Source organism: Primulina tabacum, chromosome 12 (assembly GCF_025594145.1).
Source record: "Primulina tabacum isolate GXHZ01 chromosome 12, ASM2559414v2, whole genome shotgun sequence".
Classification (NCBI taxonomy): domain Eukaryota; kingdom Viridiplantae; phylum Streptophyta; class Magnoliopsida; order Lamiales; family Gesneriaceae; genus Primulina; species Primulina tabacum.
The window spans coordinates 34,114,453-34,186,541 of record NC_134561.1 but is presented as its reverse complement, the minus strand read 5'-3'; the positions used below and the strand labels follow the sequence as shown (position 1 = coordinate 34,186,541).

General features: G+C 34.5%; 4 protein-coding genes across 4 annotated transcripts; 2 read left to right on the top strand and 2 right to left on the bottom strand.

Annotated features, from left to right (window-relative positions):
* Positions 1–27,204: 27,204 nt before the first annotated feature.
* Positions 27,205–35,912, top strand: LOC142521386 (uncharacterized). Its single transcript, XM_075624587.1, has 8 exons — positions 27,205–27,523; positions 28,043–29,325; positions 30,015–31,359; positions 32,172–32,451; positions 33,873–33,980; positions 34,055–34,333; positions 34,834–34,977; positions 35,176–35,912. Exons 2-8 carry the CDS (start codon positions 28,104–28,106, stop codon positions 35,362–35,364), a joined length of 3,567 nt encoding a protein of 1,188 aa, XP_075480702.1. The 5' UTR covers positions 27,205–27,523; positions 28,043–28,103; the 3' UTR covers positions 35,365–35,912.
* Positions 35,913–36,843: 931 nt separating this feature from the next.
* Positions 36,844–41,003, bottom strand: LOC142520728 (DNA polymerase epsilon subunit B). The gene is made up of 13 exons (XM_075623833.1): positions 40,770–41,003; positions 40,491–40,671; positions 39,968–40,121; positions 39,712–39,843; positions 39,276–39,353; positions 38,512–38,616; positions 38,339–38,419; positions 38,101–38,231; positions 37,926–38,020; positions 37,732–37,831; positions 37,418–37,532; positions 37,208–37,318; positions 36,844–37,117 (listed from the first exon to the last, which is right to left on the bottom strand). Exons 1-13 carry the CDS (start codon positions 40,930–40,932, stop codon positions 36,977–36,979), a joined length of 1,587 nt encoding a protein of 528 aa, XP_075479948.1. The 5' UTR covers positions 40,933–41,003; the 3' UTR covers positions 36,844–36,976.
* Positions 41,004–41,982: 979 nt separating this feature from the next.
* On the bottom strand, positions 41,983–44,675 carry LOC142521176 (glutamate decarboxylase-like). Its single transcript, XM_075624405.1, has 6 exons — positions 44,449–44,675; positions 44,148–44,352; positions 43,465–43,665; positions 42,902–43,370; positions 42,689–42,741; positions 41,983–42,552 (listed from the first exon to the last, which is right to left on the bottom strand). The coding sequence occupies exons 1-6, from the start codon at positions 44,532–44,534 to the stop codon at positions 42,079–42,081; spliced, it is 1,488 nt and encodes a 495-aa protein (XP_075480520.1). The 5' UTR covers positions 44,535–44,675; the 3' UTR covers positions 41,983–42,078.
* An 18,383-nt stretch (positions 44,676–63,058) lies between these two features.
* On the top strand, positions 63,059–67,241 carry LOC142521124 (homeobox-leucine zipper protein HDG11-like). Its single transcript, XM_075624329.1, has 10 exons — positions 63,059–63,763; positions 63,956–64,073; positions 64,217–64,405; positions 64,499–64,969; positions 65,067–65,168; positions 65,249–65,461; positions 65,551–65,731; positions 65,824–66,092; positions 66,165–66,254; positions 66,357–67,241. Exons 1-10 carry the CDS (start codon positions 63,654–63,656, stop codon positions 66,762–66,764), a joined length of 2,151 nt encoding a protein of 716 aa, XP_075480444.1. The 5' UTR covers positions 63,059–63,653; the 3' UTR covers positions 66,765–67,241.
* Positions 67,242–72,089: the final 4,848 nt, after the last annotated feature.

The following is a 72,089-nucleotide window of genomic DNA, read 5'->3' as shown; positions in this document are numbered from 1 at the left end:
TATGAGGATTTTTCTTTGAGAAGTATATGAATTCCTCAACAATTGATGAACAAAAGGAGAGAAAAATTGCAAGGTGAATTCCTCCTAAATTTCGGCCATATCATGCAAGAATGAAGGGGAGCGAGACTAGTCTTGGTAGTGTAAAAAGCTAAAACCACTTTTAGCATGCCAAGCCTTGATTGTTGAAAAAGATGTCTCCCAACTCTTCATCTCCCATGCATGCAATTTGACTTGGGTTTGTAACAATTACGAGGCCCATGGACTTTATTTAAATGTCCCAAACATATTTGTACTCCATTTAAAGTTTACTTGATTTTACTCAAGCCCACTAGTTTAATAATTATTTCTAATTGGGCTCTACAAGGCCCAATGTTATTTAATTAATTCAACACTTGAATTAATTTAATTATTTGGACTCTACTAGGCCCACTAGTGTTTAATTAATTCAACACTTGAATTAATTTAATTTAGTCCATAATAATGTTTATGAAAATCACAATTTTTAAATACATTATCTATTTGGCCAACTTTTAATTTAGGAACAATTTCATAAATTAAAAGTTACATTTCCCTCATAGAACTCATACTTCTATTTTTCCTTACGCTTATAAACTCATTTATAAGCCGTTCAACACATTGAACTGTTTTACTTCTCAACGAGATCTAGAAAGCTAGTACTTGTGTGGCCCTCAATGGTTCATTGATACAACTAGCCGTGGGTTCATATCTCCATGTGATTCGGACTAAACATGTCCTTGTACGAGCATACCCCAATTGCTCCATTCTTACTTATCAACTCCTTGATAACAAAAATGTCAGAACTCAAGTCTGATAGTACCCAACCAATCATGTTAAACGCCTAGCAGCATCGCTTACATGATTCCCTAGGTATCAAATGATAGTGCCTGCAAGAACCATTCAATTATGATTAGCGTACATTACGGTCCCTTCAACTCATATATCCCGACGGATTCGACAACCATTGGTTTATCGAGAGTTGTCAATGAATCGATACTATGTGTCATGTCGTAGTTGCATCGATGGTGTAATCTATGAAACCCTTTTCATAATTACCACCATACTCTGATCAGAGATTTCAACCTACGTACACATGAGAACACATAGGATATCCATACCCGAAGGTAAGCGGTGAATCCCCGACTACAATGCATCGACTCATATATGTTTCGACAAAACACCCAACCTTGCCACCTGATGACCCCATGAGAGTCGGTAAACAAGTCAAAGTGTAATTCTAGCACATAGAGTTTCAATGTTTTCCCGGGTCATAAGGACTAATGGTGTACAACCATAAACTAGGACGTTTCCACTCGATAAGTGAGAACCACTTGGAAAGTCCTTTATGGGGGGTTGTTCAGTGCACTCTACCAGGAGCACTTATCTGCATGCTCGGACATCACAATGTCCCCTACCAATGAAACATGGTACTCACATCGCAGATACTAGTCTCGAACTCGAGCGGCCTATATCCTTCTTAGCGGCGGCTGAATCGACTAGGAACTGTTTAGAATATACAATATTCCAAATATGAGTTTCATGATACTCATCATATGAGCATCTCATATTCTTTCTACTATTTGTATATTCAAGGGCTTTATCTATGCAACTAGCATGGATATTCAGATAAAGATGTGCCAATAATAATTTCAAATATTATTAAAATAAAGCTTGTTTATACATAGAGTTTCATTGTGAATACTCGGCCAACACATGGCTCGACGGACACCTACTCTAACAGTGTCCTCTCCAGATTAAGTGTAACACAGTAGAACAAACTCTCCTTGACTACTGTGATTTGAATAAATAAAATGACAGTTGAATTTTTAGATGGCTACGACTTCAAAGATTTGTTGTACAACAGAAACACAACTAATTAGCATTACAATTGTTCATTTACATACAACTACATTGCCCATAGTAAAGCCTAACGCATCACTTATATGTACATGAACATCAAATACCCACTACACATAATGTTTGTATACATGACAACCGAGTAGACAGGGCAATTGAAGACTACAATTAACATTGACACAAGAATTTATAACATACGAACGAAGCTTTAGTCTTCAGAATTATCTATAGCCTAGAATTAATTTCCAAATCCTCCAACAACTTTCCTATATCCTCGGACAACTTCTCCATTTTCATTCCTATTTTCCGATTCTCAACACCTAAATCTGATAATTCTTTCAGTAGATCGACTAATTTCCTACTTTGTTTTTACCTCCGACCACTTTGTTCACCTGTATTACAAGTGGAGCTACTGAACGCATTCAAATTTGGAACCTCAACCGGTTGTTTGACCGAACAATTGAAGGCTTCCTCGGCAGCTTCTCTACTTTCGTAACCTTTGTAACAAGCACAAGGAAAACGATAAACTTGGGCATTGGCCTCAGGCCATCTGTCGTACACTCCAACCTTCCTGCCCACAAACACGACGTATGTTTTGGTATGCATATGTACAAAATGCTTTACTCAGATTAATAAAGTATTCATGGAGTTACAAAAGTTAACAAGTTAGGCATTCCTACAACAAATAATATATTCAAATCATTAACGTGGATGCAGAAAGAAAGGAATTGAAAGAAAGCATAAATTCACCATCTAAGATACATTCACAACGACTGCATCCTTGATGCCTCAAATTTCTCCTTGAAAACAACCTTCTATGGTGTACAACGCAAATCAACGGTCCACAAAGGAGCAAATTTCTGTTGTACAAAACACAAAGGCATCAAAAATAATGAACCGAAAAGAGAAATAAAATATTTAATGTTCTTCTTCACATGTAGAACAGATCGAAAACATAAAAAAGAAAAATTTTTACATGCCATTAATTTGTAACCCATCACCTTGACTTCCTTTCACAGATCTACTTCCGTAGTAGATCAGATGTGTGAGGTAACAATAGCCGCACCATTGAGTGAGAGAGTAGTGGGTAGATCTGTGACTGGGGAAAAAAATAGAAGCGTGATGTCCACAGTGATAGGGGTGAAATTGGACAATTAATTATTATACTAGTACTTATCCTGACAAAATAAATAGAACCAAACATAAATGCGGTTTGAAGACTTGTACTAAATGTCCATGTACTACACTTTATTATCCCTTGTATTATCTTTCAATTATTAATCTCATCCTACGTATCAAACGGTGCCTAAATATATTCTTCATCTATTTACTTGACAGAACACATGACATTGTCACATATACGAGTGACAAATTTCCAACTACAATATATAAACTATTATCTGATCACTTGCAACTACACTGAACTTACAAGCTTTTTTGACTAGAGTTGTAAAACAAGATATAATAATATGCCAATCGAATAGAGATACATTGGTTTATGTGGGTGTTACTTATGGTACTCGATATATATATAAATGTAACGAGAACAGTTAATATCATGAGTTTGAACTAACTCTACCTCAAAAGCTAATTCAAGAGAAAAAATTATGCAAGTCTATATATACAATTATCAATAACTTAATACAAGATGTGAGACATCTAGTACACCCCATCACGCCATGAATGAACAATTGAAATATATAGTTTATAAGACATTAGTGGGTGATCCATAAGGGTAGTCAAACATATTGTGGGGGCCCGTGCTCCTGATTATTATTTAATGATCAAATAACCAGGATTTATTAATGTAAACAGCGAAAGCGATTAAAAATTTTCCTTTTTGGGCCAATAGAAATTTCGGCATGACCTCCCCGTAAGTAGGACATCCCAAAAATTTCCAAACAACACTAACAATATTTATATACTCGAAATAAAGTCATAACATTAATTCACAACCCTATAGCCGTACTGGCCAGGACTAAACACATATAGAGCCGGCAAGGCTCGATCACACAACTATCAATTCAAAACATCGTAAAAATAACAGTACAGCTACACGGGGCATCTCCCCGGTAAATGTATAACTCCATAATATAGTATATATATATCTGGGAACTCTCAAACATGACTCGAAGACTGGGCACCAGTACCTGACGCTCCACCAGACGCGTCAAATCCTCCTGGATAACCTGCTATGGCATCAAAAACAACCACAGCATAAAAAGAAACGAGGGGTCGGGCCTCAGTACGAAGAACCAGTAGTATTACGACAAATATAACTGACATGAAATAAAATCAAGTAAAATGCAATGAAATGCAATGCAATGCGTGTCGGTAACAACAAAATAATGGATACCAAAGCGGAGTCCAAATGAAACGCATCAGCAACAAGACAGTGGCCACCCGTGCCAGGACTGCAGCAACGTAATATCATGCCGCCGCTCATCCATGCACGTAGCATCGAGGGTACGGGAGCGACCCGCTCAGTCCTCATGCAAGTCATCAGGAGTGCTAATCCTACCCACCCACTCCATCGATGACGCAACAACTCGATAGATCAATATCAATAGCAATCAAAGGAGTCAAGGCTCGAAATGCTATGCCACAATAGTATCAACTCAAATAAATGCGTGAATGCAATCACGTATTCACAGAAACACATAAGGCACGACACAACTCATTACAAAGTACTTAACGTCATTTCACATCATATAAACGTCATAATAAAACAGTTCATGCGTACCTCAACTGCCTTTAATTTACCACAAAATATCTTAGATATTTCCTGAAAACTCCAATCATGTGGCAAATAATACATTTCATATCAAGTCCGATTTATTTTTCCAATATTCACTAATCTAGCCTAAAATTCCAAAAATCCTTAATTTAGGCTTTACAATTTCTAAAACTCATCGCAAAGTCAAATATATCGATTTATTTAACTTAATAAATTTAAATTTCTCAATAATATACAACTTGAAATTACGAAAATTCAATCGTACCGAATCTGAAATTTTCGATATTTTCTAGGACTTTCCAAAATTTTCATTTTCTATTTCTAATGCTATAAACACATCTCAATAACGATTTAACATTTCAAAAATCATAAATTCCCAAATAATTAAATCTGAATTTTCGAATTTAATCCAAATAAATTCCGAAAATTTGATAGATACCTCTAATCGACTCCGATATAGTACCTACAATCAATAATACAACATATATCAATTGTTGGAATTCAAATTATCCAAAATACCCAAAATTTTCGAAACCCTAAATACCTCAAGGCTTCGGAGTAAAGCTCTAGGAAGCTTAAACCGAGAGTTTCCTCACAAATTCCGGCGAAAAACGAGCGGCGGTCTCCGACGGGTTTCCGAGAGTCGCAAGTTTTCTTAGCAAAAAGGGTATCAATGCGTAGCTTGCGACGAGAGCTATCCGAAAATGTATTTCTTTTAATTTTTCGACGACCGGAGCGGCTAGAATCGAAGGTCAAAGCTTCGAAATTGAAAAAGAAAGAAAGGAAGATGAAGCTTTCGGTGCTGGAGGAAAACGGGAAGAGAGAAAGAAATTTTTCACCTCAAATGCTAGAACATGAAGTCCACAATACATTTAACGGGTGATCCATAAGGACAGTCCGACACATAACAATGAGTTTGAACTGTGATGTCATGTTAAAATCACATACTTGAGCATAACCTTATAAACACCTATTCATGTATCGAGATGTCCCTATCAATCTCTTTCTAATTAATTATACATTCTGATTTAAAACGAAAAATAATATATACTTTTAATATTATTTTAAACTATTACTCATGCCCATAACATGTTTAAGGAGGTTTGTTCTAATTTTTAATAACGCACTCCAGATCACCTTATTTTGTCCCCTTGATCAGGACATTGTTTCACAAACTTTATGTTCAAATGTATAAATCCTCCGATTCAACAGTTACAACAACAATATTCTAACAAATAGCTTGATAAAGACAACTTCAGTGTTTGAGTAGCACTGAAATATCCTAGAAGATCTTATTGAACTTTCCGCGAGTGCTAAGTGAGTAATTTGAAGATTGACAGATGAATGTGCTCGAGTTCTAGATAGTAAAGAATGCTTGACAGCTTGTTTGTGACTTGTTTGACAAAAGAAGAATGACTAGCTCTCAAAGGCGGCCCGAACCGAGGAAACAAATCAGAATTCTCACTTTTCTACGACATCAATCACTCGTTTATCAAAAAAATGAAAACTTTAGTCAATTTAATTTAAATTAAATGCTTCCAACATTCAAATTTCTGCAGTGTTCAATTTTTTGCTTTTTCTGGACGTGTCTCATGTCTTCTTTGTCTTTCTAGTACGGCGCAATTAATGCATCTTGACATTATTCCAAGTATGACAGACAAGTAATGGTTTTGTAAAAAATTGTTCCTAGGCGAAAGAAAGGTTGTAATGAATCTCAATCTTGTTGGGAAACATTCTTGATCTTCTTATATCCTTGTACATTGTACATAGGATATTTTTGATACCACACCAGTATTTTTCGATGTCAAATTTGTTTTTTGCAGTTCCACTTTAGTGTTCCGCCAAAAAAGAACTAAAAGCAAAAAAAAATCAAAATCATTTCATCGAATCAAAATGAACTCTGAATACTTACCGAAACATAAACAATTTGTAGAAGACTAAAAAAATTATTGTCCCTATAACATATAAGCAGGATGACCGTATATATTTATGATATTTCAATTATATTTTTGTTATAAAATAGATTTTATAATAATAATATTATATAAATTATATCCAATATAGTAGTAAATTATATCCAATATAGTAGAAGCTTTAAAATGTAATATGAATTTAAAAAATGACAAAGTTCTAATTTATTTGGCGATGCATATATATAGCTAATTTAACTTGTTACTTTTTTATGACATTGAAATTCACGGTTGTCATCTTTCGATGCACAGTAGGTAAACTTTCGAACTAACGTAATAACCTGAAAACCACGCTAGTCAGGTAAACCACGTAGAATAATTTTGTGCGATGGGCTCATCTGATAAAAATTTGATACGGAGAATCGAGCTTATGATAATTTGTTAATCTTTCACCTACTACATCAACTCGAATACCGATAAGGGATTATAAATTTAACTTGTTACTTGTTAGATTCACTCTTTCTTTACTTGTAATTCCTAACTTACATCTCTACGTTATTCATTTATCATCGTCAAATTACATATAAAATTGAATCCGATAACATCAATATATTATACATTGATATTTATTATTTCTTTCGTCTTTTTTGAAATCTTTATATACACTATTATATAATACATAATGATTTCATTAATCGAACTTATTTTCTAAGTTACTAGCTAGTTTCGACATATTTAATTAAGTTTGACAATATGTCAGGGATCATATGCCATTAGCCTATTGAAAATACCAATAAACATATTTAAATTAAACGAAAATGATTTGTTTGGTCTATTAAGCTTTCAAAGTTTGGTTTAGTATAATTTTTACGGCTTTTAGCCATATTTCGTCGGAGTCTTAATATGGGCCTGTGGCAACAGAAAATACAGATGTGACGTCGAAAAATGCTAACATGACACCTAAAATTGAAACATCAACTTGTCAATAAGTCAATTAAATAGTTAAAAATTAAAATTTAGTGTACTAAAACTAACTAAATTAAATTAGACAAATTAATAAACTAAAATCGAAAATGATACAAGTAAATTAGTTGATAGAAAAGTTTATTTTCCCATAAATTAATAAAGTCATATATATACACAAATAAATATATAAATATATATATATATACACAAATAAATATATAAATATATATATATATAAGAGAATATTTATAATTTGCATGGGCCATGCACAAGCTGAATAACAAATACAGGTCGTTGAATATGGAGAATCTACTCTAACGTCACGGCCACACAAATTTGAAATTGAAGGGAAATAAGATTTCGATTTTAAATGATATATTTTATTTATTTCTCTAATAGAGTTTTCCTTGTTAATTTGATTGAGCAAATATTTAATATGATTTTGCCTTCCTTAGATAATGAGATCTTAATTCAAGAGATATGATATTAGTGTTTAAAAAGAGTTTATTCCTAATAAAACACTCACTTTCCTTGTATTTTAGGTTTCCTTGAGGAGATATGATTCTTCACCTATAAATAAGAAGAAAAGCTCATTGATAGCCGCCGCTTCAATATCGACCATACATACACACACGTTGCAGAGATTTGAAGAGAAAAATTATTCTCAAAGCCGTTGCTGTTTGGAGTGGTGATTCCCGTGTTAAGTTGAATGGTGCCAACATCTATAGACAACATCCGTAACGATGTTGACTGAAGATTGCATCTAGTTGATAGTGGTTTCCGGGATCAAGTTTTGCTTTCTTGATTACGTTTATTTTTGTTTTGGTTATTTATTTTAGAAAGCTTTATTTTCTCAAATTGTTGAGAAAATTGATTTTTGATACAATCACTAGTGTTAGGTTTTTTTGTAAACGATTGAGTTTTCTAGTGATTATTTTTTGCCATAAGGCACCGCACAAGTATTTAATCTCGTCCATCTATTTATTTCAAGTCAATTTGTGTTATAAAAGTTAATTTTCCGCTGCATGTAGATGTTGTCCGAGATATTCTAACATCTGGCACAATATTTAATTCTGACAAAACACAAATTTACTATTCCTAACTTTATTCTGATACTTTTATTATTTTTAGCATTTGTTGGATAAAATAAATCCTAACAGAAATGATTCCCAAATCGCCAACCATCTTCCACCACAGAAAGTTGCTGCGAGCAATGGGACAAAAATTATGGTTTTGCTTTATGGAGAAAATGGCGTGTCTCTCTGATCTTCATTATTGTATAAGAGACAATGGCGCGATGAATTCATTCAGAGCTATATATGTGTGTGTGTGGGGTGTGAAGGTTTTGGCCCTTGTCCGGGGCATGGATAAGGAGTTAAGCTTCTGTTTCTTTCAAGTTTTAGGAAGAAAACAAGGAGGGTTTTACTCCATATCCAGTCCTGGCTGAGTTTCGTTCCGCCGCTGCTCTATTTTTGCTCGAAGGATCGAACCCACGGGCTAATGTATTGTAGTTTATTTACTTCTTTTTTGTTAAAATTGCATATATATGTAATGTGATCTCGCTGAAATGGATGAGCCGGGTAAGAAGCTCCAACGGATCGAATCAGTAATTTTTAGTGCTAGGAATTTGAGTGAAGGTAATGGCTTGGATTAACACCTGCAAACAAGAAGGTAACTCGTGAATGGGCGCCGGAGGAGTGTCCGGCGTAGCCACTCCGATTCTTAAGTAAGCAGGTTGAAGATGAACACAAGCAAATATATGAGAGATTATACGTGAGTGCTTGAGAGTTCAAAGGTTCAGAATCTGTAAATGACATTAATACCTGCTATTTATAGGAAAGAAATGGGTAGGTACCTCAATTCCAGTGCCACCTACTAGGTATGGCAAGTCGGTTGCCCATACTATAGCTTCTGATGACTTCTAGGACACTCCAAACTCAAGTGGTTCTGAAAGATTAGACGGCTTGTATCAATCATATTCGAGTGTGGTGCAATTCTCGAGGTGGCCCGGGTGGTAAGGTACCCGGGTATTTGTCTGAGGGCCCGAGCTATTGGGTGATTACACGGAAAGAGAAGAAATGCCCGGGTTTTGAGGAAAGTGCCCGGCATACCGGCTCTGTTCTGGGCTATCCAAATAATAAGCCGGGTTAAGACCCGGATCTTTATGGGGTATCAATATGCATTTTATTTGATGAATTTCTTTGTGTTCTTGGAAGGAAATTTTTGGATTACTCAATCGGTACTCCGTACTTGGTTGTTTCTTTTCTCTCTTTTTGTTGGAAGCCGATCATCCCAACTGCTGAATTTCAGCTAAGATTATATTTTCAGACATGTTTTTGTGATGGGATAATTGCATGTATCAAATCAAATCCAGATTGCTGAAAACCTCCGTTGAAAATTTTCGAACTATTAATGATCAATGTACAGTTGTACCTATAAGATTTCTAGTTGATTACTGAGAAATCTATAAATGTGAGTTGATGAAATCACAACACAAGTACTGATTTCTATTGAGCAAGGCAATAACATTTTTATGACTGAATGACTAATCAACTCGGGACAAAGATTTTCGCCATTGTCGACCGAGAAAATCTAACCATCCAACTAGCCATCCCTGTCCGGCACCGATCATCTGCCGAATGACATGGAACTTACAGACAGTTTTTCTGATTTAAAATGAAAAAGTAAATAATTATTTTTTCAATACATGTTTATTATTTCACCAACGTTAAGTTTAAAGTACTACAAAGTAAAATGCTAATATTACTACCTTGTTTAAGAATGTGAAAATAAAATAATTAGTTGGCATATTTTGTTTACTATGCATATTGAATCTCACACCCATGCATATATATTAATTGGATAGTTTCTTTAGTATATGCATATTTTCAAAAAGGGAAAGAGTTTAACTTTTAGATCGATAAATTCTATGCTATGAAAAGAAGAAGCCAACTGGCTCGAGGCATCTTGAACTTGTTTCTTCTGGTAGATAGATGCTCCAAAAATTATTTAATATATATTTATATATAGTTTAATTTGTTAACAATGCCTCGAATTTGGATCTTCGGCTATGTATTTTGTCTCGAACATTTTATATTAATGGACTGATTCTGTCGAAAGAGACCTTTACATTTATGGGAAGCTTCTTCGATTGCTGGTTGAAAATGTGCTTAGTTTTCGCCGTCTTGTCCTATCTTCATCTGCTTGTCTACATCAGGTTTTTCTTCCTTAGATGGCTGGCAACTCTATGTATAAATTCCGTGTTCTAGCTCTAAAGGACTCCTAAACATGGTGAGGACTAATCAAGGTGTACGTGCCATGGCTATACGATTCAAGAAACTTCAACTCCATGCACTAAATGCAGCGTTTGAAGAATCCGAACACTTGAGTAAACAGAAGAAGATTGACCTAGTGAGAATTACAGGACTGGATGTGGAGCAAGTTACGAGCTGGTTCAACCGGGAGCGGGCCAAAAGGCGAGCCAGGGAGTCGAGGGAGGACTTGAAACGAAAGAATGCGCAGCTCCAAGAATCCCTGTGCGAGGGCAAAGAAAGGGAAGCCGAGCTCGAAAAGCAGCTGCAAGAAACCAAGAAGAGAAAGGCTGAGTTAGAGGCTGAGAATTGGAACTTGAAACAACAGTTTGGAATGGATGGATGCTACTCGCACTGTGATCACTTTCTCATGTTTGTGAAAGGGCTTGACTTGCATGGCATTATGTAACATTGTATTTGCTATGTAAAAAGATTGGATAATCAAATAAAATAAAAACTTTTAAAGTGTCTATAAATTTATTTTTTCAAAAAACTCATATTTAATCTCCTTAAATAAATTACATTTGATCCGTCTCTTGATAGATCTTGTTTGGGAGTAATGATTGCTTCTATTATGAAATCAATTAACATATAATTATATGACGAATATTATTTAAAATATTTGAGTTGTATCGTTATCATAAACTGCAATTTTTTTATAAAATAACAAATGTTTAATATTTCGATTAATATTGGAGAATACGTTCCAAACAAGCTGTGGAAATAAATGAATGTTTTTGCTTGTAGATCGATCAAAACATGACGGCTGGATCGTTACAAGGTTTTAAAGCAATAAATTTCTCTATTCTCAGTTTTCTACTGTAATGCCCGAGATGTGAGCTGGTAATCAACAATTATTAATGCATGATTTGATGTATTTATCGAAGACCGAACAAGAGACGTTGCGATTCGATTTTAGTTGCAAAATATATTGTTGGGACAGCACAGACAGTGCACCCGCGGTTCAAAAGACAGTGCACCCGCGGTGGTTCATAGGAAATTTTGGAAGAGATACAAAACGGTCACCGCACCCGCGCCATAAAATCTACCGCACCCGCGGTGTTGCTACAGTAGAGGCACCGCACCCGCGGTATAAAAAGCACCGCACCCGCGGTCGTTCCTTCTGAAATGTTGGTAGTGATCCAGTATGCTCAGCCCACCCGTGGTCCAAAGTGTAGTGCACCCGCGGCGAGACGTGTTTTGTGAAAGGACGAGCCACGTAGCTTTACCATGCAACTGATGTATATAAGTTGCAATTCTCTTCATTTCCTTCGCAAGAAAACCGAGAAAGGTTCAGGGGAAAGTTGTGAAAAATCCTTACGCTTTTTGTGAAAGATCCGCCCGTCAGAATTTAAATCCGACTTCAGTACTGTGTTCCTATCAACGCAGGCAACAACTGGACGTAAGTTGTGTTATGTTTTGATAGGTTTTGAAATTATGATGTTGTTGGAATCCAATACACTTCATATATGATGTTCTTGGCATGTTAGACATCGTAGAATCGAAGTCAGATTGAGAAACAGATTAATTATGTAATTGCTATGATTTTCTGATCATATTGATTTGAAATCGGACAGATTTGGATTATGAATGAATTACAGATTGTATCGGATATGAGTTATGATTTGTAATTGATGTCTGTTGATTTGATATTGACGGGGATACTGAGATTGTGCCGTTATGCTGTTGATTTGACCTAAATCCAGATTAATCAGATTCAGTGTTGAATTGAGAGTAGAACATTGATATTATGATTCTCGATATGTCGTTTCTTGCATCAGACCGAGACTACAAACGGAAGGTATAAGTCAATGTGGTATTGGGAGATCGACTCAAGTAGGATATACTTGAGTTTCCCTAAATCACATACTTATTATTATGATTGTGTTTATTGATTTGATTTGATATGCTTGTTCTATTGATTTATAGGAAACATGTATTAGACGAGTATTAGACGAGTGATCTTGTGACAAAAGTGCCTGATAGTGGTGGGATCGCCACGGGCACATTGCACGATGTCACAAGATAGGAAATTGGTGAAAACGCCAAAGTCTGTGACGGTTAGGTCAAGACACTGGATGTTTGGTTATGATCGATGTGGATAGAATTGGAGTTTCTTCTATTACTGGTGATCGATACCATATCGATGTGGATAGAATTGAAGTTTCTTCTATTACTGGTGATCGATATGGAATGCCAACGTCTGGAAACCGGGATCCCTAGACAAGGATTGAGTCTAGTCTGAGACGTGGAGTCACGAGTTTGATTGACGATTTTATATTGATTATGTTTCAGATTTTGTTACATGTTACTGATATATGTTACATGTTTAACATGCTTTTACATTGTTGATATAACTGCATGTTTCGTTGATTTATACTGGGATTTATTTCTCACCGGAGTTATCCGGCTGTTGTCGTGTTTGTATGTGTGCATGACAACAGGTGGGACAGGTTCAGGGTCGAGGAGATGAAGATAGATCGTGATTAGAGTGGAGACTACGGACTTGGATTAGAGATAGGGTTTGGACACTTGACATTTAGTTGTTAAACCTTAGTTGAATGATTGTATATATAGTACCAGACTTGTACTTTTAATATACCTAGATGTATATTTGCATGTATTCCATTACGTTCCGTAATTTAAAAAAAAAATTTAGACCCTGTTTATTATAATTGATTAAATTGTCCTAATGATGATTAAGAATATGATTAGCATCCGGGTCCCCACAACAGGTGGTATCAGAGCGATAGATCCTTTAAATTGAGATAGGAGCTAGTGAACGGGGTAGAATGTGTGTTCTTTCCTGCTTTAATACATGTTACTTGCTTATCTGATTTGATATGGTAATATGTTTTATTGAGAATGAATCAGCACCGATTCTGGATCAGCAGTAAGATGATCGGAGGAGGACTGAAATAGAATTCTTGTTTGGGGTCACTAATCCTTTTGATTATCAGACATGCCTCGGAGAAGAATACCAGAATAGGGTAGTACTTCGAATCCTCCCATGGATGTTACAGCCACTCCTATGGAGACACTATTGAAAAGATTTCAGTCATTTCATCCACCAACTCTGAAAGGTACCGAGACTTCGGTGGATTGTGAGAGTTGGCTAGACGATATCGAGATGCTGTTTGAGTCCTTGGACTATACTGATGAGAGGAGAGTGAAAGTGATAGGGCACCAGTTGCATGATGTGGCAAAGAACTGGTGGATTACCACAAAGCGGGCCTTGGAACATCGAGGTACGACTATCACCTGGAATGTCTTTAGAACTGAATTCTATCAGAGGTTCTTTCCAGTGTCATACAGAAGGATAAGGGAGCGGAGTTTGCAAACTTGAGACAGGGCCAGCTGAATATTGAGGAATATGTGACTAAGTTTTCTACTTTGTTGCGATTTGCTCCACACGTGGCCGAGAATGAAGAAGCTATTGCTGATCAGTTCATCAATGGTTTGAATCCTGAGATTTTTACATTGGTGAACACAGGGCGACCGAATAATTTTACTGATGCCCTGAACCGAGCCAAGGGAGCCGAAGCCGGTCTGATGAGACAGAGAGGATCTTTGTTTGTGCCTCCAGCACTGAGACCAGAACAACCACCTCCTCGATTCGAGAGTGGCGGTGGTAGTGGAAAGAAAGACTTCCTGAAGGCTAAGGGAAAGCAGTTCAAGAAGTCTGGCAACAGTTCTTCCAGTTCTAGTGGCTCGAGACAGACTGGTCAGGGCCAGAGTTATACAGGACCCTATTGCAGCACCTGTGGAGGGAAGCATTCCACTGAGCAGTGCCGAGGAGTGTTCGGCAGTTGCCGTATTTGTAGGCAGCAGGGACATTTTGCTCGAGTTTGTCCTCAGAGAGATTCTCAGAGATCACGGGGTGCAGAGTCATCTGGATCAGTGGCTCAGACAGGGAGACGACCATCTGCTGTTCATTCTTTGCAGCCAGCACCGTCTACTCAGTCACAGCAGAGGCCAGGAGGAAGCCAGACAGTGAGCCAGCCTCCGAGACAGCAGGCCAGAGTGTTCGCTTTGACTAAGGAGCAGGCACAGGATGCACCTGATGATGTTGTTGCAGGTAACTGTTTTATTTTTGGTTATCATGCATATGTATTGATTGATACTGATGCATCGCATACATTTATATCTGAGCGATTTGCATTGAGTCATGCATTGCCTATTGAGTCATTATCTGCTGTAGTGTCTGTCTCTTCTCCATTGGGGACAGGTTTGATATCAGTGAAGTCTGTTAAACATTGTATGCTACAGTACGATGGGCATGAGATTGAGATAGATTGTATTGTGCTTGGGTTGTCTGATTTTGATTGTATTATCGGTATCGATATGTTGACCAAGTACAGGGCTACAGTTGATTGTTTCCACAAGATTGTAAGATTCAGACCTGAGATGGCTGATGAGTGGAAATTCTATGGTAAGGGTTCTCGATCTAGAATTCCTTTGATATCCGTATTGTCTATGACTCAATTGTTACAGAAAGGAGCGGAAGGATTCCTTGTCTATTCAGTTGATTTACTGAAATTGAGTCCATCATTGGCGGATTTGCCAGTGGTGTGTGAGTTTGCTGATGTCTTTCCAGATGAGATTCCTAGTTTGCCTCCGATTCGAGAGATAGACTTCGGCATTGAGTTGATGCCAGGTACAGTTCCGATTTCGAGGGCTCCGTACAGAATGGCACCGATTGAGTTGAAAGAGTTGAAAGAACAGTTGGAAGATCTACTGGCCAAGGGGTATATCAGACCGAGTGTGTCTCCTTGGGGTGCTCCAGTACTATTTGTTCGAAAGAAAGACGGTTCAATGAGACTCTGTATCGATTACCGGCAACTGAACAAAGCAACGGTAAAGAATAAATATCCCTTGCTTCGCATTGATAATTTGTTTGATCAGTTGCAGGGTTCATCCGTATATTTCAAGATCGATCTGAAATCTGGATACCATCAGCTGAGAGTCAAGGATTCTGATATCTCGAAGACTGCATTTAGAACCAGGTATGGACACTATGAATTTATTGTCATGCCATTTGGTTTGACGAATGCACCGGCTGTATTTATGGGGTTGATGAACCGTATCTTTCAGAGATATCTGGATGATTTTGTGATCATTTTTATTGATGATATCTTGATTTATTCAAAGAATATGATTGAGCATGCTGATCATTTGAGAACTGTATTGAAAATTTTGAGGGCTGAGAAATTGTACGCTAAACTGTCGAAATGTGAGTTTTGGTTGAGACAGGTAGTATTTCTGGGACATATTATATCCGGAGACGGTATAGCTGTTGATCCCAGTAAGGTTGAGGCAGTGATTTCTTGGCCGAGACCGACATCAGTGCCCGAGATTCGCAGTTTTATGGGTTTGGCAAGATATTATCGTCGATTCATCAAAGATTTTTCTAGTATTGCCAAACCGATTACGCAGTTGACTCAGAAGAATGCTCCATTTGTTTGGTCTGAGGAATGTGAGACCAGTTTTCTTGAATTAAAGAAAAGACTGACCAGTGCACCGATCTTGACGATTCCATCAGGTACAGGTGATTTTGTGGTTTATTGTGATGCATCTCATCGAGGATTGGGTTGTATACTGATGCAGCGAGGGCATGTTATTGCTTATGCCTCGAGACAGCTGAAACCACATGAGACTCGTTACCCATATCATGATCTTGAATTGGCGGCCATTGTCTTTGCTTTGAAGATATGGCGACATTATCTGTATGGTGAAAAGTTTGAGATCTATTCTGATCACAAGAGCCTAAAGTATCTGTTTTCACAGTCCAAGCTGAATATGAGGCAACGAAGATGGCTCGATTTATTGAAGGATTTCGATTGTGAAATCAAATATTACCCAGAAAAGTCCAATGCAGCAGCTGATGCACTGAGTCGAAAGGTATGTTCCTTACCTTATCGACGATAGGTGTATCGAATTTGATATAAGACTGTTGTTTGTCTGGATTAGCTTTTGAAACAGATTGTCAGCCTCTGAGATTATGTGCTATTCGGGCCGAACCAGAATTGATATTGAGGATCAAAGAGGCACATAAAGTTGATCAGAACGTACAGAATTCGATTGCAATGGTCAGAGCTGGTCATCAATCGGAGTATCAGGTTCATGATGGTATTTTTTATGTGAATAATCGTATTGTTGTGCCAAATATTTCAGATTTGAAACACCGAATATTGACAGAAGCGCACAGCAGTCGTTTTAGCATTCATCCTGGTGGCAGGAAAATGTATAATGATTTGAAGACACAATATTGGTGGAAACAAATGAAATCTGATATTACTGAATTTGTAGCCAAGTGTCTGAATTGCCAACAGGTGAAAGCCGAGAGAAAGAAACCAGGAGGATTGTTACAGAGTTTGTCCATTCCTGAATGGAAATGGGATCACATTTCCATGGATTTTGTGACGCAGTTACCGAGATCCTCCAGAGGCGGTGATGCGATTTGGGTCGTGATTGATCGATTGACCAAATCTGCATATTTTATTCCATACAAAATGACATACAGATATGACCAGATGGCCGATGTTTATGTGCGAGAGGTAGTTAGATTGCACGGAGTGCCGAAGTCGATTGTTTCAGATTGTGATCCTCGGTTTACTTCGCACTTCTGGCAGAGTTTACAGCAGGCTCTAGGTACAAAGTTACATCTGAGTACCGCATATCATCCACAGACTGACGGACAATCAGAGCGGCACGATTCAGACATTGGAAGATATGCTGAGAGCTGTAGTGCTTGATTTTAGCACTAATTGGCAAGATGCCTTGCCTCTGTGCGAGTTTTCGTACAACAATAGCTATCAAACGAGTATTGAGATGGCTCCATTTGAAGCGTTGTACGGAAAAAAATGCAGATCCCCTCTTTATTGGGATGATATCTCTGAGATTCCTGAGATTGGATCTGATATGATCAGAGATATGACAGAGAAAGTGAAGCTGATTCGGAAAAGAATGAAGGCAGCACAGGACCGACAGGCCAAATATGCCAATGTTCGACGACGACCGTTGGTATTTGAGGCAGGAGATCGAGTATTCCTGAAGATTTCACATTTCCGAGGAGTTGTCAGATTTGGCAAGAAAGGGAAATTGTCTCCACGATACGTTGGTCCATATGAAATTTTCGAAAAGATAGGAGATCGTGCCTATCGACTCGCCTTACCGCCTTCATTATCAGGAATACATGATGTTTTCCATGTATCTATGCTGCGGAAGTATCTCCTCGATGATTCTCATATTATTCAGCCAGACAAGACCGAGCTGGATGAGACATTGAGTTATGTCGAAAAACCGATTCGGATTATCGATCGTAAAGAAAAACAGCTCAGAACAAAGACAATTCCGCTCGTGAAAGTGCAGTGGACTCGTCATGGCACTGAGGAAGCTACCTGGGAGACTGAATCAGACATGAGACAGGAGTTCCCAGAGTTATTTTGATGATGTGAGTCTATTATTTTAGTTTCTATTACTTTGACTGAGTTATTGTATTGATTTGATGGCATTTGATATGATCACATGAGATTTCGAGGACGAAATCATATCTTAGGGGAGGAGAAATGTAATGCCCGAGATGTGAGCTGGTAATCAACAATTATTAATGCATGATTTGATGTATTTATCGAAGACCGAACAAGAGACGTTGCGATTCGATTTTAGTTGCAAAATATATTGTTGGGACAGCACAGACAGTGCACCCGCGGTTCAAAAGACAGTGCACCCGCGGTAGTTCATAGGAAATTTTGGAAGAGATACAAAATGGTCACCGCACCCGCGTCATAAAATCTACCGCACCCGCGGTGTTGCTACAGTAGAGGCACTGCACCCGCGGTATAAAAAGCACAGCACCCACGGTCATTCCTTCTGAAATGTTGGTAGTTATCCAGTATGCTCAGCGCACCCGCGGTCCAAAGTGTAGCGCACCCGCGGCGAGACGTGTTTTGTGAAAGGACGAGCCACGTAGCTTTACCATGCAACTGATGTATATAAGTTGCAATTCTCTTCATTTCCTTCGCAAGAAAACCGAGAAAGGTTCAGGGGAAAGTTGTGAAAAATCCTTACGCTTTTTGTGAAAGATCCGCCCGTCAGAATTTAAATCCGACTTCAGTACTGTGTTCCTATCAACGCAGGCTACAACTGGACGTAAGTTATGTTATGTTTTGATAGGTTTTGAAATTATGATGTTGTTGGAATCGAATACACTTCATATATGATGTTCTTGGCATATTAGACATCGTAGAATCGAAGTCAGATTGAGAAACAGATTGATTATGGAATTGCTATGATTTTCTGATCATATTGATTTGAAATCGGACAGATTTGGATTATGAATGAATTACAGATTGTATCGGATATGAGTTATGATTTGTAATTGATGTATGTTGATTTGATATTGACGGGAATACTGAGATTGTGCCGTTATGCTGTTGATTTGACCTAAATCCAGATTAATCAGATTCAGTGTTGAATTGAGAATAGAACATTGATATTATGATTCTCGATATGTCGTTTCAGATTTACAGAGACAGTCTTGAGTTCAGAACTGATATTGCATCAGACCGAGACTACAAACGGAAGGTATAAGTCAATGTGGTATTGGTAGATCGACTCAAGTAGGATATACTTGAGTTTCCCTAAATTACATACTTATTATTATGATTGTGTTTATTGATTTGATTTGATATGCTTGTTCTATTGATTTATAGGAAACATGTATTAGACGAGTATTAGACGAGTGATCTTGTGACAAAAGTGCCTGATAGTGGTGGGATCGCCACGGGCACATTGCACGATGTCACAAGATAGGAAATTGGTGAAAACGCCAAAGTCTGTGACGGTTAGGTCAAGACACTGGATGTTTGGTTATGTCGATGTGGATAGAATTGGAGTTTCTTCTATTACTGGTGATTGATACCATATCGATGTGGATAGAATTGGAGTTTCTTCTATTACTGGTGATCGATATGGAATGCCAACGTCTGCAAATCGGGATCCCTAGACTAGAATTGAGTCTAGTCTGAGACGTGGAGTCACGAGTTTGATTGGCGATTTTATATTGATTATGTTTCAGATTTTGTTACATGTTACTGATATCTGTTACATGTTTAACATGATTTTACATTGTTGATATAACTGCATGTTTCGTTGATTTATACTGGGATTTATTTCTCACCGGAGTTATCCGGTTGTTGTCGTGTTTGTATGTGTGCATGACAACATGTGGGACAGGTTCAGGGTCGAGGAGATGAAGATAGATCGTGATTAGAGTGGAGACTACGGACTTGGATTAGAGATAGGGTTTGGACACTTGACATTTAGTTGTTAAACCTTAGTTGAATGATTGTATATATAGTACCAGACTTGTACTTTTAATATACTGAGATGTATATTTGCATGTATTCCATTACGTTCCGCAATTTAAAAAAAAATTTAGACCCTGTTTATTATAATTGATTAAATTGTCCTAATGATGATTAAGAATATGATTAGCGTCCGGGTCCCCACATCTACGATCTTCTGTTGGATCAATTTTATTTATATGAATTTATACGTGACTACTTATGTGTTGTAGAATATCTATTAAATTAAGCCTAAAATTAAAGTGATCGGTTAAAATTTTGGCTATTGAGTTTAATAAATCTAATAAGTTGTAAGCATTTAATATGTAGAGATATAAGTGTAATTTCTGTTTTTATGATGAGCTAAAATATCAATATTTACGTGGTATCAGAGCCAAGTTCCGATCATGGCCAAAGCTAGACGTTATGTGTTGGACTGTCTGATGAGTCACCCTAACTTCATGCTCCAGATGTTCATTCGTGGGCGTGAGGGGTTTGTTAAATATCTCACATCGGCTGTATTAAGTCATTGATAATTATATATATATGGACTTGGACAATCATCTCCCTTGAACTAGTTTTTGGGTTGAGTTAGGTTCAAGTCTCAATCTTAACAATGGTTACGGAGTTGAACTTATGTTTCTTTCAAGTTTTAAGAAGAAAACAATAGGGTTTTACTCCATATCGACTCCAGGCTAAGTTTTTTGCGCCGCTGCTCTATTTTTGCTGGAAGGATCGAACCCACGTGCATATGGATTTGATTCATTGAAGTTTACTTTGTTTTTGGAAAAAATACTTTCGAAATTCACTGTGTTTGACACTCCTTGTTTGGATACACACCAGAAGCTATTTGTGAGGTTTTTAGTGCCTATTTTACGGCTTTCTTAGAAAGAGATTTTTGCTAATTGATCAATCGGTACTTAGCTGTGTCTTTTCTGTGTTTTGGTTGATCCTACCCATGTGGGCATTGCCCCCATGATAGAATGAATGGTCAAGATTTGCCCATGTATATATAGGACCCACTTTTTTTTTGAAATTGTATGTGTGGCAAGATCTTACCCGTTGAAATGAAGTGAGGGTAGTGCCCACATCGCTATTTGGGTGGATCATATTTGTGACGGCTTAATTTCGGCTAGGTTTGAATTTTCTAAGGATTTAGTGAATAATTCACTTCCCATTTAAGGTGAGGAAACTCTTTTAGTGGACTGAATTCTTTGGTTTAATCGCATATTTTTTGAAAAAAAAATTTGCCTTTTATTTTAATAAATTTTAGATTTTAATCCATTAACTTGTCAAATTTTGGAGCACTAAATTTTAATTTTTTGAACCAATTGTTGGGTGTCAAATCAACAATTTTTTATGTTATGTTAGCATTTTTCTATGTCACTTCAGCACACCAGTTAATAGGGCTAAAAATAATTAAAACCAAAGTTGTTATATCAAAACAAACTTTGAATACTTGGTAAACCAAAACCCCAGAGATATAAAGTTAATAGACCAAAAAGTTATTTTCCATGTTTATTGAGTTAAGACATTACCTAGGTTGTTTTGCGAGATTGATTTGAAATTCATGTATTTTGATTGTAGTTTCATTATTAACAATGAAACAATAGATAAAATCTTAAATCAATATATTACTTATCTACGCATTAGTTACACATAGTAGAATGAATTTGAGATGCCCATTATGAGATGAACTTGAAATTCATTCTAACTAGTTTTAACATGTGCGATGCACTGGGATAATATTATTAAAAATTAGTGAAAAATGAATAGATATTTAAATTAAAAAAATAATATAATTATAAAAATAAAAATAAAAACTATTTTTTCGCTAATTTTAAAAAACTTTCTTAAATACAACTCATGTCGATTAATTTTTTTGCTAATAATCACTATTATATATCAAATTTTTTATTGTGTTAGCTTAAGGCAATAACATGATGGTTATCGTGTTTAGTGTATTGACGTCGGCCACCAACCTTAATACATATTTAATTCTTTAATTTTCGAGAAGTTATATATTATTATTTTTTAACATGTGATAAAAAAATATTTTTAAATCACATTCAATAAATTAATGAGAAATACTTTTTTAAAAATTCATTAATTTCGTTTAAATTCATATTCACAAACAATTTTGTGACATGGCACACATTTGAATGATAACAATAATTGTTTCATCAATATCTTTATCCAAATGGGTTGTGATTTTATTTACAAAATCTCTTCATGATATACACAACACCCTATTATTACGAAGAAAAAGTGAAAAATGTGACCATAAGTAAATTATGTATAAATCATAAAAGTTATTTTATTAACATTTACAATTTGGGCAGAAAATTACTTAAAATAGCAAAATTCATTTTTGAATGATTTACCTCATGAGTGATACTGAACATTGCAATCATTTGTATTTTAAATTTATTTATACAGTTTTTAATTAAACTGGTTGATATAATCAATTCAAAAATTTTAATATAGTACATTTTCAAGAGAGTTTAGTTTTAATTTGAGTAAAAAAAACATATAATACATAAATTACATTTGAATTAATATACAAATTAATTAAATTCTAAATTGAATTAAATGAATTGATATAATCAATGCAAACAATAATTGAAACGATCATTTATTGCAGTACACATATGTCAATATTCATGATAAATTTTTTCATTTTTAGAAATGACATTTTGACGGGAAATTACTATTTTTGGCAAAAACTTTGCTTTTATATATATAGAGATTAAGATAAAATATTATATAAATAAGCAATGAATGAATTTGAAATTTACGGTATTTTTTTTTCTAAAACTACATAGATACATTTGTAATTCATAAATTTAAATTTATCAATCCAAATACAACTTAAAGATCGTAGTTAAGATCATGAAGTTGAAGTGGCTATTCAAACAGAAAACCAAACAAAAAAAAAAAAAAAATTGGGATGAATATATTTAAGACTTCAAAGAGAACGAGATGAACGATTAGAGTACATTTTGATGACATATATAAAAAGGAAAGACACGTTTGTGTAAGATTGACGATGATCATTGATCTTTCAGCAGAAGAGGGTCATCTCAATTTTGATGTGAATGACACATATTTTGTATTATTGTTGGATGCTAGTATATATATTTGTTGGTTTTCTTTCTTTTTTGTACACTGATATACATCCAGCCTAACATAATAGTATGTAAATTACTCTTGTCAGATAAATGACAATAGGGCAAACTTTGTACGACGAGCTCATCCGAACAGGTTTTGGTAAAGAGAATTGAAGTCATGACCATTGACCATGCACAGTGGTAGAACTAGGATCTTGTATTAGTTTAAAGCAACAATATATTACTAGCGGATTGTGGCATATACGATGTGTGTATTTCGTAGAAAAATTAAAGAATACTGAAGTAATTTTTTTAAAATAAATAAATAAATGAAAGTTGTTAATTTTTAAATTTTAATTTGTAGGAGTATAAAAATATAAAGAAAAGTATCTTCGAAATTATAAAAAAAACTTCACCACAATATTTTTTTTCAAAATTAATTAAACCCACTTTACTAACTAACTTTGATAATAAATCATAAAATATATATAATATTCTAATCAAGTAATCGTAAAGTACCATAAATAATTATCTTACAATTGTCTTTTCGAGTCTTCATATCTTGAAACATTTGTACAATAATTAATTTTATTATCAATTGCTAGAAATATTTTTTTCTCTTCATAGATAATGAGACTATCATTCATCCAATCATCACTCGTCGATAATATTGAAAACACTTTCTCTGCCATCAGAGTCGCACCCGGTAGAACTAATATAAAATATATCATTATGCTCATTTCCATTATTTATTTAGAAGTAATTTTTTGTGATCATATAGTAATGTATGACATATTTGATATTTTCATCATCATAATCATTGAACATTCTCGCTAGTTGCGAGGTAGTTATATGGATATTAATTCTCCAAACTAAGTGATTTTCTCATATGTCATATCTTAAACCAAGACTTAAGATATCATTTTAAAACACATTTATCCAAATTTTCAAAGGCATATCATTCCTTCTACTCATTCTATTATCCTCTCAATGTAAGATATGTCGGAATGGGGTTGTTTTTGGTCTCTTCTTCTCATGATCACACTATATTAGACGTATCTCCCTAATTTCATCCTCTATGAGATATACACCTTAATAGCTCATAATCCTTTCAGTCCTAAATTTAACATTGCGCATTTTTTCACACATTCATCTTAACTTACGCATATATGTCATCGACATCTTATGCATATGTAGTCCTATAGTGGCCTAACACATCGAGCCATAAATCATAGATGGTCGAGCAACAGTCTTATAATATTTTCCTTTCAATCTTGCGGATATCCTTCTATTGCATAAGACTCCTGATGTTATTCTAACATTTCATCCATCATGTTTTAATAATATGATTTATATCCTCTCTAATGTCTCCAGTCTTTTAGATAATAGATCCTAAATCACGGAAAACTTCACTATATGATACTTCTCGATCTTTAATCTCAATTGGGCTATACATCCATCTAGATTCAGTACCAAAGTTACAAGCAAAATATTTTGTTTTTGAGTAACTATTCTAAAACTGTTTACTCTCAAGAGTTTCACGCAATCTATCTAATTTTTTATTTATGTCTTCTGTAGTTTTGTCTATCAGAACAATATCATTTGTACACAACATACATCAAGATACTTCATCATGAATACGTCTCGGCAACTCATCCAAAACCAAATCAAAGATGTAAGAGCTTAAATTCAATCTTTGATCAAGTCCTACTGCTACATGAAATTCACATGACATCCCTCCAACAGAATTACATTAGTTGTGACACCTTCGTACATATCTTTAATGATCTTGATGTAGCATTGAGACGCACGCTTCCTTCTAAACACCCACCAGATTAATTCTCTAGGCACTCTATCATAGGTTTTCTCTAAGTTGATAAAAATCATATGTTGGCTCTTTTTAAGTATAGAATTTTAAGAAATTTACATTTACTTGACCATTACTAAGATAATTTAATATTTTCATAAATTTGATAAAATTTAATAGAGAGATACGCAAGTTAAATTTTTTTTTAAAAAAAAAAACTGACCACTTTGCGTTATGGGAAACTCCGCCTACATAAAATCATCCACCTATTCCACCAACTTGAATATATTCATGGGGCAATGATTGATGCCTTGCTTTTTACTATCGCCATCTCCTGGTGAGTATTTTATCGCAAGGTTTAATCGTTTTATAATTATTTACAAATTTGAAAATCATTAATTTAGATGAGTTGAGGAGATTATTTAAAAATTTGTACAAACTATTTATAAAAATAATTTTTTATTAAATTATAAAACTACATTTTTTTAAAAAAAATAGCGTCGGAATAGCGACAGTTTTTGTCATATTCCGTCGCTAATTGACGACAGTTTATATCAAAAACCGTCGATAGTTTATCTACTCAAAATTGTCACTAATTAGCGACGGTTTTTCAAAACTCGTCACAATATGAAAGCGACAGTGACTTTTCGGGTTGTTTTAAGTTCCGTCAAATTAGCGAAGGTTTTAGCGACGAAAAAAACCGTCGCTAATTAAATTTTTTATTTTTTTGTAGTGTGTATATACAAAAATTTGTAATAGTTTTTATATGAAACTTTATTTTAGAAAAATAACACAGAGCAAGATTTTAAATTATTTATCATTGGAAACTTATGTAATGTACTATGTAAAACTAAAATTTTTATTAAAAAAAGTAACATAACAATTCATGTAAAATGATTCGCTGACCTGGTGTAATCATTCTAGATTTTAAGTTCCTAAACTTAAAAGATATCATACGATTATATTAGTTTATGTCGTTAACTTTATAGTAAAAAATTTATGATACGGTCTAATTTCTAAGTCTTTTTAAGGAAAAATTTAGTGATTAAAGTATTATATTAAAATTTTGAGCACTAAAGTATTGCGACAAGGATGAGAGTAGAAAATATAACAATATTTTTTTTGTAAATTTACACAAATTAAGTTGAAATTATTCAAATTTATTATTAAATATAGAGTAGGTCTCTTGTGAGATGGTCTCACGAATCTTTATCTGTGAGACAGGTCAATCATACCTATATTCACAATAAAAAATAATATTTTTTTCATGAATGACCCAAATAAGAGATATGTATCACAAAATACGACCGTGAGACCGTCTCACACAAGTTTTTTGCCTTAAATATGTATATATTTACTAGAAATATTTATTGGATTGAGGCTAGATCTCAAGCCCGCATTGGATCAAGATTCTGAAATGAGGATGTTGAGTGTGACGACAAGGCGAAGAAGGCGTGGGTGATCGTCAGTATCATGAGGTTGCACGGATAATGAGCGGCTCTTAATGGAGTTCTAGCTCTTAATGTGACGACAAGGACCATTAGGTTTTTTTTTTTTTTTGAGTTGATTAAAATCATAGACTAAATATAAGAGTCCCACGTAAGGATATCATGTGGAATATCAAACTAGTTGTACCATAGATTCTATTCGTGTAGTTCATTTATTCTTAACTTGTAACATCTCACCGTTGGCCAATGCAAGATCTTGATTGGATCAAGTAGCATATGAGTAAAGAATCAATCATTAATTTATATTCGTCTCTTTACGATTATTTTTCACCATTAGTATTAATATGACACTACATAAATCAATATGATATGAAAAAATGGATAAAATTACAAAAAAACTAAAATAAAATATAATAATATAACTTTAAAATTTAATAACATAGAAAACTGATATCAGCAAAGAGACAAACATACATGTAAAAACTACATTTTTGTAAAAATTTATATGTTTTATTCAAATTTTTGGATAAGTCAATTCAATATTTATTAAATAGATAATTTGATTTAATATGATTCATTATCTTATTTTATATCAATTAAGTATCATATTAAATTTGATAATAATATTAAATATTTTTTGGAATTTATAGTACAGATTTTGTTTGTATCCAAACCCCCACAAATTTTTGTAGGCCAAAAAAAATCTTAAACAATTAAATTCAGACCAAACATGGGTTCCTCTTTGTCACAAACCCAATTCAGAAATGCCCAACTTCATACCAAAACATGAGCCAAACCCCATCAAACATTCAAATTAAATGTCCAAGATTTGAAAGAAAAAGGGGAAAAAAGTGACTAAATTCTTCTTCTTTTTTCAGGAACTTATTCTACTATTGTTTGCATTTGGAAAAGTGAACAAGTGATCGATGTTTTGTAAGACCAATTCTTCAGGTTGGGCGAATGGATTCAATAGCACCGTGTTTGGATTCTCGGGAAGAATATTCTTCGATCTGTAAGCTTCGTTTTTGCTCCAAGATTACTCTTATCGTATTGTTGTGTTCATGTTTTCTTACCCTTTTGATTTGTTGTGGCTATCGTCTAGCGTTTTATAGTTCGTTTGTATATTATGAAGAATTATTGGTGCTTATTAGGGTTCGTTAAAGTGCAGATCTTAATTAAATCTCCGTTGGGTTTTTATGTTGAATCCCAAAGAAAAGGGTTTTTTTTTCCCTCTAGTGTTGGTTAATGTAAATCTACTTTTCTGTGTTGGGTCCCATAGAATGCCGTTTCTACATCTTTTCCTTTGCTCTTGTTTCAGTATTTTGATACTTATAGTTTGATTTTTTTCTTTATTATGGTATCTGTTATAGTGGGTAATGCGGGTTTCTTTTAATTAGAGTGTTGAAGTTAAAGAAAGTTTACTTGATTGAATTTCTCATTTGTTGGTGTAACCTTTGATTATGGGTTTGAAAAGTAGTTTAAATCTGGTTTAACATATTAAATTTCCTTTCTTTTGGTTTTAAATTTCCAGGGTTAAGTGAGTGGTATCTCTAGTAAGTGGTGGTTGGATTGAGCTAATTGTGTTTGTATAAATGGCTGATTCTAATCCCATTGATGGGATACTAGAATTTCTGCGAAGGAACAAATTTGGAAAGGCAGAGGCTGCTTTACGCAGCGAGTTGAGTAATAGACCCGATTTAAACGGGATTCTTCAGAAACTTACTCTTAATGATAATGAGCCAGCTGGTAGTTCAGGAGAAGAAGCGAATGCAGCAAAAGTAGTTGAAGAGGATCGGAAGGTGTTAAGTTATCGACATGGTGGAGAAGGTTTGGATGATTCAAAGATTTTGAGTAGTGCTGAGGCTTCTGACGAGATAATTGTGAAAGAGGTTGAGTGTGGAACAAGGAAAAATGTGTCTGAGGGCAAGTGGAAAAGTTGTGGCAGTGTTGGGGAACGGAGTAAGGCCAGTGAGTTTGTTGGAATCGGTGATAAGAATTTTACCTTCTCCAAAAATGCTGATGATGCCGTGCTTGATTTGTATTCTTGGAATTATAGGACAAACAACGGTCCAGTGCCTTCATGTCAAAATGAAGGTGACAGTGCCAATGAAAATAATTTTCTGGGATTTCAGGTTACTGGGAAGGCATTGCTAAACTCAGCTGAGGCTCCTGAGATTTGTAGTGTTAATTCCAAATCTGGGGAAAATTGCTTTGCTACTGACAAGGGAATGTCTTGGCCTGGTAGTGTTAGTGATTCCATTGTAGAAATGAGGCACAAGAGGAGTGAGAAAAGTGAACTCAAGGAAGTCGATCAACAAAGAGAGCCTAGCGTTACAAGCTCTAAAAATGACATCGTGGATAAGTCCTGGTCCAAAAGTGATGTATCTGTCCATCTGCCTTTTCCCGTCAAAACTGTTTTTCCCTTCTCCAGGGAAGGTACTTCAACCAGTTATGATTGTCCCATCTCCATTGTTGATAAAAAGGAGGAGAAAAGGAAAGTAGAACCGAACGACTCCAGGACAGCTATAAAGGAGCAAGGGGATGAGGTGGGAAGAGCTCTGTACTTTGGGAAGACTCAGGGTGAGCCAAAATTTTTTGATGAATTAGAATTTTGTCTTGCATCCGAGAACCGGAAGGAAGAGTTGCCAAGGCTGGCACCAGTAAGACTTAAGTCAGAAGACAAGTCTTTCAATATTCATTGGGAGGAGAAGTATGAGCGTGATGATAGTGATGCAAAGATTTTAACTGCCGGAAACGCTTATCTCATAGGATCATTTCTTGATGTGCCTCTAGGCCAAGATGTCAATCCTTCAGGTATACACTGAAAACTTCAATATTTAGTTGAGTATTTTCTCTTTTCGTTGACTGATAGCACACGCTATGAGTTTTTCAATCCTGCCCATCATTTACCCCATTAACTTAAATGCAAACAAATGAAAAGTATTGTCGTGTAATTCACCCCTGTATCAGAAGTGGGGTTTAGCCATTTCTAAACTTATTATTGGATTGAAGACTTTTTGAATGCGCTGAATCTGTGATGTGTACTTGTATATCACTTACTCATTTAAAAATGCACCCAATAGGTGAGTCCAAAAACTTTCAATATGTCAAATTGTGTAAGAATTAATATTTGTCTATTTTGAACAATGCACACCAAAAATTACTTGATCACAATCTTGATGCTACTTGTTGTGAGACACGCTTTCTTATGGTTAGGAACGAGCTCTCTACTATATCTGGAGAGGGAGAACTTATATAAGTAGATGTTGAGCATTCTAAATTTGGTAATTTCCTCATGGGTGCACTGTTGTCTACCCTTGTTGAAATGCCCTTCTCTCCTTCTCCTTTTCAATTTTTGCTCCCCAAAACAATTTATAATTAGAACTATTCAACACTCTTTCCATTCCCACAATCCCACCTTATTATCATTGATAATGCATTTCTTTCTGTCTCTTCCATGAAACCAAGAGACCTTGATATGAATGTCTTGTATTGTTTTATAGGGAAAAGGACAGGAGGGAGTTGGCTCTCTGTGAGTCAAGGAATTACTGAGGATGCTTCTGACCTTGTTTCTGGTTTTGCCACTATTGGTGATGGATTGAGTGAATGCATTGACTATCCTAACGAGTACTGGGACTCTGATGAGTATGAAGACGACGACGACGATGGCTATATGAGGCAACCTATTGAAGATGAGGCCTGGTTTCTGGCTCATGAAATTGATTACCCGAGCGACAACGAAAAGGCTGCAGGTCATGGAAGTGTTCTGGACCTTCAAGAAAGGGAGCAGGCGAAGGATGATGAAGATGATCGGTCATTTGCTGATGAGGATTCTTACTTCTCTGGAGAGCAGTATTCCCTTTCAAAAAATGTCGATCCAGCTATAGCGTCTGGTGATCCTCTTGGTTTGACAAAGAAGGAGATGTACCACAAAAATAATGAGAATGGCTTGATTGGTCGATATGATGGGCAGTTGATGGATGAGGTGGAGCTAAGTTTAATGCGCTCAGAGCCTGTCTGGCAGGGCTTTGTCGCTCGGAATAATGAACTAAGAATGCTAAGAGATGGACAGGTCATGAATGATTGTGGAAGGCCAAATCTAGATGATGTCTGCTTGGATGATGATCAACATGGTTCAGTTAGGTCTATTGGTGTTGGAGTCAACAGTGATGCTGCAGACATAGGCAGTGAAGTGCGTGACAGTTTGGTTGGAGGTAGTAGTGAAGGGGACATAGAGTACTTTCACGATCACAGTGGTGGTTTCAATGGATCTAGACACTCACTGCACGAATCAGATAAGAACACTGGTGAAGGATTCAAGAAACAGATGCATAGAACAATGAAAGATAGTTCTGACGATTATGTTAAGTGTGATGACAGAAATGCATGTATACAGGCAAAAATCCACATGGATGGGGGCTTCTCTTTTCCTCCTCCTAGAGATGGGAAGTTGGTGCAAGCAAGCTCTGGTAAATCTTTGTTGTCAAACAAGGACACTGCAGTCAATGATGTGGGTAGAGAGTCTGTAATGGCTAATGGTGACATACTTCTATCAAGAAGACGCAAAAGCGGCGACACTTCTCCGTGTAAGAGTTCAAGGGATGAAACAAATTCTTATACTGAGGAATCAGCAAATTCTAGTCCTTCTCTTTCAAAGTATGGTTATATTGAAAATGAACTTGCAAAGAAAGAAAAGGATGCTTGCATAGAAGATGGAAGAGAAGAAGATCCTTCGGCATTGTTGGAGGATGAGGAAGCTGCTGCTGTGCAAGAGCAAGTGAAGCAGATCAAAGCGCAAGAGGAGGAGTTTGAAACCTTCAATTTGAAGATTGTTCACAGGAAAAACAGGCATGCAAACTTTTTTTACTGTTGATCGTATAATATGATCCTATAATATGATCAATAGTCTTCTTTATTTAGAATTAAGGTTTGTATACAAACTCTTACCGCAGTTTGCTATGCTAGTCTTTGCACCCCCGCAAAGAGTGTTGTAAACTGAAAATTAAATAGCAGTTCAATATCTTTATGAATTTTTAGTTTTCTGATGAATATATCACAGGTTACATCAAACGCTGACACAGTAATGTTTATTCATAAGCTTCGTGTCTAGTTTTAGTTTAGCAATTTCATAAAAAACTGGGAAATTGGATTCAATCTTTGGTATGGTGGCAATGTATCATGAGTTGAGTGTGAAGCACACTGTTGACTATATTTAACCTTGTTTCTACTTTCTAGACAACGTAGCTTTATGACTGTTTATGATTGTGGAAAAATATGCAGCGCTGGTTTTGACCGAAGTGTTGTGCAAATGTAGCATCATTATCAACAGTTTACAAAGTTAATAACTCTGAAAATGTACCACAAGATCGAGTACAGCTTATGTTTATCACCAGGAACCGCATACATTTCTAGGTCCTAATTAGCCTAGTTGATCATGCTGCAAATTGTAGCTTGTTAGATATTCGATGTAAGTAGCTTTCTTCTGTTAAATGGCATCCTTGCACTTTGTCTTTTAATCTTTGTACGAAATTTTGTTTCCACTATGATTGTATTCATCTCTCTACACCGCCTAATGGTGGAATTCCACTTATTCAAGTCTCTCATTTTTACATCTATAATTTTTGGAATGTGTTTCCTTATTTGTTCTGCTTTTTGTTCAGAACTGGCTTTGAGGAGGACAAAAACTTTAATGTTGTTTTAAATTCAGTCATCGCCGGGCGCTATCATGTTACCGAGTATCTTGGATCAGCTGCATTCAGCAAAGCCATTCAGGCACATGACCTTCACACAGGCATGGATGTTTGTGTGAAGATCATAAAGAACAACAAGGATTTTTTCGATCAGAGCCTTGATGAAATCAAGCTTCTCAAGTATGTGAACAAACATGATCCTGCTGACAAGTATCATCTTCTTCGGTTGTATGACTATTTCTATTATCGAGTAAGTTAGCATTTCCTTCTTTGGCGAACACAACACTTTTTAAGTCTTGAATTGTCAATATGTTATTCTTTAATAGTTTTTTACCAAGCATACATAATTGTTAATTTTTAGAGCTTGGATCTAAGATTTGAACATACTTTCTCTTGTCGGTTACCCCATGGTGTGGCTAGATTTCCTTATTTTCTCTAACCTTCTTGATTTCAAAGTAATTATTTTCTTGATTTTACCTTCCATGGGAAAAAAGGCACTGCAAGATGTAAATGTCCAAAATAATTACGTAGAAAGGTTATGCCGTGCTTGGCAGAACACGTATTTTGTGTGGCATTGGTACAACCATGCATAGTTAGCCACAATAGCCCTTGGTTGGCATTAAAACGAGGGAAAGAGTAGTACATGCAATCGAATTTGTTTCCTAAATTTTTTCTCTTCTCGAGCACACTCACCTAGTTTTAACATAAACTTGATAGAAGTGGCTTGTGGTGACAAGTGCAATAAGCACATGTCGCTTTACTGTCCTTACAGCTGATATACTCAACCATAACCCCATTTGATTGTCAAATAGCCTCAGATCAACATAAGATATTTATTAAAAGCCCACAAGGCGTGCATCTAGACTAAGACTCATCGCAAGGCTCTTTGAGGCTCTGACTTTGCACCTCGACACAGGGTAAGGTACAGTCCTTTAACAAAGGGCGCATCTTAACCATAAAGCCCAAGTGTTGGCGAGCGCTTTAAGGGCCCAAAGCCATTTATAAGGACAACTCCAGTGTGGAGTTGGTAAATCCACGATGAATGCAGTATAATGAACTTATATAATAATGTATTTTGTTTTGTTGTTCTTGTAAATACATGTATAGATTCTAGCAGATCGTTATATAGGGTGCTTTGCCTCAAAAAGCGCTTGCCTTGCTTTGTGCCTTGCGTCTAGGCTCTAGGATACTTATGAACCTTAGTTTGCCTTGTGCTTCTAGAAACTATGCAACCATAAAACCAGATTTTTTACAAATAACAAGCAATGTCATATCTGGAATGAACTACTCTAGCTTCAGCTTTTCGAAATGGGCTAAAATAGGATTAGCTGAAACAAGACGTGCAACTGCATTGATGAGGCCACTGCAGGCTTCAGAGTGCCTGCTTCATTGTTGTTACAATACATAAAAGCCTATCTTCTTGATGAGTAAACAGAGTATCATATGCCTATGTATACTCCTAATACATGTCCGTGCTGCCAATAAAGTGTTTTTCTATTTTGTATTGGTGTTTGTAATTATTCATGTTTTGCATGTTTGTAACTGTATGTTTGTAATTATTCATGTATTGCATGTTTGTAATTGTATGAATGTAATTATTCGTGGTTTAATGAATTCTATTTATGTTTTGTATGCTCATCTAGCTTTTATTGATCTTTGTTCTATATGCAGGAGCATTTGTTGATTGTATGTGAACTGCTTAAAGCAAACCTGTATGAGTTTCACAAATTCAACAGAGAATCTGGAGGAGAAGTCTACTTTACAATGCCAAGACTGCAGGTTTGTGTGACACTTGTGTGCTTGTATCTTTTTTATGTATTCCTCTCTAACTTTTACAGCCTGGATTTGTGCAGTCAATAACTATTCAATGCTTGGAAGCACTTCAATTCTTGCACAGTCTTGGCCTCATACATTGTGACCTGAAGCCTGAGAATATATTGGTTAAAAGTTACAGTAGATGTGAGGTGAAGGTTATTGATCTTGGAAGTAGTTGTTTTGAGACAGATCACCTTTGTTCTTATGTTCAATCTAGGTCCTACCGTGCTCCGGAGGTCATTTTGGGGCTTCCATATGATAAAAAGATTGATATTTGGTCCCTTGGTTGTATCTTGGCTGAACTTTGCACAGGAAATGTAAGCTTTTCTATTCTTAGTTCATTTTTCATCTGCGATCAACTTGGTAATTTCCAGCTTTCTTTTCCCATGCTAAACTATGAATCTTGTTATTTCTTTTCTTAGATCTAGGTTTATGCTTATTTGTCTTTTCTTGATTTTGACACTCCATTTGTATTTGGAATGCATTTTGAAATCTTGCGACCTTACCCTTTAATAGGAAAATTCTTGTTGCTTTAACTAGTTTCTGATTTCCTTCAATTATTGTTTTAGTTGTACTATTCGGAATCTGAGTTCTAGGCAGGCTTGTCTTAGGCTGAAAGTTGGGAAACCTAATAGGCTCTAAATTGCCTTCATGTGTATAAATTGATCCATTTGCGTAATGTGCTTCATTTCGTGTCTGCTATCAAGTATCTCGCTATTAGAACACTTCCATGATTTTGCTGTTATTATTTTATTATTATGATTTTGACATTGCTTCTTTGGAACTCTAAAATAGAGTTATAATTTTATTCATGTAGGTGCTTTTTCAAAACGATTCAGCTGGCACTCTACTTGCTCGAGTAATTGGAATCATAGGCCCGATCGACCAAGAGTTGCTTGCAAAGGGACGAGATACATTCAAATATTTCACCAAAAATCACATGCTTTATGAAAGAAACCAGGTAAACTCATTTTACACCATGTCTTTATATTTCACGCACACACAAAACTTGTTATCTATCATATGCTAATAAACTGACGAACAGAGTTGGAAAGGATGCGTATTTTAGGGTTCCCGAAGTATGTATTGATGAATGCATGAATGATTTGTATTGCTGTTGTACTCTTTTTCATCATTTAATCGCTTTAATCATTTTCAGGACACTAACAAACTAGAGTATTTGATACCCAAGAAGTCATCCTTGAGACATCGGTTGCCAATGGGAGATCAAGGCTTCATCGACTTTGTTGCTCATCTGCTTGAAACAAACCCAAAGAAGCGGCCTTCTGCAATGGAGGCGTTGAAACATCCATGGTTACAATATCCATATGAACCAATATCTTCTTAAAAATATGAAATTCTGGGATGCACTGTCACCTATGAAGGTCGCTTTTGAGTGCACGTCCATTCACAGGATTGGAGTAAATCTCCCTCTACCACCCGGCTTGCTCATTGAATCAACGGGGTTGTAAGTTTCAAGTGCCTGCTCAATCATTAGGTTTGATTTTTTAACTGCTTGTTGATCTTCCTTTATCCCACAGCCAACTTGTCTTCTCCTTTGTCACGACTCAAATGTTGTAACCCGCCAAGCAGTATTTATGGGTTGGATTAATTTTTCCATCTTATCTGGTGGAAAGAAAAGTCTTACACTCTTGTTGTAAATGATGTGTGATCTAGGAATTGTATTAGCATGGTAAATCTCAGAGAAAAATCTGTTGTATTTATCGAGAGATTGCTCAAAAAAATTAGTGTTTGGTGTTATTTTGAGTCCTTCATTTTGTACAAGTGATCTTTGAAATTGTGCTGTGAGGCATTCTGTGAGCCGGAGTGGCTGAGTTTTTGCCTGGTGGATGCCAACCTTCATTTTTCGTTTAGCTCACTTTTAATTGCATTTCACATATTATTGTGTGTTTCAACTTTTGTTAAATTACTATATGAAGTAGGCGTTATGTTGGCTAAAGCTGTCAAATGAGTTAAACATGAAAGACCGGACCAGGTGAGTAGGGATGCAGCTCCGTGGGAAACTCGCCTTAATTAGTAAATAAAGCGGAAACAAACCTGTAGGATAAGCATCTATACTCGGACTGAGCATATCCAAGAAAGACACAAGTGGTTGCCTTGGGGACAATTTTTCTATTAACTGTGCAGGAATATGAACAACCCGCTGGTCTGTTATGGCAATGCTTCCGATGTACGATGATATGGTCCATTTCGTTCGATTTTGGTCGTCTATGACGTTTTTCGTTAACATCGAAAAACATGTAGTCAGAATAAAAATTTGTCATTTCTCGTCAAATATGATTGAGTATGAAATCATTAACAATATTGTACGTGGTTATTATTTTCTAATTTTTATACTATTTGGTGTCACGATGGACCAACGAGATAATCATATTAATATTAATTTAAAATGTTATCTGCTCCCCGGTGAAAATAAATTGTGCCATGAATAACTGTAAATCAAGATCACTTGTTTTGCTGGAATAGGACAATTTAAAATGAGAAGTCTAGGGTACTACTATACTCTTGTATATCTCCTGTACTGTGGTTATGTGCGGACACTGTAATATTACTTCACTTTTTGTGTGTTTGAATATTAATTTTTTCAGGGTTTTTATTATATGTTTAAACAATATAATACTCCAACTATATACGAATGGCTAATTACGTACAACTCACCAAATGTTGAGTTGCCATGTAAAGTTATGAGGTGGGTAATGTGTCTTCATGGCTGTATGTATGTGTGTTCTTGGTGAAATTATTTGCTGTGGATTAAATGGAGAGAGACCAAAAGAAAATTGAATTTGAATAACAGTGAGTAGGAAAAAGAGCTTTTTAACATTAAAGGTTAAAAATTTTTAAACTGTACAACAAAAAATCCAACCCAAGGCAAGCACACACCAGAATATCATCAATTGAGTGAAATCCAGAACTTCAGACCGGATCTTCCATTATTGTAGTCAGAGCGCAGATAATTCAACCTCTCGAGAGCAAGGTCGATAAGCCGCAAAAGTGTCATCGTTTGAGAAGGAACCAGGATTAAAGCATGTAATTCCTGTGTAATTGAAGGCTTTTTGCTCACTTCTATCTCCCAATACTATCTGTTCAACAAAACAAAACCCGACCTTTAACAGATATAGATCAGTTTACATTTTCAAGGTTATATATATTTATCAACAAAAGCATATTACTGTATGTGGAGTTGGGTAGAGGTGAAGACAGTGATCGAAATTCCAAATAATCGGCTGTATGCTCAAAGGCAGAGGACATAGATGGCTTTGGTGTGTAATGGTAGCGACAAGCTGCAGAAAAATACACAATGATCAGTAAATTGATATTTTAGGATTACATGAATGATGAGCCATCATCCAAAATGGGTTATGAATGTTAAACAGTCTCACATGCTCAAAAGGATCACTCGTTTCTTCATTTGAGGGTGGCATCAGACATGATCTGCGCATTCTATAAAGCAGATCTTGACGAAAAAAGACAATCTCTTGCGTGTAAAATTTGATCCTGGTTTCAACAAAAAGGTCCTGATTCTCAGTTTGGGAAAAACAAGAAAAAGAAACTGAGAAGTAAAGCACAAGAGTATCCCAGTAATCATGTGATTTGGCAGGAAGAATTCAGATTGCAATAACAATAATCAAATGAAAGCTCTACTCAAATTTGACTCAAACGTCTAAGTTATATTGGGAAGTAATCAGATAAAAACCTGCAAGGATTACTCAAGAATGCAGCGTTTGGTATGTAGTTCTGAAGCTCCTCGGTTATGTACTTAGGCAATGAACATCTGGGCAGAACATTAGAAGGTCCTGAAAATCAGCAGAGTATGCGTTTCTTACAGATATGATGCATATATGTATGCAATCATTTCAAGAAAAATCCTAATTTAATTAGTCAACCCACCTACATCATCAGGACCAGGAATAAAAAGAAACCCACTGTGTTCTTTTAAACGTTGATGGTCTGCGATCATTTTTCCTAGCTTCCCGAACTGTGATCTGCAAATGTCCATCTCTTATTAATCTCACACACTCCACTAACTGTAACAACAATTAGGATATAAAAGAGAGTTCCTCACCTGAGATTTGAATATGAATTAAAAGAAAGGTTACATGGACGAGAACAGAAGTTTCCCATGAACACAAACAGCGATGGGACAACATGTTCATTTTCATAACCGCCAAAGATGGTCTTAAGATTTTCCATGGTCTTCTCCAATGATAAGACAATGAAGCAATTAGTAATTACATTAACAAATAGAAAGGGATTTAACAAAGTAAATAGAATAATCAGAGAAAACAGTCAGAGAAGATTACATCCTCATTGTCCAGCCAAACATCGGAAAGTATAACGAACATGTCATTCACAGCCTCCTTTTCCAGCTCTGCCAGCCTTATCTGTAGAACGAGTTAGGGATGTGAGCTACCATTTTGTAAACATGAGAAGCAAAATGATTTTTCAATCAGCAGCGAAAAGATTGGAAGGATACAGTTTCTTCTTTTGTAAGTGAACCAGCACCAAAAAAATCAATTCCTGAAAACATTGTAACTGACTTTTCTCTGTCTTCTAGTGGAGGAAACCCACAAGTTTTTACCTGCACAATAATTTGCAAAAGGTAAATTATGCTTATCTGAACAAGACTTTAAATCTCATATTCAACAAGGAAATTTTTGTTTGAATTCAACGCCCCAGGATCATATGTGTTTGTAGCCCACTTGCTCAGAACAAGGCTGCTAACAAATCTCAGTTCATATTTCTTAACCTCTCCTATATTCTTATGTTCTCACTGTTCACCTATGTTTAAGATCTGACAAAGGAGCCACTGATGGCTATTTGACTATTTCAGATACAGAATCTCATGATTACTCCCTACACCAACAAAATCTTAAAAGACAATATATAATGACTCAAACTCGTAGCAAATCGCTGGGGGAAAAATCGAGTAGAAGACACTCTTGCCAATCGAAAAACTTATTTGACAACAAAAATATGAATAGATGGATGAGAAATAGAATGGCCTAAGATACAGTTGTAGCTCTAAAGAAATTAAGCGATCGATAAGGCCAGTAGAAGTATCTTTATTTCCAGGCACAGGGATCATGCATATTGACAATTATCTAGCATTACATTCTCATTAAAGTCCTACTTCAGCACTCACATTGTACACAACCATCAACACAACCTATAAAGTTCAAAGTTCTACTTTACAGTCCTTGTCAAGTCGAATCGTCTAAAAACAGAACAAGAATAAACCTTGAAGATACCATCCAAGAGCATCTCGCCTTCTGCCAAGACTATTGTGTTTTCTGAAAAGAACCCTGTTGTTATTCTGTGGTTCATATTAAAGAAAGTGAAAGAAGTCATGTTTTTTATATGTTAAATGTAAAAGCAACACCTCACCCAATCACATCACGTGACATAAGGATTCTCAAAACATTATGCACAGTTAAACAATGACTATGGTATTATTCTTAATTATTCAGTTTAGCATGCGCTAAATTTGTTTCAGGAATTTAAGAATGAGATAGGGACGGCTATGTGAAACAGAGCGTGGAGTCAATAAAAATCAGAAAAGTAATCGAATATGGTAGAAATTAGAATGTGGTAAGTCCTGATATCAAATTATAGGCACATTAAAACATGGATCACAGATTTCAGATGCGTGGTGGTCTGTGATAACAAAGGATATTGCATCAGATATATCAACTTCCACAGCAGCAGTTAAGTCTTCCAAGTAGAAATGACCATCCTCAAGCTGTGATATCAAACCCATCACCCATTTCTTTCCTGTCCGCCCAACCAGAGACTGAATCGTAGACATCTGAAAGGGAAGACAATTTTTAGTAAAAATGGATAAAGCTCGCAGTCATAAACAATTGTGTTTGTTCATAGTATAGTAAGCAAATAGGTGATTTTGCACATTGGTGGTGGGAGAAAATAAGCACCTGGCAGCTACCATAATCAGAAATACCGCTATCAAAAACAGGAGTGGAAAAATGGGGGTCACGAGAAAGCTTCTGGAACAGCAAGAGAAATCGATCCTTATACAATGTGGCCTTTGCTGAAGCATCACCATGAATTGGAGGCTTCCCTCTATATCTACGTGAAATGGAAAAAAAATGCCAATATACAATAATAACCAAAAATATGCAAGCCAGAACAGAAAGTTGTTGCACGAATTAACAAATAAAATAAAACCAAAATGCCAATGTTAGTACAGTATTTATTATGTTCCAAAGTCTCTTCACACCCTTGCAGGTCTTATTTCAAGAAAACAGGCCATTAGATAACCTAATCTTCATGCTAAACAACGGAACTCTCGCTTGAACTAACAAAGCCAACACATTTCCTGAGAATACCATATGCTATCAGTAGCTCCTACATAAAGCTTCTCGCTTTAAGGAAACTTTGCCATAAACCACAATCAAAACAACACTACTGGATTCATTCAAGATTAGCTCAACGTACTGGTGAAATAATTTCTTGATTGGGTCATATCGAAATTTCGGGAAATCAAACGCATCGATGATACCCAAAGTATGTCCAGCTGTTCCACAACCACTACCCGTCAGACCCTCCGCAGAATCCGCTTCCAGCAATAGACTCACTACTTTTTGCACAGGCTCCTTATCCAGTATCGAAGATTTCACTAAACCAAAAACAATCGTCACAATATTACTCCATGACATAAAAATACAAAAAAAAAAAGAAGATAAAATTACAAAATCGAAAGATTTGATTTGTTACGGGGGCGGTGGTGAATCTCTTCAAGGAGGATATCGAGTGCTTCGTCTTCGGCACCGGGGAAGTGGCTTAGGAAACGCTGAAACTCGGATAAAGCTTCGAATTTGATGGTATAACCTCTCATCTTGAATTTTCTCTGCAATTTGTTTCTCATTACGCTGTTCATTTTGCTTCTACGAACTCTGTGGTTTCTTCCGAATCAAACAATGGCGGGATTTGTCGATCTGTGGAGTTCTGATTCTGAGAATGGAGTTGGCGGGAAATGAAGGGGTTTTAGCTTGGGCTGATTTAATGGGCTTTCTGTATTATTACTTTCTTTGGGCTATGGCCCGATAAATCATATGGGCTTACTCCACTTCTTCTTGAATTTTGTGGCCACCCAATGGATTTAATTTCTATTTTCTACAATTTTGATCAAATGACTTGAATATTTTCTATTTTTTATTTTCTAAATTGCAGTTTCAATCCAATAAGTCAACAAAGATGTTCTATGTTTTCTCTTTTAGTCATTTCCATTATATCAACGTGATATCGAAAAATGATAATTTGATAACATTTCATATAAAATTAATGTAGTATCGAAAATTGATGATATGGAACCGAAAGTAGAGGCACATTGATGTAAACCATTTCTATGAATATTTAGTTGCATTAATTTAGCGTGCAGAAAAAAAAAACATTTGTAAGATAATGTCACGTGTCAATTTTATTTGACGGATCTCTAACCCGATCCAATTCATATAAAAATAATTACATTTTATGCTAAAAATATTAATTTTCATTTTAAATACGAATCTGATAAACATATCTCACGAAAATAAATCTGTGAAATCATCTCAAAAAAAAAAAAAACTACTCTTCTTCGTTATGATATAGCATATATCATATCAATAATATTGCCCGAATTTACAATTTTTTTAAGAGAAATATATTTTAAAAAAACAAAAACTTGTGTGAGACGGTCTCACGGATCGTATTTTGTGAGACGGATATCTTATTTGGTTCATCCATAAAAAAGTATTACTTTTTATGCTAAAAGTATTATTTTTTATTGTAAATATCGTTAGAGTTGACTCGTCTCATAGATAAAATTCGTGAGACCGTCTCGTACCTACTCTTTTAAAAATACAGAGGATTATATAATTTTTTTGGGAAAATCGGATTAAAAATATTGAGTATTTCATATACATTAAAGGCAAAAAAGAACTATCGACTCTAGTACAATCATCATATATTCATAATATTATTATTATATAATGGGAAATCACACGTTAAAATATACAATCCAAATATATGGAACTCACTCATATATTTAGCAGACACTGCTAGTTTTCTTGTCTGCAACCTTCTTCCAGTGGCTGCAGATTTCTCTCTGACTCTCCACAATGTTCTTTTTCACCTGTGGCCCATTCGCTTTGTCTACGGTTACATGTGCCGCTTTGACGGAGGAGCGGGGCGGCAGCTCATCCAACTCCTTGATCACTTTTTCGAAGTCGGAGACCAGTCTCTGTGCCAAGCTGTGGCTGAAGTCCTCTCGAATCACCACTCGAAGAACAGCAACGTGCTCGGCATCAGCAGGCATGGTGTAAGCGGGAACTATCCACCCGAATTTCCTAAGGGCCTCGGCTATATGGAAAACTGTGAACTTGCTGCTGTCCTTGAGAGAAAATGCAACCAAGGGAACACCAGCATCTTTCGATATGATCTCGAATTGCCCTGTCTTGACGAGCCCCTCTTTAAGCAGCCTTGCGTTTTCCATGCAATTTTGCATGATGCTTTTATAGCCCTTCAGCACAAAAACAGTAGCAGTAAATGAGATAAATCGACAGCCCACACCATGCTATTGTCATTCCCAGTATTGACAGCTAAAGTAAGTTCAAGCATTCACAGTTTCTTGTGCAGTTATAGGAATTAGGAAATACCTCAAATCCAAGTCTTATGAACTGATAATACTGTGCAATGATCTGGGAAGATCCTGAAAAATTAAATGATGCAGGTAAAACCAGTTCACAGAACTTTCTAGTCAAGTGTTAAACGAGCACACTGTCTTTGTAAACAACTACCACACAAAAGTGGAGATATATAGATACTAAGCAAGCAGGCAAGAAAAACTTAATCGAATAAATGGGGATTACCTTTCGAGAAATTTAAGGTGAATGTAGGTTGGTCTGATCCAAGGTAGTTGATATGGAAGACAAGCTCCTCTGCCAAGTCCTCCTTACTCCTCCACACTACCCACCCGATACCCGCGTAAACGAGCCCATACTTGTGACCGCTGACATTGATACTCTTCACCAGCGGCAAACGGAAATCCCATTCCAGTTCAGGGTGAAGAAAAGGGGCAATAAATCCTCCACTAGCCGCATCAACATGAATAGGGGTGTCCCATCCAGTTTCCTTGTTCTTTTCTGTCAGAAGTTCATTGAGGAGCTTGACATCCTCATACTCCCCTGTCAAAGTAGAACCAAGAATGGCAGCAACGCAAATAGTATTCTCATCCACCATTTCCACTGCTTTAGCAGGATCCATTACATAGTAACCTTCCCTTAGCTTCACCTCTTTTAGTTCTACCTCAAAGTACCTTGCAAATTTCTCCCAACAAACCTAATAAACATAGATTGCATCGGAATCTTAGGCCGTGGGAAATTAACAGAAGCTCACCAATGGCTAAATTAAAGAAGAAACTGATAAAACAAACCTGCACATTAGCCCCGGTGACGATATTTGGCTTATCGTAAGGCTTGCCCTCTGCCTTTCTCTTTGCTTGCCATTTCCTTTTAAAAGCAAGGCCTGCAAGCATTATAGCTTCCGATGATCCGACCGTGCCAACACCAATTGCTGTTTCGTCCTCACCAACAGGTGCATTGAAGAGATGGGCAATCATATTTACACACCGATTCTGCCAAATCCACAATTAATCATTCACCAACTTAATAGGCACAAATAGTTTCTTCAGAATGTTCCAAAATCAAATTTTAAAAAAAAACCCAGATTTCTGAAACAAGATGGTATTGAATAGAGAAAATCACGTTTTTGTCCTAAATTTTTTGTCAAACTATCGATCATTTCATTTTCCCGTGAAACATCTCTCATTTCTCTGGCATTTTAACACTTCAATACAAATTATATATAAAAACAACTGGATTAATATCGTAAATTAACTTACAGCAATACCAAAAATTGAAGAACATATAACTCATGGACACCAAAAATGAAATCTTTCCGTATCGAATCCATTCCTCACGAAACTAAAACAATTAGTACTGCTAGTAACACCAGATAAAACAGGTTCTTTCCAGGCAATTATCAGTATACTTGGTAAAGAATGGAATTTCAGATGAAATACACAAAGAGACTGGAGAAAAAGAAACATAGAGAGACCTGAAGTTCGGTGGTGACAGGGTACTCATCCATGTCGACATAATTCTTATTGATGGAACCCATGATCAGCTTATCGCACTCCTCCTCCATCCACGTTGTCACGAACGAGGCCAGATTCAGACGAGGGTTCCCATCGAGCAACAACTCGTCGTTTACTATCTGGTATGCCACATCCTTTGGCATCGAATCCGCCGGCATCTTGAACCTGCAAAAGCCACGAACCCTTCAGGTCACTCATATCGTATAGCATCCAAAAACAAGCAGAAACAAATGTTACCCTCGATCAATATAATATCCATACCTGGGGAGAGAACTGCGTGCATATCTCGAACCAAAGGTGCAGTGAATGTGTTCATCCGAGCTCGATATCGTTGTTGTCACCACCATTTTTTCCCAGAAAGTCCTCCGAGGACGCCGACTGTGGGCGCAATTATCGGATATTTACTGCGGGTTCTGGTCGAAAATTCGAAAAAATTGAAAAAATATGAAGATGATTGAATCGAACTATGGAGAAAATACATGTGCTGCGTGTGCATGTATACATACAAATCCGCGGATCCTCCGTTTCTCGTGGAAGTGGAAAGGTGACACGTAGTGCGGGGCAGGTGGTCGCGAGTGTCCTCGTGTAAGTGGGCCCTCCATACAAAAAAAGGTGGCGTGGCCCATTTCATATATTTTAAGGGCCCATTTATTAACGGGCCTAACGTGTCTATTAGACCCTACGCTCCACGCATGCCACGTCTTGTTCGAGTCTCACTATTTGTGCTTTAATTATTTAATTATTAATTATTATCTCTTTTAATTAATTTATATTTATCTAATAACGCCATATGTCCATCGACCACCATTTTTAATTAAATTGCGCTTTCAAATACAAAAGGAGCATCGAGCAAGTTTAAGAATATTGGGAGAACGTTTTGAGATTCTCGCTTGCCAAAGCATCAGGATGACTCACTCTATCGAGGAGAAACAAAGGCCGGAACTCTTTCTGCCCACCCTTTCTGCTGGAAGAACAGCAGCAAGAAGTGGGCCTCCCCCTATATCGTTCTCCGGGGCGGTTCGCTTGAGTTGCTCAACCGCCCCTTTGCCCCGAAAGGCTTTCATAAAAATTCTCGTAAAATCGAGAATGGAAGTTTTCATTCTACTTGTATATTTAATGACGAAAACTTGTGTGAGACGATTCTCACGGGTCATATTTTGTGAGACGGATCTCTTATTTGGGTCATCCATGAAAAAGTATTACTTTTTATATTAAGAGTATACTTTTTATTATGTATATCGGTAGGGTTGACCCGACTCACATATAAAAATTTGTGAGACTGTCTCACAAGAGACCTACTCATATTAAATTTATAATTTTTGATATATTTTATTATATCTAATAGATTAATGTCATATCAACAATAAGTATGAACAACGTATCAAAACTGATATTTATTTTTTTAATGATAGTTCTTTTGATCAAAATATATATATTTTTTCATATATTTAGTGTAATGTTGAGCAATAAACCGCCTAACCCTTTGCCATATATGTATTATATATAGAGAAATTGGGTTATTGTACCTGGTGACTCGAGTTAAATTGGGTCTATAGATCGGATGAATGGCGTCACTCGTTTTTTGGCATGATGGTGTTAGAAACTGAACAAAACTAAAATAAAATCAATGGATCGAGTTTCAGTCAATTGCGGTTGGAATGAGTTTAAATCAATCAAAATGGAAAATTTTGGTTTCGTTCAAGTTTTAAGAGAAACTAAACCAAACCAAACCAAGCATTATCGACATATATGTGAGCAAGTTTTAAGTCAATTGCGCTCGGATGAAAGCTGAAACAAGAAAAAATGCAAAATATCATACCAATCCCCGAAGTGAGAGAAAGTTATCTAATTGGTCTACGGTTTGTTTGATTTATGAAATGCATCGACTTAAAGTCGCAAAATTAAGCAGAACATTAAAAACATTTAATGATACATACGGCAATTGAAATGACTTGTCCATATTGTCTGAAAACAGTACAATAATTGTTAAAAAACAAATCCAATCATTGCAGCTTTTCAGTTATATAAAATGTAGACCATTCAAAATAAAAACTACCAAAATTTTGAAAAATTAAAGTGTTCATAGCCGCTAAATTGAAAATTCCTACAGTCGGCATATTTTCATATCAATTGAGCACATTTAACGGTCTACATTTCAGTTAGCTCAACAAAAGCACACGCTTATCATATCACGTCAGATCTTTCAATGATCAATATGTGCAACCTCAACCAAGTCAAGTTGTTACAAAGCTGACCGTTGGGCCTTTGTTGTTTATTGTGTTTGGTGAAATGAAAGTTATTAAAAATTCAAACTTTGTAAAGTGATCACTAAAAATTTCAGTTCTGGCAATGTGATAAATCCTAACTGAAGCGGATTGTTATAAGACATTGTAAAGACAGAGTTTTTTAGTGGAAGAAATTAAGGGTGACATATGATTTTTATCTCTGAATATCCATAAAAACTGTGTCATTTACTCACGCACTTTAAATTTTCACATATTCAAATTTCTAGACTGTTTCTTATTAAACTACCAAGTATTTCTTAAAGGGCACCAGAAGCAATCAAGAAACATTGAAATTTATGATGCCAACAAAATATAGTTCTTATGTCAGCTATTCTCCTTATAATATATGTTCAGTGTTTAGATCTTTTTGCATTTTTCTTATCTGATCAATAATATCACTTTGATAGTCGTGTTTACTTGTACGATAAAACATTTCTTGCAATCAAATGATAATGTTATCATTCAAATCCCATTGGGGTAGAAGGTGCTACAAGGACTACAGTAAACAACCAATTAAAGTGTCAATACTTTTGTTGATGACCCTGGGAAATATATTTTTGGATATTTTACAATTGATTTCATTGTACTATTTTCCCTTCCACAAGCAAGTGTCCATTTTCCTTGCTCTTCTACTGAATTTGTTTTCTAACAAGTTTTTTTATTTTTTGGTCATGATATTGTGATTGTTGAGACATGCCAAACTAATTGTAGCCAAAATTTAGTATTCACCACTGATTTGTCTGATTTGTAACATTTTTTGAGTTGAGGGTCTTTAATGAATTCATGTCACAACTATAAGCATATGATCTAGTTCTTTTTCTTGAGTTTATTTTATGGTCCAAATGTGTCATACATCTTTGATATTGGGTTATTTGCTTTCTGTACTTCATCATACTATTGATCTTACCAGATTCCATGGGATCATCTGGAGCCAATTACTCGAAAAATCTTTTATTTGCATCCATACTTGTTCAATATGTACCAAGGGTGCACAGAATTTTACCTTTGCTAACTGATCAATCTCCTACTGGATTTGTTTTTGAGTCCGCATTGGCGAACTTTGTCATGAATCTTCTCATTTATATGTTGGCTAGCCATTTGGTGGGCTCATGCTGGTATCTCTTTGGTCTCCATGTTGTGTCCTGCATTACTTGTATTTTTTCTGTCATTCTTCATATTCTCCAAATTTTTTTTGTCTGAATGTTCTTGTAGTAAAACAAGTTTTTTGTTTTAAATGTAGATGTTGATTTCTGCCTGAAACACAAAATAGAGAGCGAATCAATGCATTAGAGATGCTTGTCGCAACATCAACATGACAAGGTGCATGGAGTTCATTGATTGCGGACATGGAAATTACTATGAGGAATTCAAGAGCGATTTGACATGGCAGCTGTGGAAGAGCAATGCGAGCAAGGCAGTTTCGATCACGGAATTTATCAAAACTGAAAGAAATTGTTGGGCATAAACGTACAGGAAATTAATTAAACTATTATAATGTATGTATCAGAAATTAGTGTTGTGCTCTGGTATTGTTAACACGAGCACACAACATGCAGCGGAAATTAAGTATTTAACACACAAATATAACTTTAATAAATTAACACCAGATTTAAATTATGCACAAGTACGAATACTTGTGCGATGCCTCATGGCAAAAAATTCACTAGAAAAATTATGTAAATCGTTTACACCAAAACAATACTAGTGAGAAAACAAAACCAAATTCCTTGACACTCCAAGGAATTAAAAATGCTTCAAAATAAACCACATAAAAACTAGATGCATAAAACAAAAAGGCGTGTTGCTTAAAACCAAACGAAGACACTCTTCGATCAACACTCTGCGTCAGTGTTGTTCTTGAGTGTTGGCAACACCAATCGGCAACACGGCAAAGTCTGTGACTCAATCACACAAAGTCTTCAACATTAAAAATATTCTTCAGTAATATCTGTAAAAGGACTATGCACTAAGTCCACGAAAAACCACGCAGAGATCACACACGAGAAAGCTCACGAAGACACAAAAGAACACTCTTCCTGCAACCCCACGAAAATCTTTTCTCTCTCAAAACTTCTTTTCTCTCAAAAGCCCATTCTCTCTCCAAGAACTCTTAGTACGGCTGTAGAACTATTTGTCTTTATATCAATGGCTTGACTTAAAAGATATTCCATAGAAGAGTCCTACAAAATATGGAAAAAGATTTTAATTGGATATAAAACTCTTTTTAACAAGGATAAAGTATCTTGGAGATAAAAATCATATTAAAAACAAATCCTATAATATCTAGATATAAATCAAGATCTTATCATCTAGAAATAAATCAAGCAAAATATTATAATCTAGAAATAAATCAAATAAAATCTTTTAGTCTAGAAAGGCAAAATCTTAAATTGATATTATCAATTTAACAAAATAATAAAGTAATAAAATATTCCTTTCAATCTCCCCTTTTTGCCTTTCTGGAAAAAACATCCAAAAATGATAATCTTGGTAAGCATCGCAATCAGTTAAGCTCACCCTGCGTTAGAGTGTATCTCCTCCTGAGTTAAAGTTCATCTCCCCCTGAATTAAACATGTTAAGGCACTGGTGTTGTTGACAGTGTTGTCAACACCATCATTAGAACACCTGAAAACATAAGAAAAATTACGAAGGAGAAATTCATTAATCACGCAAATAGATATAAGAGCAACTCAAAAACAACATTAAAGACAGAGTATAAGTATTCATTCAATCTCAGCAACTCCAGATGCTTCAGCATCATTCTTTTGCATTTTTGGTCTTCCTACTCCCCCTTTTTGGCCAGAATGTAAGCCAACTTCCAAAAGCATCATCTACTCAGCCACCTGTAGAATATGAGAGAAAATTATAGAGGTATTTCAGGAGTTATGCACAAAAACCCACAAAGAAATTACGAGAGCAATGAAAGATGCGAGAGTAAGTGAAAATAAGCAAGAGTAATTATCAGGAATTCAATGGTAACAAAACATATATATTCTTGCTCCAAAAAAAAAAATCACATTGATTCACTCTTTCAGTTCTGAACAATCCACACTGTAAATATAATATTTTCGTAAATTTACCCCAAAAAAAAAACTAATTATGGTTTAATCCCAAAATCAAACAGTAAAATTGATTCAAACTCGTGTTACGACGATTTCAAAAGAATATCCAGTGAAACTCACGTCGATTATAACCACTGACACAAGTAGTCACATAAATTCAAAATTTAGGTAATCAAGGTTTTTATCAACTGTCATAGGTCAGATACTGATATGTCACTGCACATGATGGATTCACGAAACAAAAGTTAATATGCATGTCCTACATATGCCTCCAATATGATGAATTTTTCAAAATGTCAGGCAGTGTATAAATTGTGCAGTGTTTGAACTTAGTGTTGGCAACACCACTGAGTTTTATTCAAACTTCCATAAAATTTTATTTTGATACAGAAATGGTAGCTCCCACACTAGAAGAACGGTCTTCAATGGACTCCCCTAGGTAGCTTTTTCCATTACTATTTTTATTTAGAAGTGGTAGCTCCCACACTAGAAGAACGGTCTTCAATGGACTCCTCTAGGTAGCTTTTTCCATTTTCTTCTAAACAATTTTTTTATTTACCTCTTTTCTGTTTTTCTCCTTATGTTCGCATTTTCCAAGTCACTTTTTCACTTTAGACAAGATCATGATTTCCATGAATATCCTCAACTACTTGATGCCTTGGATTGAGCATTATTTATTTCTCAACATTTGATTGGAAGTATGAACACTCAGAGAGTGCCTTTCAGAAATTGCCTTCACTGTTCAGACATTACACAAATAAATAGGATGGTTATGATTATGCAGTATGCCTAACATCCTAAAAATAGACATGCAAAAATGGTGTTGTCACCGGTGTTGGCAACACCAATGACAACATGTGTGTGTGATTATTGTACGCACATGCTGAGAGACTTCCGAAGATTGGAAAATCTCTCAAATTCCAAAGGTTTCGTGAATATATCAGCCAGTTGATTCTCAGTCCTAACAAATTCCAGTTGAATTATGCCTTTTTCAACCAAATCTCGAATAAAGTGACGTCTTATGTCTATGTGTTTTGTTCGAGAGTGTTGAATATGATTATTAGAAATGTCTATAACACTTGAGTTATCACAATATATCATCATGTAATTGCTTAACTTGCAATCCAAGAAAGAAAGTTAGTTCTCCTACCATGCTCATTTCGAATTGTGATGACATGTAATCCACAGAGTTATTCACAAGCATTTGAGATGAAGCACTGAAAATAATATCACCTACATACACTTGACAGATCAAAATATCATACTTCAGTTTTTGAATGAAAAGAGTTTTGTCAACCTCACCTCGTTTGAAGCCCAAGTTTATCAGATTGTCAGCTAACCTACTGTACCATGCCCGTGGAGCCTGTTTCAGTCCATACAGGGCCTTCTTCAATTTGTAGACATGGTCCACGTGATGAGGATGTTCAAATCCCTTAGGTTGACTGACATAGACTTCCTCATTCAAAATGTCATTATTATTATTCTTGGGTTCAATTTGAGACACAAAACACGAGTGACTTACCTGGGAAAACGTGGAGCTCATGCAGATTAAACCAATCATTTTGCGGTAGTCCACATTTTCTTTGTTTCTTGTTTGCACACCATCATGTAATTCACCAATGATTTGTGATGATGGATGATTCTTCTGAATCTTGTTGGGAATTTCTCTTTCACAATTGATCACCACATCATCATTATCATTATCCACAATTTCTGTTTGGTTCAGAGGCGGTGTTGTGCTTGGTGTTGCTTCACTGGTCTCAACACCATACTCAACATTGTTTCTGGTCAGTGGCTCACTTATATCCAACAATTCTTCTACATCATCCTCCGGTTTTTTAACTGCCAGATCTGCAAGATCATCAAACACAACGTTAATTGATTCCATTGTAGTCCTGGTTCTTAGATTAAATACACGATAAGCACGGTTATTAGTAGAGTATCCAAGAAACAGACATTTATCACTTTTGGAATCAAATTTAGCTAGATCTCTATCATTCAACACATAACCTACACATCCAAAAATATGAAAATATTTAAGGTTTGGTCTTCTTCCCATGATAATCTCATATGAGGTTATTGTACAACCACTCCTTAAAGAAACACGGTTGGAAATGTGACATGCCGTATTTAAAGCTTCGGCCCAAAAACATTTTGACACATTCTTGGAACTAAGCATGACCCGAGCCATTTCTAGGAGGGTTCGATTTTTCCTTTCAGCTATGCCGATTTTTTTAGGGGTCTTCAGAGATAAATATTCATGACTGATACCTTTCTTATGACACAAAGAAATAAAATGAGAATTTTCGAACTCCTCACCATGATCGGTTCTTATTTTAACCACCCTCATATCATACAGATTTGTTATCCTAGCATGCAACTTCTTAAAAGCATCAAATGTATCAGATTTTTCTCTCAGAAAACTTACCCAAGTAAAATGCGAAAAATCATCAACACAAACAAACGAATTTTCTTACCACCCAAGCTTTCAATTTCCATTGGACCCATTAGGTCCAAATGCAAGAGTTCAAGGCACCGTGTTGTCCCAAAGTGTTGCAACACCGGGTTCGCAACACGGGTTTGTTTACCTTTCTGACACGGTCCACAGACATATGAGTTACCTGAACTTAAATTTGGCATACCTCTCACAGCATCAAACTTACACAGATTCTTCAAGGTCTTGAAGCTCACATGTCCCAGTTTTTGATGTCATAGGTCTAAATCACTCACCTTGGCACTTAGGCAACCATCACCTTCTCCCAATTGATAGCGATTGTCAGCTGAACGAGTACCTAACATTACACAAACATTGACATCATTAAAAACTTCACAATTATTTTTATTGAACTTAACATGTAAATCATTGTCACAAAGTTGACTTATGCTTATTAAGTTTGAGTTAAGTCCTTCAACGTGTAGAACATTATGAAGTTCAGGAAGTCCGTCAACATTCAGGGTTCCTTTGCCTACAATTCTTCTTTTGGCACCGCCACCATAGGTTACACGCCCACTTTTTACTTCAACATAATCCGTGAGGTGTTCTTTAGATCCGGTCATGTGGTGTGAGCACCCACTGTCAAAGTACCATGCACCTGCAATGTTAGTTTTTAAAGAAGTATAAATGACATTGCAATAACATTGCAATGAATAACAGCTTTTGGTACCCAAGCTTTCTTCACAGGAGGTTTCTTGACTGTTGTGTTGCGCCTGGTGTTGGGCAACACAGTGGGCAACACCAGATTTGCATGCCAATTCATATAGTCATTTCTCAGTTTAAAACAGAAAGGTCTGATGTGACCTAGCTTATGACAGTAGTGGCAAATAAAATGTCGCTTCCTTTGTTTCGGCTTTTGCATCTTGGTTGGGAGAGTTTTCACCACAGGATCAATTTTTGAAGGGATCGGATCGACTTTCCTTTCCCTATTGAAAGCAGTTGATTGTGATCCGGATTTGGAAGTTTCTCCATGTTCATATGTGTTTTTCACGTATCCAAGACCAGCTCTACTGTCATTTCCCATCATTAGCATCGAGTCAAGTTTTGTTGAACTGGAGTTCAACTTTCCAAGAGTTTTTGAGGCTTTCTCAAGATCATCCTTGACACTACGAAGCTCAAGATCCTTCTTTCTAAGCACAGCTTCAAGTCGAGACACACATTCTTTCAGATCTGTATTCTCCTTAGAGAGCATAGAATTTGTTTCATTTCTTTTGATCCAATCTTCGTATAGCTCTTCGTACATAGCCCGCACACATTCAAATGTGAGTTCATCAGAATCAGTATCCTGGATTTCATGATTACCTGAGTCATTGTGAGATTTAACATTGAGACACAAGGATTTTGAAGTGGTGTTGCGGCCCGGTGTTGCAACACCAGAGGCAACACCGTGCGGGTTGACTTGCAGCCAGCATTTTTCCTTCAAAACAGCAGTGTTTGTAGACAGTACGTCCATTGGGATTCTGTAAAATTTCCTGCAAACAAAAACAACAATAAACCAGAATCAATCACTTAGTGTATCAAGCGTTGGCTCTGATACCACTTGAAAGGAATTGTTGCGCATAAACGTACAAGAAATTAATTAAACTATTATAATGTGTATATCGGAAGTTAGTGTTGTGCTCTGGTGTTGTTAACACGAGCACACAACATGCAGCGGAAATTAAGTATTTAACACACAAATATAACTTTAATAAATTAACACCAGATTTAAATTATGCACAAGTACGAATACTTGTGTGATGCCTCATGGCAAAAAATTCACTAGAAAAATTATGTAAATCGTTTACACCAAAACAATACTAGTGAGAAAACAAAACCAAATTCCTTGACAATCCAAGGAATTAAAAATGCATCAAAATAAACCACATAAAAACTAGATGCATAAAACAAAAAGGCGTGTTGCTTAAAATCAAACGAAGACACTCTTCGATCAACACTCTGCGTCAGTGTTGTTCTTGAGTGTTGGCAACACCAATAGGCAATACGGCAAAGTCTGTGACTCAATCACACAAAGTCTTCAACATTAAAAATATTCTTCAGTAATATATGTAAAAGGACTATGCACTAAGTCCACGAAAAACCACGCAGAGATCACACACAAGAAAGCTCACGAAGACACAAAAGAACACTCTTCCTGCAACCCCACGAAAATCTTTTCTCTCTCAAAACTTCTTTTCTCTCAAAAGCTCATTCTCTCTCCAAGAACTCTTAGTACGGCTGTAGGACTATTTATCTTTATATCAATGGCTTGACCTAAAAGATATTCCATAGAAGAGTCCTACAAAATATGGAAAAATATTTTAATTGGATATAAAACTCTTTTTAACAAGGATAAAATATCTTGGAGATAAAAATCATATTAAAAACAAATCCTATAATATCTAGATATAAATCAAGATCTTATCATCTAGAAATAAATCAAGCAAAATATTATAATCTAGAAATAAATCAAATAAAATCTTTTAGTCTAAAAAGTAAAATCTTAAATTGATATTATCAATTTAACAAAATAATAAAGGAATAAAATATTCCTTTCAAAAACCACTTAACAAAGTATGATCACGAGGTACATGTACTCTTTGTTTTGGGGATTCCAGGCATAGTATTGCCTTACAATCATTTTTTTTTTTTTTTTGATAGTTTAGTAAAACACGTGATAATTTTTGACATTTCTCTTTTTGTATTGTTGGAAAAGTCGGCTATTATATTGTCACTATAATGTTATTGTGCTAACAATGCAAATTAGTGCCCTGGATGGGAATCAGGTTCTTAGTTATTTCTTGTGGGAAGTCTCTTTCACCATGAGCATCATAGGGGCGGGCCTCATGCTTTTTGCTCTGTTGATTGGAAATATGCAGGATTTTATCTAGGCACTTGGCCGCAGGTAAGATCTTCTGAGCGACTTCCGTTGATGTTGAGCAGTGGATGAGCCATCGGCTTGCCAGGAGTGCTAAGACGGTGACATACTAATTTATCATGTTACTTTGCTTTCATCATCTCATTTCCCATTTATTTTTACATTTATGATCATCTCTGTGAACCTTCTATCGAAACAAGTAGCAGCATCGAGTTGATTAGATTATGGTGTCTTTTTCATGCAGGCAAGTCCAAGAAGCAAAACATTTCAATTGGGCTGTCGTCATGGGGTAAATGAAGAAATGCTAATGGAGAACCTACCAGAAGACCTTCATGTAGAAATAAGGCTCCATCTCTTTAAGTTCGTCAAGAAAGTATGTCCCCTTGAGAAATTATTTTTTTCACAATACCGCAATCAGAAACTGGACTCTCTCCACCAACACTACAGCTATTACTAAACCACATTCTATAGTTCTCTACATGATTGATAATTGTAGTACCACTTTCAATTTTGGCAGGATGGTATTCAAAATAGTTCTGTAGTTTGCAGATGGAGGATTCAAATCCACCAAGCTTTCTTTTACCTCCTTGGTCTATGGGATTTTAGAGTCTCAAAGATTTGTTAAGGATGTAGACTAAGAACTTTCTGATGTGGGTGGCCAACTGAAAATATCACCTACGTATTTCATAGGAAACATGAAAATAAATATTCCATTGTCTACCTCTGATGCCCAGAATGTTGACAACATGAGTGCTTCATCATCTGTAACCAAACCAACTGAAGCTAAATCTTTTTCTAGGAAAAACCATCTGAGTATGTTATGATTTCTACCTCACATATTCAAGTCCAAAATAGATTTTGTCCGACAAAAAATTTAGACCGCAAGAGAGGTTATTGCATTCTATAAACTCAAGTGGCTGAGTATGAGTTGTTGTTGGAAGTAAGAATCCATTCTTTTGCTGAACAAAAAAGGGGAGTAGAAGATGATGGTGCAAAAATTGACGAGTCTAATGTTGTTCTTAATGATAAGCATGATGGAGATACTGTTGGAGACGCTCTGTAATTTGTTTGATTTTTCTTCAATGGTTTTATCTCGGAGTTTTTAGTCCTTTTTGGTTAGTGATCTTGTTATGTTAATGAAATTTCTGAGTGTTCTGGTTTACATGTTACAACACCTATTTGACAACACTGCACTAACAAGTTTGAATTCAAGAATAGATATCTATATAACTCAAGGGGGTTATTATACAAATAGAGATAATGCATATCAAAAAGATAATATCATTTTTGGATGTTTTGTCCAGAAGACAAAAAGAGAGATATTGAAAGAAATATTTTATTCCTTAATTGATTTTTCTATGTTAATAATATTGTGATATTAAAATATGAAGTTTTATCTTTCTAGACTAATAAGATGTTCTAGATTATTTACATGTATGATAAGATTTGTGATAAGATCTATAGATATGATATGACTGATTAAAAGAGTTTATTTTTTATAAAACTTGTTTCCATATTTGTATAGGACTTTATGCAAGGAATAAATTATAAGACAAAGAAAATCTATAAATAAGAGTACATAGATGTTGCGCATGAGGATGAATCAAGAGAGATAGGCATCGCGGGAGAAAAAGACTGAAGAAGATCGAATACTTGATTATAGGACTATTGTTGTATTGTCGTGGAGTGTTGAGAACATTCCAACACAACACCTAGTAATTGTGTTGATTAGTATGTTGTTTATCAAAGATGATTTTTACTCACAGACGTTGCATCCATAGTTTGATTATATATTTGGTTTAATTGTTTTGGATACACCTTATTCCCTCACTTGCTAAAGGAATTAGTTTTTTATTCAATTCACTAGTATTGATTTTGAAAACTAACAAGTGTTTTTTTTAGTGAATGTTTTGTCTTGATGCACCGCATTTATGCATGTTTTATTTCATTAACCAAAGTTTATTTGTGTGTTTAATTAATATATTTCGCTGTAAATTATGATCACACGCACGCAACACCTAATATGATACAACCAATCTTGGTTTTTTTTTTTTTTTGTGCTTTTATGTTAAACAACCATGCACCCTACATTATCAATCAGGAACCCGTCGTAACTCGGCTCTCCCTCGCAGGTATGAATCACCTTACTGGCGAGCACTTGGAGCCAGACGAATACAAGTAGCATGGAGGCATAGGAAGAAACGGCGTCTTAGCCATGTCGACTCCTCCATCAGCCCAACCAAATACTTAAACTCTTGAAACCAACATCCATCTGTTCTAGTATACACACACATGCACACGGGCAGGCATCCATATCTCATCTTTCTATGTAACACATCAGTTTCTTTTAAATTGCTTTCTTTTTTAAGGCTGGAACTTGTCATTATTTTGTTGTACAAATGTATATGCTCCAAAGTTAAGATGCAAGCTGTGTTCATTACAATGAAGGGTGCATTATTGTTATTAAAGGCTCAATTTAATGGAGTTTTTGGGGTCTCAACAGTAACAGATGAGGGGATGTAATATCTGGACAATGGTTGGCATGAGAATTAAGGTTTTTGTCCATAATAATGTACTTGAATGGTAATAATAATAATATATTCAAGTGAGAAACTAAATGAGTGGAGCACGAGCAGAAGTAATTAAGCTGTTATTGTTCAATGAAAATTGTGGGATTTTGGCTTCGGATGCTCATACTTCCAACCAACCGAACGCTATTTGTTTTTGGGCTCTGTCGATGCATTATCCTTTTGCCAGCGACAAGATATTTTGTTCTTAATTCTGGTTTCACAAATTTACATATGGGAAATAGATCGATACGATATATATATCTAGAATTATAGATTAAAAATAATATTTTTTGTTTTAATAAACCAGCATAGATTTGTCTAATCTTCATCTTTCTTATGGTTTTATTTTAATATTTTTTTTTAGAAAAAATATTAGTAATAATTTTTTTTAAAAAAAAAAGAATTATGTAGGTGTCGTCAAGTGTAATTTCATGTGGAATAGGTCTCTTGTGAGACGGTCTCACGAATCTTTATCTGTGAGACGAGTCAAACATACCGATATTTACAATGAGAAGTAATACACTTAGCATAAAAAGTAATATTTTTTCACGGATGACCCGAATAAGATATCTGTCTCACAAAATACGATCCGTGAGACCGTCTCACACAAGTTTTTACATTTCATGTGAAAAGCCCAAAAACCACCAAAAAATAACTATTTCTGGTTTAAAGTAGTTCATCGATCGGTTCAGTTCGATTTTTGATTATTTTTTTGTTTTGAAATATATAATCCGATAATTGAATTGTTATTTTTCAGTTCGGTTCGGTTTGATTGTCTGACAAAACTGGTTCGGTTATTCGATCTTGAGATTTTCTTAAATAGACTTCACGCAATAACTATAATCAATTTTAGTCTTCAGTTAAATTAATTTACCAAAATAGTCTTTTTATCATATCAAATTACATAGATATCCTCTATCATTTAAACTATATTCACAATCAATTTCTTTATCTCAAACTCTTTATTTGATTTTCGCAATTTCTCGAATAATCTTATGAATTCCATGCATTTGGACATAGAGTGGTGATAATTTGAGATAATTCTTTTGTCGAGTATCATTTTTATGCATTTTATTTTTTGAAGGTTTGTTATGCATACTCATAAATTGTTAGCATGGAGTAAAGTAGAGACTTAATTGAGATCATCAGATTTTTTGTTTATTATATTTGTATAAATTCACATTGATGTAATTATTACGTTTCATAACTATGGTCATTGGTGATTTTGTTTATATTATTTTAGATGAGCAACAATCGTAATTAAAATATTATAACATTGGTGGTTTCGTATGCAGTAATTCAAACTAACAATTCATAATTTTATTAAAATATGTTTATTGATATAAGTAAGTAGTATTAAAAAAATTAATATATTATAAATTAAATAAAACAGAATAAATGTTGAATCAACTCTTAAAAAAATAGATAATTAAACAAATGAATCACGAAAATGGAACATGTGTGTTCATAGAAAAAGAGTATTTTAGGATTTTTTAATTAAATAAGACATAATGCAAAATGTGTAATAAAGAAGACCATTTTTGAAATTATGACTTTGAAATAGACTAGAATAATCAATTTTCCTTATTTAAATTAGTATTTAAAATATTATTGAAAATATAATACATTATTTTTAGTTAATTTTCTAGTAAAACATTAAAACATAATAAAAATATTCTTAATTCACTAAATATCAATCTCATAAAATATATAATCTAAATAAAAATATAATAAATTATTAATTTAATTAAATTTTTATTTTTCGGTCGGTTCGTATTTGACAAATATAATTCAAAATTAAACCATATAACTTTCAGTTTTAAAATTTATATTCGAATTAAAAATTTCGATTTTGGTTCAGTTTTAATTTTGATTGCTTCCATTTGAATTTACAGTTTTTCGGTTTAATCTAAAGTTTGAACATTACTCCTAGCCAATGAGATGCATATTGGGAGCTAACTTGGGCAGGTTCCCACTAGGGATAATCTAATAGATTATCTTAGAATCCTATAATTTTAAACTTTAAAGTTATGTCTTGAGATTTCTTGTCAAATAACAAGAAATTATAAAAATTTAATTAGAAAAAAATAAAAATCAACTCTATTTTATCAACAACAAAAAAATTGAAAAAATAAGTAAATTATTTTGAGTAGGTCACTTGTGAGATGGTCTCACGAATCTTTATCTGTGAGACGGGTCAATCATACCGATATTCACAATAAAAAATAATACTCTTAGCATAAAAAATAATATTTTTCATGGATGACCCAAATAAAAAATCTGTCTCACAAAATATGACTCGTGAGACCATCTCATACAAGTTTTTGACAATTATTTTTTATGATTGCATGAACCCTAGGGCCTTTACAATTGTGCATTGAAGCAAGAAAAATTAATATAGTTGTGTAATTATCTCTACATGGCTAGGCTAGGGTGGGTATAAATGGTTATTATGACTAAAATTCCTATGAAGTTTCAATAGGTTTTAAATTTGGAGAAATTTATTGTTATTTTTTTATGATTGTATCTTTGAAACATAATATTTCAAATGCTTTAAATTTCATTTACACACTCAATGAAAAATTTAATTTGCATATAATCATTAATATTCAATTATTAACATTTCAATCAAATGCATGCGCATAATTCTTTATTTTTAAAGAAGATTTATAGGCACTAATACTACCAAAAAAATCCCATCATTCCAAATAAAAATATTTATGATGTTCTTCCTCCATTGATACCTTGAAATTTACTACAACAAAAAAAAAAATATTCTAAAATAATTTATTATTACACAAATTCATGTAATAATTAATTTCTCTAACCCCATCTTCTTTTATTGTTGTTGGATTGGATTCATGTGGCTTGTCCTTCATAAATCACCAATATTTTTTTTAAAAAAAAAATATGATTTTTGAAGTCCCAACTATTGATGTTTTGCTATCAAGATATAATTATCATTATTTAAAAATTAATTATCAAAATTATATATACTATAAAAATATATTTCATACTTAAACATATTTAAAAGTTTGATCAATAAGTTATCATTAATTTATTAGGAAATGGTAATATTGAAAAACACACACATAAAATTTAAAAAAAAAAAAAAAACATCCACAAGAATCAATGGGGAGGACAAATCGTCCTTTGGTATTGCTCCGCCGCGGGCAGCCGTCGACTTATCTATATATACTTATCATGTACGTTTATGTAAGAATCAATGAGGTGACATTCACTTATTGAATTGTACAATTTTTTTTATGTTTCATCGCATCTAATAAATATTTTAAACTTTATTCATGTTCAGATGAATGTGTATGATTAATATGACAAAAATATTATTAATCAAGTACTTGCGACCTTAAATAAGTGCCCTGGTCACAATATGTAGATTTCCTAAAATAATATTTATTTTTACATTATATTATTTTTCCTAAAATAATGATATAAAGTTATTTGTGTTATCATAAATAAAATATTTAAATGTATCGGATTTTTATCAAATAAAATTATTGTCCAAAAACACAAAATTCAATTATATTTTTATGTTATATTTCTCCATCTCAATTATTTAAGTTTTTTTTTCAATAATCTAAAATATATAGTTTATTTTATATATTTAGCATTATTTTTTCTAAAACATATAGATATTTGTTAACTGAAAACATGTAATATTTTTTGAATAAATTAAAAAAGATAAAATATAAAGTTTTTTGCAAAATTTGTTTTTTCATTGACTTTCTTAATTTACGTAAAAAAAACAAATAAAACAACCAACATGATCGTCTCTGTCGAATGAATCTTCAAACCACGACTCCGATTACGGTTGTGTACAAATATTTTGAAAAAGATTTTGGCGAATAGAATATAATAATTTTTTATTTAATGTATCATATGATTAAAAAAAAAACTATTTCTTATCAATTTTCTGAAATGATTCACGGTTCAAAAATGAAAATACTTTTCTTTAATATCATTTCGAAATTTGACTTTTTCTCAACAATATTTGGAAATTTTTTGAAAAAGAAGAAATTACAAAGAAAATATAAAGAATGTGAATTGAAATTTGAGAGTCAAAAAACAAATTTTTTTTAAATAATAATAATAAATTAATGTTGATTACTATTAAAATCTAATTTTGCCTAAAAATATTTATTTATAAAATTAAAAATATTTGTCAAAATTATTTTCTTAAAAAAATTATTTTAATTTTTTTTTTACACATTTACCGTAGTGATGATAGCATATTACACGAAGAAACATTGAATAGCCCCTACCATCTTTCTCCCTCTCTATTAATTACTTCCTTTTTATCTCTCTCTCACCCACTTTTCACTAACCCATACAAAGTCGTTTGTTTAAAATTATATACTAACTAGTTTTTTTTTTTAAAAAAATCAAATATTAAAAAAATATTATTTTATTGTTATTAAATCGATAATATTTATCTGTTAAATTACAAAGAATTTATAAAATACATCAATAATTACGAGCATTCGAAAAAAATATTTAAAAAATATTTTATTATTTTGACGAATCAAATCGAAGTTTTGTGTTTACTCGAAATATAAGTCTACAAAATATAAGTAAAATGTCATTATAGTATTTACTATATTATACAAGAGATGACTCTCAATCGGCTTTGATTGTTCGGAATTAATAGAAGTTAAGCTTGTTTTTTATGGAATTCTAATTCTTGATTGTGAATTATTTGAAATTTGAGAAAGTTGAGGTAAATTTAAAATTTATTATATATTAAGTTAGTTAATACATTTTAATTATGACTATCGTATGTGGTGGATATCGATTTTATCAAATCGAATACATCAATCTAAACATTACCTAGTTTTTTCAGATTTGGATCATCTGCTGTACATATGCGTTGGATCATGTGGACCATAGGGCTATCTATTTGATCAAACGGTGATGTTGTGCACAGTACTAAATCCAAATTTATTTATTTTTACGTTTTTTTCAAACACAACACAAAAATCCTGATAAAAATGTTTCACATATAAATTTTATGAGACAAATCTTCGATCAAACTCAATACCACGTAGAATTACCAAAAAGAACTATCTAATACTCTAAAACCCAAAAAATTTAAAGAGTAAGTCCCTTGTGAGACGATCTCCGAATCTTTATCTGTGAGACGGGTCAACCCTACCGATATTCACAATAAAAAATAATAGTCTTAGCATTAAAAGTAATATTTTTTATGGATGACCCTAAATAAAATATCTGTCTCACAAAATACGATCGGTGATATCATCGCATGCAAGTTATTGTCAAAATTAAATTATACATAATCGGAAAAAAAAAATTGGAGAAAATATATATTTTACGTAGAAAATTGTAGAAAGATTACACAATGTATATGTTCCCGATACACTCTTACTTTTCTCTGGCACACACTCACACAAAATCTCCCCTCTGTATCTCTCTCTCACACACAGAGTGTATGAACAGTTTATATATATATGTATGTATGTATATGTTGTAGTAAAAGTGTGTGGACGTAGCAGTATAGCGTAGGTAGCCTACTGTTACAATTAATACGGTTCGTATTATTATTACTATATGGGGCGTTGGCTATGAAGTCTGAATTCATCTCTCCTGCTTCATTTTCTTCAATGGCTCTTTTACCAATCTTCTTCTCTTCTCCTTCTCCTAAACTCGCCCTTCGTTTCCATATTAATAACGGTATACATCGTCCTTCTCATCTGCACCAAACTCAAAATGCCACCCTCACTGTGTTATCTTTAATCTTCTTCCAAATATATATATATATATACACACATACGCGTGGGTGTATTTGTGTGTTCTGCGGGTCTGATTGATTCTGTTTCTGGACCGTTACACAGGCCAAACTTCCAAAAATGGGAGCTTTGCTTGTGCCTTGACCAATGCTGATGTGAAAAATCCACTCCCAAGACTTGGTGTCGTTTCCGAAATCAAATCCCAGATATTTTTCTTCTTCTTTTATTGTTGTGGATTGATTTCTTGGGTGGCAGGATTCTTGTTGGTATTGGAGTTAATGTTGTTATCCACGGCGTAGTTATTACGGTGTAATATGGGAATTGCTTGTAATCTGGTGGAGATTCTTGAAATCGGTATATGTACTTGTGCTGATATACATCGAAGCTTTTGCTGCTTTTGAGGCTTTGCGTGTGGTAAGAGACGATTTTTTCATGGAGTTCGGCGGCGGCGAAGGCTCCAGCGGCGGCGATGGTTCCGATCCTAACCGGAGGAAGAAGCGCTACCATCGCCACACAGCCCACCAAATTCAGAGGCTTGAATCGTACGCCGTTTTTTCATTATACATCCGCAACAGAACTCCATGCACAAAGACCATGATAACTATAAAATTGATAAAAATTTCTTATCTGGGCCCCAAAAAAATTGTTTCTTTTCTCTCCTCCTTGCACATAAAAGTTTTTTGGAACTGGGTTTGATTTTATTGAGGTTTTTTTGCGTGATTGTGTGCGTTCAGAATGTTCAAGGAGTGTCCCCACCCAGATGAGAAGACAAGAAATTACTTGAGCAGAGAGTTGAATTTGCATCCTCGGCAGATCAAATTTTGGTTCCAGAACAGGAGAACTCAGATGAAGGTTTCACTTCCATTTCATTCTTTTTACAGAGGATAAAGGCTGAGTTTTTTCTTTTTTTTTTTCCCTTATTGTGTTCGCTGTTTTCTATGATGTAATGTTTAATGATATGGTTTCTTGAAATGTACTTTGTACTTTTGCCTTAGGCACAACATGATAGAGCAGATAACTGTGCACTTAGAGCAGAAAACGATAAGATTAGATGTGAAAATATAGCAATCAGAGAGGCCCTGAGAAATGTAATCTGCCCTTCTTGTGGAGGCCCCCCTGTTTCCGAGGACTCATACTTCGACGATCAAAAACTGCGAATCGAAAATGCTCATCTGAAAGAAGAGGTTCTTCTGATTCACCATTCTTTGATTATTGATTGGATTGATTATGTTTCGGCCGAGTTTTTGAAATTTTGACGCCTTACTTAATTTTCGTAGCTCGACAGAGTTTCTAGCATTGCAGCAAAATACATAGGGAGGCCTATTTCACAATTGCCACCGGTGCAGCCTATTCATGTATCTTCGTTGGATTTATCGATGGCGAGTTTCGGAAGTCATGGGATTCCTGGCCCTTCTCTTGATCTTGATCTTCTTCCCGGAAGTTCTTCAAGCGTAATTCCAAATCTTGCTTTCCCTCCGATGAGCATCTCGGATATGGATAAATCCCTCATGGCTGATATTGCAGTCAATGCAATGGATGAATTAATTAAGCTCTTGCAAGCCAATGAGCCAATCTGGATGAAGCCGACTGCTGATGGCAGGGAAATTCTTAACGTGGAAACATATGATAGTATTTTCCCGAGGTCTAATAGTCACTTGAAAAATCCCAACGTTCGGATCGAAGCATCGCGAGATTCAGGTGTCGTGATAATGAACGGTTTGGCATTGGCCGACATGTTCATGGATGCGGTTGGTTTATTACATTTTTTTGTTTTCCCCATAATATTATTCAACAAGATAAAATCTTTTTGAATAATCTTGTGACCATTTTGCTCTAAAATGCCAGAGTAAGTGGGTGGAATTGTTCCCTACAATTGTCTCAAGGGCAAGAACCATTGAAGTAATATCATCTGGAATGCTTGGAGGCCGAAGCGGCACATTGCAATTGGTAAGAAAAATTTAATTCCAACTGGATTAACTTGTAAACTTAAATCATTTTTCTTCTCAAATTTCTTCTGTTTGTGCTAGATGTATGCAGAATTGCAGGTTCTTTCGGCCCTGGTGCCGACTAGGCAAATCTATTTACTTCGATTCTGTCAGCAGATTGAACAAGGCTCATGGGCAATTGTCGATGTTTCCTCTGATATTACTCATCAAGGCAGCCAATTTTCTTCTTCATGTAAAGTTCACAAGCTTCCTTCTGGATGCCTGATACAAGACTTGCCTAATGGTTATTCAAAGGTCGTTGAGTGTACTTAATACGTGTTTTTGGTATGTCATAATGTGGTGCGAATTTTGTTTATAAGAATTTTGTGTGCTTTCAATAACAGGTGACTTGGGTGGAACATTGGGAAATTGAAGATAAAGCTCCCATTCATAGGCTATATAGGGAACTCATTCACAGTGGACTAGCCTTTGGAGCTGAAAGATGGCTTTCGAATCTTCAAAGGATATGCGAAAGATTTGCTTGCTTGATGGTTACTGAAAATTCGACTCGTGATCTTGGAGGGGGTAAATCCTTCTAAAGTTCCTCCGTTCTTGTATTTGAAGTGATATATGTTATAGTAACCAATTCTGATCTTTACAAATGTCCTCTGTGATAGTGCTTCCATTGGCTGAAGGCAAAAGAAGCATGATGAAACTTGCCCAGAGAATGGTAAACAATTTTTGTTCAAGTATAAACCCTGCTAATGGCCAACAATGGACCACAAATACGGGGTTGAATGAGTTTGAGGTCCGGGCGACACTTCATAAGAGCACCGATCCTGGCCAGCCAAATGGCATGGTACTTAGTGCAGCCGCCACTATTTGGCTCCCTATACCTCCACAGAATGTGTTCAATTTTTTCAGGGATGAAAGAAATCGACCGCAGGTAGTTTTCTGATCTTTATAGATCAGAGTTTAATGTTCAAATTTCACTTCTTACATTTTGTTAATGTTTCAGTGGGATGTCCTATCAAATCAAAATCCAGTTCAAGAAGTTGCTCACATTGCAAATGGCTGTCATCCTGGGAATTGCATATCGGTTCTCCGGGTAAATTCTTTTCCTCCATTGACTTTGTTTGATTCATAGTTAATTTGTGCTCAAACCACTCGAAGTTGTTGTATTGAATAATCCCGAATTCTTTAAAATTAGGCCTTCAACACGAGCCAAAACAACATGCTGATACTCCAAGAAAGCTGCATAGACTCATCAGGTGCACTTGTTGTGTACTGTCCTGTCGACCTTCCAGCCATCAACATAGCAATGAGTGGCGAAGACCCTTCATATATCCCTTTACTGCCTTCTGGTTTCACTATTTCACCCGATGGCAAGCCTGACCACCTCCAAACCAGAGGAGTTGGCGGTGATGGTGCTTCAACCAGCTCGAATCCTGGCACTGGTGGCAGGTCCTCAGGTTCACTCATTACCATTGTGTTTCAGATACTCGTGAGCAGCTTCCCATCAGCTCGAATGAGCCCCGAGTCAGTGACCACCGTTAATAACCTTATCAGCAACACTGTCCACCAAATTAAAGCCGCCTTGAATTGCACAACTTCTTGATACTACATGTCCTTCTAGTGTTTGTATACCATCTATAAATACCGTTACGGAACAGGAAAAGGAAAAAGAAAACATTTACATCCCGCAGACTGTCGTGATGATATTGAATGGAGGAGGGAACTATCTTTTGGTTAGTTGGAGAATTTGCAATGCACCTTATTCCTATCTTCAATATCTGAAGCTGACTTATCAGCTGCTGCTGTTGCTGATGCTCTTGCCAAAGACTCATTACAGTTCACAACATTTTACTGTCGATTTTTTTTTCTTCTTTGTTTTGGGAGGGATTTGTACTTTAATTCTGTTAGCAACCCTTTATTATTTTACTCGAACGAGTAGTCAAGAACGCACCATTCGCGACGTCCCTGCTATACACAGCAAGAATGTCGTATGGTTCGGGTATTGACTTTTGTTCTTCAACTAAATTGAATTTCATGTGGAATGAATTAGCCAAGAGTTTTCTTTTTATCTACTATCTTATTATGATTCTGAGTGAAGTTTCATTCAGTTTTGTTGTCCATTGTAGGAATAAGTTGAGACCACGCTGCATAAGTTTGAAGTCATGGCAATGGGGTAATTAATAAAAGAGAGACTTGGATGTCTTCATTGTTATTTTTATAACAATAAATTAAGTACTATAAATGAGTCGAACTCAAGCTTCGACTTTTTAAAAATTTTTCGAATATATTGTTTCTCGGTTTTAAATTCAAATTCAAATAAAAGTATTATATATTTTGTTAGGAAGATAAAAACTTTTAAATATTTTGTTATTTTTATATCAATAAATGAAGTACTATAAATGAGTCGAACTCAAGCCTCGACTTTGTAAAATCTTTTCGGATTTATAGTTTCTCGGATTTAAAATCAAGTTCAAGTAAAATTATTATATATTTTGTTCAGAAGATAACCTTTTAAATATTTTGCAAAATATCAGAGCTCGAGTTTTCCCGACCCTTGCCTTGAGGCCATATTTCAAGTGTGAGAATCAGGCCACATCCTAGGTTGGGTGCTTGAAAGTGAGTGTGTGTATATCTACTTACATACAAATATATCACGTCTTAATGTGAATTTCCATATTTGTCATTCTATATTTATTTAGCATAGTAAATGTTATTTTTTATGAATCTTTTCCAATAAAAATAGACATTGAGAGTATAATTTTTATTTTATATGCACTTTTTGCAAATTTTTCTAATATTAAATTTGTAATATAATTTGATTAGTATGATTTATTTCAACTTTATTTATAGAAAGAAAAATTAAAAATAATGAAAATTATTTTATATTTTTAATTAAATTTATGAGATAATCTTTATAATTTTTTAATCAAGGTAATCCTTATAATAACTATGAATTATAGTGATAATTTATTAGCATTTGTTAGATATTAAAATTTTTACATATGATATTTTAACTGAGTATCACGTATTATTTTATTAATAAGTATTTTTTGAGATGATTTCACGAATATTTATCCGTGAGACAGATTAATCTTGTTATATTTGCAATAATAAATAATACTCCTAGCATAAAAATTTAGAATTTTCGTGAGTGACCTAAATAAAATACATGTCTCACAAAATTGAGTCGTGAAACTATCTCATAAAAGTTTTTGTGTTATTTAATTAAGATATGTGTTTTACTACACAAATATATTTGAGTGATATTATTTCCAAATTTTATTTCACATGAAATTATTAATAATCAATATTAATTTACAAATGATACATGCTGATATGAAATTAACTATGCATAATAAGTATTCTAAAACCAAATTGAGAAAGTTAAACAAAATCGACAAAGATTAAAAAAGTTAGCAAAATCACAATTGATATTTAACTTAATAACAAGATTAGTGGTTTTATTATAACATTATTATGATAATTGAGTTAATTAAGAGAATGTCATTTGACAATCGTTTGTCTATATGTACTTCATTTAAGTATATTGTGTTTTTGTTTTGGTTTTTGTAAAATTCATTGTGCTATTATTTTTATTTTTATTGTTTTTCCATTGAAAATTATGAAATGAATATTTTATTCCTAATTAATTTTTATCCTTTATTTAAATTGAAAAATAAGAGTATTGCATTTCTAGACTAATTTGACTTTATCTAATAATAAGATTTATTCCTAAACTTGGTTGATCGAAACTAATCTTAGTATTTATCCTCTATTATTTGTTTTTGGTATTTATTTCTAAGATATAATATCTTAGATTTGAATAGAGTCTTATTACTAATAAACTCTTGTTTCCCATGTTTGTAGGATTTTGTTCTTATGAAAAAGATAATTAGGTCAAGATAAGAAGATCTATATATATGGAATATTGAGAGAAGAACGATACGACTTTGAGATGATTTTTACGCAGTTGCTGGAGTTTTTTTTTGAATGTACACGATGTTCAGAGTTGAAGATAATTTTCATGTTGAATACTTTGTGTGATTGATTCACATAATCACTGTGTTGCTGATTGATGTTGAAGACACTTGAAGAACAATACTGACACATAATGTTGACAACACTAAAGCACAACACTAACGTCTGATACACATAATATATTAATTTCATGTACGTTTATGATCAACAACCCCTTCAAATTATATTTGAATAAAAAATATATTTTTTTAATTTGAAAGAACTGTCATTATGTTATAATCATGCAGATTGAAAAATATCATATGAATAAGTGAATATATATAATTTATAGTTATGATGTATTTTATTTATTGTGTTTTGATATATTTAGATTCATAAATACTCATAAACAAGACGAATATATGTATATATATATATATATATGTATATGTATATATACACACACACACTTGAGGTGACTAATGAGTTCGTCGACTAAGCATCCCAATTTTTTTATTATTCTACTCATGGGACCAACAATTTCAAGATAGATATTTCTCTTCTTAACCATTGACATTTAGATATACGAATAAAATTATGTCCATCATTTCACTCGGTATGATTTTACACTAACTCGTGTTTTATACTGAAATTATTGAATTTAACATTATATTTTTTTAAAATCATTGAGAATTCCTAAATGAATTTTTTGTTTGAGAATTTTTATTGTGTTTATATTTTTTTTAAAAAATTATTTCCAACAAAATAAATGATAATTATTTTTTAAAAAAAGTATTTCTAATTTTCGTTTATATTTGAAAAAAAATCGCTGACCACTTCAAGAAAATACAAAGTCTGTTTAATTTGACAAAACAATCGATAACCACTTGAAGAAAATACAAAGTCTCGTATATTTTTTAAGACACAATTTATAAATCGGTCGGTCTGCTGTTGATAATTTGGTTAATTTAAAAATATATTCCAAATTTCTATGTCATATAATTTATTTATTTATTATATATAATCAATAATCAATTAAATTTGAAAATTATTTTTATAGCCAAAAAGAAAAGAATCAAAGAGAAGAAGTATGATTAACTCGGAATCAAATTGGAAATATTAATAAATATTTTAGTCACAACGATAAAATAATAATGAACAAGAAAATAAAAATAAGTGATTCATCTATAAATGGAATCATTGATCTCAATTCACACACTAGCTAAACGCGTTCTTGCATGAACACGTAGCAATTTAATCGAGTCGAGCGAGTTAATTTATATTTTCTTTCCCGAATGCTCTAGTTAGCTGCTAAACTAGAGATTCGAAAGTTAAAATCGACATGAATTCGATAAAGACATAAAATAAGGTTGTAAATGGATTAGATCGTCGGATAATTTTCAAAATTGTCAATATTCAAGCCGAATTTAATATAAAATTTGAAATTTAGATCGGATCCTTTGAACAATAGTTGTACGAATCGTACGAGAGTTTTGGCTAATTTCAGTTACGAAAAACAAATATATGAAACCAAGTCCAAATGGATTGAAATTAACAAAATGTGAACTGTGACCAAATCCAAATGGATTTGAAACTAACGTTTGTCCGTAAGAAACGCCCTTTTCCGAATTTTGCCGTTTTAGTCAAACTCGTCATTTTCTGACATAACTCTTTATGTTTCATGTGTCAACTGTTGTGCTTGCAACATATTGATTTTAATGATAATCTTGGCGGAGAGAAAATTGTAATTTTGATTCTGTAAGTTGGTATGTTTTGAGTTTTAGTTATGTAACTTGTCAAAGTTTTATTTTCATCTGGTAGCTTGGATTTTTTTTTAAAACGAACTTTCGTTTAACCTATCAGATATACTTATTTGACATAAATAATCTCTTATATAATTCGCATGACAAAAATAAAGCTTATGTTATACATAATAAAATTATTGCAAGTTAAAATAAAGAACAACATTCAATATTTCAATACGAGAAGAAAAATCTTGTCGTTTGCTATTGTTTTACCTTAGGTAGATTTAATATTTTTCATCACGTAAAAGAGCATATGTATCAAATAATTAATATTTGATGAATTTGGTGGTTTCGAAGTGAAAATGACCAAAGCAAAAAAATAAAATTTATTAAATGAAAATCAAATTTTTACAAATTATAAAACTATAACTCAAAACAAATTAATTTACAAGACTAAAACTATAATTTTCTCTTTTATCGATAATCATCAGGTTTCGATTGATCTGTTCTAATTTTTAACTCTAAGAGATTCAGAAGGTGGCAAGTTTGGTTGATAATTCGGACAAGAATTTTTCGGGGTAGTAACATTTTTACACCATTGATATTCACGATCTAAGATATCAATATAGCTCCACTCGATGAACATTACGAATACGATATATCGAGATTTCGGTATAGTATCGATATATATTATTTTATCTAAAAAAATTATTTCTAAAATTTAAATTTATTGTTTAAAAATATTATATATTTTAAATTTTTATATATTGTTTTAATATTTCGATATTCCAGTATACACCGAAATTTTCAGATTTTTTCACACCGTTACAATACCCAAAAATTCAGTATCAATACCGTACCATATCGAAATATTCGATATATACCGTAAATTCGTTATTTTCGATACAATAATCTCGGTATATCGAAAATTCAGTATTTTTCCTTTTCCCATCACTAGACAAGAATATCTATCTTGAATCCCGAAACTTCAACATTAGAGATAATTTCTACAAGTTCTAAGAAAACATTTAGCTATTATTTCAACAATGAGGACAAAAAATATGTGGATTATTTTCATTTGCTTTATTTACAAGCAAGTACACCAAGGCATGGTATCCTCAAATTAGTTTAATGAACTCAATTAAATGTGATTAGTGACAAAATCAAGTTGGATTGAAATTAATGGAAAGTACCCTTTTCATATTAGTCCAATTTGTCATTTTTCA

Coding starts and splice junctions, on each gene's coding strand:
- LOC142521386 (XM_075624587.1), top strand. CDS start 28,104: ATGGCTGATTCTAATCCCATTGATGGGATACTAGAATTTCTGCGAAGG. Junction 31,360..32,171: donor ATTGTTCACAGGAAAAACAG/GCATGCAAACTT, acceptor CTTTTTGTTCAG/AACTGGCTTTGAGGAGGACA. Junction 32,452..33,872: donor ATGACTATTTCTATTATCGA/GTAAGTTAGCAT, acceptor TTCTATATGCAG/GAGCATTTGTTGATTGTATG.
- LOC142520728 (XM_075623833.1), bottom strand. CDS start 40,932: ATGAACAGCGTAATGAGAAACAAATTGCAGAGAAAATTCAAGATGAGA. Junction 37,832..37,925: donor TCCTGGTCCTGATGATGTAG/GTGGGTTGACTA, acceptor GCTGATTTTCAG/GACCTTCTAATGTTCTGCCC. Junction 37,533..37,731: donor TTCTTGAGTAATCCTTGCAG/GTTTTTATCTGA, acceptor TGTTGAAACCAG/GATCAAATTTTACACGCAAG.
- LOC142521176 (XM_075624405.1), bottom strand. CDS start 44,534: ATGGTGGTGACAACAACGATATCGAGCTCGGATGAACACATTCACTGC. Junction 44,353..44,448: donor GCACGCAGTTCTCTCCCCAG/GTATGGATATTA, acceptor TGGCTTTTGCAG/GTTCAAGATGCCGGCGGATT. Junction 43,666..44,147: donor CTGTCACCACCGAACTTCAG/GTCTCTCTATGT, acceptor TGGATTTGGCAG/AATCGGTGTGTAAATATGAT.
- LOC142521124 (XM_075624329.1), top strand. CDS start 63,654: ATGGAGTTCGGCGGCGGCGAAGGCTCCAGCGGCGGCGATGGTTCCGAT. Junction 65,732..65,823: donor GACTCGTGATCTTGGAGGGG/GTAAATCCTTCT, acceptor CCTCTGTGATAG/TGCTTCCATTGGCTGAAGGC. Junction 66,255..66,356: donor ATTGCATATCGGTTCTCCGG/GTAAATTCTTTT, acceptor CTTTAAAATTAG/GCCTTCAACACGAGCCAAAA.